Source organism: Macaca fascicularis, chromosome 1 (genome assembly GCF_037993035.2).
Source record: "Macaca fascicularis isolate 582-1 chromosome 1, T2T-MFA8v1.1".
Lineage (NCBI taxonomy): Eukaryota > Metazoa > Chordata > Mammalia > Primates > Cercopithecidae > Macaca > Macaca fascicularis.
Window position 1 is genome coordinate 123,413,377 of NC_088375.1, and position 72,089 is coordinate 123,485,465.

The following is a 72,089-nucleotide window of genomic DNA, read 5'->3' on the forward strand; positions in this document are numbered from 1 at the left end:
AAAGTTAATTTGTCTTTTTATTTTCACAGCTTATATTATTTTTTAAATTTTTTACCCTTGTGTGACATAATATCTAAAAAACGAGTAAGACATAAATAACATTTGAACAAGTAGTGATAAAAGAAACACTGGCCTGTGTATAACACCCAGATCAAGAATGAAACATTACTGGCATCCCAAGAGTTTCCTGCATATTCCTTCACAATTACCACTTGTTCTACTCCTCCATGGATAGTCACTGCTCTGACTTTATGATAATGACTTTTCTTCCTTCACTTTTGCTGTTGGTGAAGGTATCCCTAAATAATATGGTTTTGTACATTTTTGAACATAATTAATAAATTTATTTTTATAGCCTTTTTATAGTTTAATATTTTATTTGTAGGATTCATCTATGTTGTTAGAAATATTTGTAGCTTATTTTTTACTATGTACTATAATTCCTTATGTGGCTGTACCATAATTTATTTGCCCATTCTAAGTTTATGATAATGTAGATTATTTCTAGTCACAGGTAGTTAAAAATAATGCTGCTACTGACATTCTTATACTTTCTTTTGGTGCACATAAACATGCACTTATGTTGAGTATATACTTAGGAATGGAATTGTTGGGTCATATCTTCAATTCTACTATATAATGACGTACTGTTGTGAAACATTGTTGTACCAGGAAACATTTCCACCAGCAGTTAATCAGGTTTCCTGAGGCTCCATATCCTTGGTAAGATCTGTATTATTTATATATCTGATCTTTTAATTATTTTCTAATAATTATTTTCTAATCTGATCAGTATTTCTTTTTTCTTTTTTTTTTTTTCTGTAATCCCGGCACTTCGGGAGGCTGAGGCAAGTGGATCACCTGAGGTCAGGAGTTTTAGACCAGCCTGGCCAACATGGTGAAACCCCATCTCTACTAAAAATACAAAAATTAGCCAAGTGTGGTGGCTTATGCCTGTAATCCCAACTCCTTGGGAGCCTGAAGCATGAGAATCGTTAGGTAGAGGTTGCAGTGAGCCAAGATCGTGCCACTGCACTCCAGTCTGGGCAACAGAGCCAGACTCGGTCTATAAATAAATAAATAAATAAAAGAAATGCTATTGATTTTTTACATTGGTTTTGCATCCTAAAACCTTACTTGTTTACCAATTCTAGGAGCCTTTGGGCAGAGACTGTGAATTTTTCTAGGTACAGAATTATACTGTCTATGAAGAGAGATAGTTTGACTTGCTCTTTTCCAGTTGGTTGTCTTTTATTTCTTTCTCTTGCCTGATTGCTCTGGATGGAATTCCAGTACTCTGTTGAATAAGAGTGGTGAGAATGGGCATCCTTGTCTTGTGCTGGTTCTCAAGGGGAATGCTTCCAGTTTTTGCCCATTAGTATGATATTGGCTGTGGGTTTGTCATAGATAGCTCTAATATTTTAAGGTATATTCCCTCATTGCCTAGTTTGTTGAGGGTTTTTAATATGAAGGGGTGTTAATTTTTATCAAAAGCCTTTTCTGCATTTCTTGAGATGATCATGTGGTTTTTGTAGTTCTGTTTATGTGGTGAATCACATTTATTGATTCATACATGTTGAACCAAACCTTTTATCCTAGGGATAAAGCCCATTTGATTGTTTGGTAGATTACCTTTCTGATTTGCTGCTGGATTCAATTTGCTCGTATTTTGTTGAGGATTTTGTGTTTGTGTTCATCAGGTATATTGGCCTTAAGTTTTCTTTTTTCTTTTTGTCTTTGCCATGTTTTAGTATGAGAATGATGCTGGCCTTATAGAATGAGTTAGGAACAAGTCCCTCCTCCTCAATATTTTTGAATAATTTTAGTAGAATTAGTATCACGTCTTCTTTACACATCTGGAAGAATTAGCTGTGAATCTATCTGGTCCAGGGCTTTTTCCGGTTGATAGGGATTTTTAAAAAAATAGCTCATTCAATTTTGAAACTCATTAATTGATCTCTTCAGGATTTCAGTTTCTTCCTACTTCAGTCTTGGGAGGCTGTATGTTTCTAAGAATTCATCCATTTCTTTTAGGTTTTCCAGTTTGTGTGCATAGAAGTGTTCATAATAGTCTCCAGAGTTTTTTTTTTTTCCTGTGGGGTTGAGGGTAGTGTAACCTATGTCATTTCTAATTGTATTTATCTGTATCTTCTTTTTCTCATTTATTAATCTATAGTGAGCTATTGTTCTCGTTTATTCTTTTGATGGACCAACTCTTGCCTTCATTGATGTTTTGTGTGGATTTTCACATCTCAGTTTCATTTACCTCAGCTCTGATTTTGGTTACTGCTTTCCTTTTGCTAGTTTTGGGGTTGATTTGTTCTTATTTTTCAGTTTCTTTAGGTGTGATCTTAGGTTGTTAATTTAAGACCTTTCTAACTTCTTGATATAGGCATTTAGCACTATAAACTTTCCTCTTAACACTGCTTTGGCTGTGTCCCAGAGATTCTGGCATGTTGTATTTTTGTTTTTATTCATTTCAAAGAACTTTTTCAATTTTTGCCTTAATTTGATTCTTTACCCCAAAAGTCATTCAGGAGCAGGTTGTTTAATTTTCATGTAATTATGTGGTTTTGAGAGATCTTCTTGGTATTTATTTCTATTTTTATTAAACTGTGGTCTTTGAGAGTGTGGTTGGTATGATTTTCAGGTGTTTTTGTTTTGTTTTGTTTTTCTGAGACAGAGTCTCACTCTGTTGCCCAGGCTGGAGTGCAGTGACAAGATCTTGGCTCACTCCAACCTCTGCCTCCTGGGTTCAAGCAATTCTCCTGCCTCAGCCTCCTAAGTAGCTGGGATTACAAGCATGTGCCACCACGCCCAGCTAATTGTTTTGTATTTTTGGTGGAGACGGGGTTTCACCATGTTGGCCAGCCTGGTCTCGAACTCCTGACCTCAGGTGATCCACCCACCTCAGCCTCCCAAAGTGCTGGGATTATAGGCATGAGCCACTGTGTCTGCCCCAGGGATTTTTTTTTTATTTTTGAGAATTGCTTTAAGGCAATTGCATGGTTGATCTCATAATATGTGCCATGTGTAGATGAGAAGAATGAATATTCTGTTTTCAGGTGGAGCATTCTGTTGATGTCTGTTAGGTCTGTTTTTTTCAAGTGTCAAGTTTAGATTCTAGATATCTCTGTTAGTTTTCTGCCTTGATGATGTGTGAAACTGTCAGTGGAGTGCTGAAGTCTCCTACTAATATTATGTAGTTATCTAAGTCTCTTGGTAGGTCTCTAAGAACGTGCTTTATGAATCTAGATGCTCCAATGTTGGGTGCATGTATATTTAGGATAGTTAAGTCTTCTTGTTGAATTGAACCCTTTTTCATTATATAATGTCCGTTTTGATTGTTGTTGGTTTAAAGTCTGTTTTGTGTGACATAAGAATAGCTACCCCAGCTGGGTGCGGTGACTCATGCCTGTAATCCCAGCATTTTGGGAGGCAGAGCTGGGCGGATCATTTGAGGTCAGGAGTTCAAGTCCAGCCTGATCAACATGGAGAAACCCGTCTCTACTAAAAATACAAAAATTAGCCAGGTGTGGTGGTGCATGCCTGTAATCCCAGCTACCTGGGAGGCTGAGGCAGAACAATCACTTGAACCTGGGAGGGAGAGGTTGCGGTGAGCTAAGATCACGCCATTGCACTCCAAGCTGGGCAGCAAGAGCTAAACTCCATCTCAAAAAACAAAACAAAACAAAAACAAACAAACAAATAACAACCACCAAAAAAGCTACCCCTGCTCCTATATGTGTCATTGCATGTGAGATGAATCTCTTGAGGACAGTATGGAGTTGGGTCTTGCTTCTTTATTCAACTTGCCACTCTGTGTCTTTTAAGTGGGGTGTTTAGCCTATTTACATTGAAAGTTAATGTTAATATGTGAGAATTTTATTCTATCATGTTGTTGGCTGGTTGTTATGTAGACTGGTTGTATAGTTCCTTTACAATGGCAGTAAGCTCTATGTACTTAAGTGTGTTTTTGTGGTGACAGGTATTAGGCTTTCAATTTTATGTTTAGCCCTCCTTAAGGACCTCTTGTAAGGCAGGTCTGGTGGTAATGAATTTTCTTAGCATTTGCTTGCCTGAAATGGATTTTATTTCTCATTTGCTTATGAAACTTAGTTTGACTAGATATGAAGTTCTTGGTTGGATTTGTTTTTTCTTTAATGATGATGAATATAGGCCCCCAACTTTTTCTGTCCTGTAAAGTTTCTGCTAAGAGGTCCACTGTTAGCCCTTGTACATGACCTGCCCCTTCTCTCTAGCTGCCTTTAAGATTTTTTTCTTTCACATTGGCTTTAGAGAATCTGATGACTCTGTGGCTTGGGGATAGTCATCTTGCATAGTATCTTACAGGGGTGGTCTGAATTTCCTGAACTTGTGTGTTGACCTCTCTAGAGATGTTGGGAAAATTTTCATGGACGATATCCTTAAATATGTTTCCAAAGTTGCTTGCTGTCTCTCAATCTCTTTCAAGAATCCAATGAGTTTGGTCTCTTTTACATAATTCCATATTTCTTAGAGGTTTTGTTCATTTTCTTAAAATTATTATTGTTTTATATTTATCTGCCTGTGTTGATTCAAAAGAATGGTCTTTGAGTTCGGAGATTCTTTGAGTTCTGAGATTCTTACCTTAGCTTGGTCTATTCTGATATTAATGCTTCCAATTACATTATGAAGTTCCTGTGCTAATTCATTTTGGAAGTTCAGTTTCGTTCTCTCTTAAAATGAATATGTCATCTCTCAACTCTTGAACCATTTTACTGTTTTCTATGGATTGGGTTTCAACCTTCTGTATCTAAATGAGCTTCCTTGACATTGAGATTCTGAATTCTATGTTATTTCAGTCATTTCAGTCTGGTTGAGAACCATGGCTGGGGAGCTAGTGTGATCATTTGGAGGTATGAAGACACTCTTGCTTTTAGAGTTGCTGGAGTTACTGCACTCGCACTTTCTCACCTGTGTAGGCTGATGTTCCTTTAATCTTTGAAGTTATTGTCTTTTGAATGAGGTTTTTTGCTTTTATATTCTTCACCATCATGCCCAGCCTCCCCAAAGCTTTCTATGTTTGTCTTTTACATCTAAATATTTAATTCACTTGAAATTGATTTACAAATTGTTGTGATGTGAGATAGGAATCAAAACTTGTTCTTTTTATATAGAATTTCTGTTTTCCCAGGAACATTTGTTGAAAAGTCCCTTCTTTTATCATCTCTCTGAAAGGTCACGGTGATATAAATCAAGCATCATATTAGCATTTTGAAATATAAACAAGTTGGGCACTAGTTAAAGCAGTAAAGGCAAATTGTATTCAGTAATAACTATTGCAATAGGGGAGAGAACCATGTGTCATCTGAGTTCAACTCTGTTGAAACAAAAGGCAAGATATTTTTTAGCATCTAGAGTATGCTAATGGTAAGGTGCTGAAGGATATTAAAGTGGGTTGGTGTGTGTGACTAGGCCATCTGGGTTTACTAATTGGCACTTACTGGAAAAGAAACAAACTTCTCAAATCTTTTTTTTTTTTTTTTTTTTTTGAGATGGAGTTTCACTCTGTCACCCAGGCTGGAGCGTAATGGTGCCGTCTCACAATCTCAGCTCACTGCAACCTCTGCATCCTGAATTCAAGCAATTCTCTGCCTCAGCCTCCTGAGTAGCTGGGATTACAGGTGTGTGCCACTAAGCCCAGCTAATTTTTTTTTTTTGAATTTTTAGTAGAGAGGGAGTTTCACCATCTTGGCCAGGCTGGTCTTGAACTCCTGACCTCATGATCCACCCACCTCGACCTCCCAAAGTGCTGGAATTACAGGCGTGAGCCACCATGCCCAGCTCAAATCTTAATCACAAGAGGCAATGGTGGAAGTTGGAGCAAGATGACCACCAAAATTAAGTCCTTATCCTCCCACAGAGACTGACAGCAAGTTATCTCCCTTAATGTTTGCATTTCTAAAATCTCTGAGAAGAAAATTCTGGTAGAACGTTCACATTTCAAAGGGTAGCAAAAAATATATAATTGCAAGCCTTCTAAAGTTAATGTTTTTAAGAGGAGGTTCAGGGATCTACTTACCTATCACCAGGTTTTGGCTGGAACAAACAGGAAATTATCCCATCAGTTTTGAGCTTTCTTAAAGCTCAAAAGGGGGATTCGGCTATTTTTCAAGACACGACCTTAGGCTGCTAGAAGCCATGCTAGAGTGTGGTCAGGTCTCTTAGTGCAGGGGTTTGGACTGAGTTGTTATATGCTGAGAGTTCTTTTGTACTTCTCAGCATAGGGCCTCTTTAAGAACTCTCTAATATATTCTACTGGTCTGTTTAACCTGTCCCTGAAACAAAATAAACTATTATAATTTCCATACTATTGTAATAACTTTAAAATATGTATCAATATTTTTAAAGTAAGTTCTCCAACTTGGTGTTTTTTCTTCAAGAGCATCTCAGTTGTTTTGACCTTTTGTATTTACATGTAAATTTTAGAATCAGCTTGTTCAAGTTCCGTTAAAAAAATCTGTTGGGATTTTTTTTGAGACTGCATTGAATCTATAACCCAATTTGGAAAGATTGGACATATATAAAATATTGAGTCTTCCTATTGGTGAGTATGGTAGTTTCCTGTGGGTATTCATCTTCAGGATATAGCTCTCTTCTTTAGAATTCCAATCAAATTAGAATATTTTCCGTGTAAAGGTCTTATACATCTTTTTCAGGTTTATTTATTTATTTTTTTGCTGCAGTCATAAATGTTCTCTCTTTTGAGACAGGATCTCACCCTGTCACCCAGGCTGGAGTGCAGTGGTATAATCATGGCTCACTGCAGCCTTTAACTCCTGGGCTCAAGTGATCCTCCTGCCTCACCTTCCTGAATATCTGGGACTACAGGCATGAGCCACCATGTTTGGCTAATTATTTAATTTTTCTTTGGTAGATATGGGGTCTCACTATATTGACTAGGCTGGTTTCAAATACCTGGCCTCAAGCAATCCTGTGCTTCAGCCTCTCAAAGTACTGGCATTACAGGCATGAGCCACCATGTCTACTCTGTTATCTCTTATTTTATGTTTCTGGTAAGTAGAAATACAGTTGGCTTTAGTACATTGATTTTATATCCAATAACATTGCCAAAATCTCTTATTAATTCTTATAGTTTATCTGTAAACGTTTACATTTTATCTGGTTGTTTTGTGGTCTTCTCTTCCTTCTTTCTTTCCTTCTTGTCTTCCTTTAGTGAAAAAGATTTTTCTCTGATGACATGATTTAGTTTCTTGCTTTTTATTCTTTGTGTATCCATCATATGTTTTTGCATGAGACTTGCAAATACTATCTTATATCCCATTATTTTAACCTGATAACAACTTAACATTGTCTGCATTTTTAAAAAAGCAAAAAGAAAACTAATAAAAACTCTGTGCCTTAACTTCATCCTTCTGCTCTTTAACTTTTTGTTGTTTTTATTTATATCTTATTGTACTGTCTATGTCTTAAAAGTTATTATAGTTATTATTTTTGATTGGTTCATTGTTTAGTCTTCCTACTTAGGATAGGAGTAGTTTACACACCACAGTTATAATATTCTCTGTTTTTCTGTGTACTTACTATTACCAGTGAGCTTTGTACTTTGTACAGTGAGCTATGATTACTTATTGCTCATTAACATCCCTTTCTTTCTGATTGAAGTACTCCCTTTAGCATTTCTTGTGGGACAGATCTGGTGTTGATGAAATCCCTCAGCTTTTGTCTGTCTGGGAAAGTCTTTATTTTGCCTTCATTTTTGAAGGATATTTTTGCTGGTTGTACTCTTCTAGGGTAGGTTTTTCTCCTTCAGCACTTTAAATATGTCATGCCACTCTCTCTTGGCTGGTAAGGTTTCCACTGAAAAGTCTGCGGCCAGATGTATTGAGCTCCATTGTATGTTGTTTGTTTTTTTTCTCTTGCTACTTTTAGAATCCTTTCTTTGTGCTTGAACTTTGGGAGTTTGATTATTAAATGGCTTGAGGTAGTCTTCTTTGGATTAAGTCAGCTTGGTGCTTTATAACCTTCTTATACTTGGATATTGATATCTTTCTCTAGGTTTGGGGAATTCTCTTATATTATCCCTTTGAATAAACTTTCTACTCCTATCTCTTTCTCTACCTCCTCTTTAAGGCCAATAACTCTTAAATTTGCCCTTCTGAGGTTATTTTCTGGATCCTGCAGACATGCTTCATTGTTTTTTATTCTTTTTTTAAATCTCCTCTGACTGTATTTTAAAATAGCCTGTCTTCAAGCTCACTAATTCTTTCTTCTTCCTGATCAATTCTGCTATTAAAAGACTGATGCATTCTTTAATATGTCAATTGGATTTTTCAATTCCAGAATTTGTTTGATTCTTTTTAATTATTTTAATCTCTTCGTTAAATTTATCTGATAGAATTCCGAATTCCTTCTCTGTGTTACCCTGAATTTCTTTGTGTTTCCTGAAAACAGCTATTTTGAATTCTGTCTGAAAGTCTGCATATCTCTGTTTCCCCTGATTGATCCCTGGTGTCTTCTTTAGTTTTTTTGGTGACATCACGTTACGTCATGTTTTCCTGGATGGTGTTGATTCTAATAGATGTCCTTTAGTGTCTGAGCATAGAAGAGTTAGGTATTTATTGTTGTCTTCACCATCTGGGCTTATTTGTACCTGTCCTTTTTGGGAAGGCTTTTCAGACATTCAAAAGGACTTGAGTGTTGTAATCTAAGCTGTATCTGCTTTAGGGGCACCCCAAGACCAGTAATGCTGTGGTTCTTAGGGACTCATAGAGGTTCTACCTTGATGGTCTTGGATAAAATCTGGGAGAATTCCCTGGATTACCAGGCAGAGAATCTTGTTCTTTTCCCTCACTTTCTCCCAAACTAAGGGATTCTCCCTCTCTCTGTTCTGAGCCACCTAAACCTGGGGGTGGAGTGGCACAAGCGTGCCTGTGGCCACCACCACTATGACTGTGCTAGGTCATACCTGAAGCCAGCACAGCACTGGGTCTCACCCAAGGCCTGCTGTAACCACTCCCTGATTACTGCCTATGTTCACGTAATGCCCTGGGGCTCTACAATCAGCAGATGGCAAAGCCAGCCAGGTGCCAAGTTCTTCTAGACCCTGGGTGGTTCCAGAGGTGCTGTCTGGGAGTCAGGGACTAGGGTGGTAAACCTTAGAACTCTAGCTGGTATTCTGTTGTACTGTGGCTGAGCTGGCATTCAAACCACAAGACTCAGTCCTCCCCACTCTTCCCTCCCCTTTCCAAAGGCAGAGGAGCCTCACCCTGTAGCCACCACCATCACAAGCCATAGGGAGTACTGCCAGACTACTGCTAATGTTCCTTTAAGGTCCAAGTACTCATAAGTCAGCTTGTGGTGAATGCTGCCTGGCCTGGGACTCACCCTTCAGGGCAGTGGGCTCCCTTCTGGCCCAGGACAGGTCCAGAGATGTCATTCAAGAGTCGAGTCCTGGAATCAGGGACCTCAGGAGCCTACTTAGCGCTCTATTCCCCTGTGCCCATGCTGGTACCTAAGGTGGAAGACAAAGTCCCCTTTACTTTTCCCTCCGCTTTTCTCAAGTAGGAGTTTCAGCCAATAACCACCACAGCTAGTAATGTGCTGAATCTCACCTGAAGCCAGCAAGTCTCAGAGGGTCACCAAAAGCCCTCGACATAGTAACTTGGTTTCACTGCTGGTTATTCAGAGCCTGAGGGCTTTTCACTTAGCAGGTAAAGAATGATGCTAGGACTGGGTTCTTCCTTTCAAGGCAGTGGATTCCCTTCTGGCCCAGAGGTTGTCTAGAAATGTCATCCAAGAGCTAGGGCCTGAAACAGGGGTCTTGCAACTCTGACTGGTGTCCTATCTGCTGTGGCTGACCTGGTATCCAAGATGCAAAACAAGTCCTTCTCTCTCTTCCCTCCCCTCTCCTTAAGCAAAAGGAAGGTGTCTCTTTTGGAGCTGTGAGCTGTGCAGCCTGGGGTTAGGGGAGGGGTGATGCCAGCACTCCGTTAGCCACCCCAGCTGGTGTTTTAGTAGGTCACATGCCCCTCCCAGTCCACTGTCTCTGGGCCTGGTTCAACGCTAGGACTTACCTAAGATTTGCCATCATTATGGCCTAGACTGCCTTTCAAGTTTACTTAGAAACACATAGCATTGTAGCCGTTGGTGATGAGGTTTGCAGGAACTCAAGTTTCGACAATTGGGATTGGCAATTTCCCTCTGGTTAGGGCTGATTTAAATGCTCCCTCCATGGGTAGGCGCCAGCAGAGTTTGGTCCAGTTTCCTTTCTGCTCTAATGGGATGGCACTGAGTTCAGTGCCTCACAATTGCTGTGTTCTCCCTCCCGCAGCACCCAGAGACGCTCTCCGCATCATGCTGCTGCTGCCGAGGGTCGCATTAGAGATTCAAAACTGTTTTACTCACCTCTCCAGCGTGCCTTTCAGTGATACAAATTTAACAGCAGGTCCTATGAGGACTCCCCTGATTTTTGTTTTTTGTAAAGGTGTTTTTTTGTGTGTGTTAGATAGTTGTTAAATTGGTGTCCTTGGGTGGGGAGGGGAAACTGGTATTCTATTCCACCATCTCGCTATACCTTCTATCTTTTGTTTATATTCAAGGAATACATTGTTATAACTTTTATAAAATCAGTGGTCATTTATATTTTCCACGTATTTACCTCTTCTCTTCTCTTTGATCCTTCTTGTGTTTCCGACTTTCCATCTGCGATCACTTTTTTTAATGCCTGAAATTTATTCTTTAGAATTCTTTCTTCTTTCTCCCTTTCAGTCTGTACTTCTTCTTTCTTTCTTTTTTTTTTTTCTTTTTTTTTTTTTTTAGTGATTGATTTGGTTTGATTTGTTCGCTGTAAGCAAGTGGGAGCATGCTATTAAAGGATGTTTCTTGCCCTTGTTCACAAAGCCTTATTATGAGAGGTTTACATATACCCATTTAAAATGTAAATCTAAGCATGCTTCTTTTAAGATGCACTATGTGCTGTATTCTCTTGGTGAGTAAAACAAAGTGAGAATGGCAAGAGGAAGGCTAGAGAGCTAAGAGTGGGCCATCCCCTGTAGGGCTTGACAGCTATAATCAATAAAAAAAAACTAGACTTTATCCTAAGAACAACAGAGTCATTGAAGAGTTTCAAGCATAAAAGTGTCATTACTACATTTATGTTTTAGAAATATTACTTTGGCTGCTATATGCAGAATAGTGTAGATAAGGGCCAGTGGTGAATACTAGAAGAGCAGATAGTAGACTGTTGAAGGAATACAGGCAGTTAATGAAATAGGGAGAATGAGTGAATTTAATGATACTTGGTGGGTGAATCCTTAGAGCTTCATGACTGATGGTGACTTGTTTTTGGGAGTAAAAGACAGGCTAGAGTTAAGGACAAAGCCTAGGCTTCTGGCTAGGAAAACTAGGTGGGTGATGTTATCACTCACTAATATGGGGAACAAAGAAGAGAAGCAGATTTGGAAGATAGAATGATAAGTTTCATTTTGTGTATGTTTAATGTGAGATACTTTTGAAACTTGTGACAATCAAGAGAATGTCTCACCATGGACGGTGGCTCACGCCTATAATCCCAGCACTTTGGGAGTCTGAGGCAGGTAGATCATCTGAAGTCAGGAGCTCAAGACCAGCCTTGCCAACATGGTGAAACCCATCTCTAGTAAAAATACAAAGATTAGCCAGGCGTGGTAATGTGCACCTGTAATCCCAGCTACTCGGGAGGCCGAGACTGGAGAATTGCTTTAACTAGGGAGGCGGAGGTTACAGTGAGCCAAAATCAGGCCTCTGCACTCCAGCCTGGTGATAGAGTGAGGCTCCATCTTAAAAAAAAAAAAAAAAAAAAAGGCTGGGTGTGAGGTGGCTCACCCCTGTAATCCCAGCACTTTGGGAAGCCAAGGCGGGCAGATCACAAGGTCAGGAGTTCAAGACCAGCCTGACCAACATGCTGAAACCCTGTCTCTACTAAAAATACAAAAATTAGCCAGGCGTGGTGGCGTGTGCTTGTAATCTCAGGTACTCAGGAGGCCGAGGCAGGAGAATCACTTGAACCCAGGAGGTGGAGGTTGCAGTGAGCCAAGATCACGCCGCTGCACTCCAGCCTGGGCAACAAGAGCAAAACTCTGTCTCAGAAAAAAAACAAAAACAAAAACAAAAAACAGCGAGAGAGAGAATGTCTCCTCTGCTACTTCTTTGTCTCAGGAAAATGCAAAAGTTGTAGGCTTTTCTATAGACTACCACTGAAATGACTAATTTTTTTAAAGGGGGAGGGGAGATGATACATAAAACTTCAAGAACAGAAACCAGTTCTTCTCTATCCCTTTCTCTGCCTTCTCTACATTTGGCTGGCTATTAAATGTGGTCTTATTTTCTGCCTTACAAAGTGTAGTTATATGTAGATAATTAAATTTAGCTTATAGACAATTCAATTTAGCTTCTTTTTTTGACCAAACAAATATGGTGGGGTTGGCAACCTCTTAGATGACCTCCAATGATCTCTCTCCACTACAGATTTACACCCTTGTCTATAATCTCCCTTTTTTTTTATTTGAATGTGAGCTGAACATTTCAAGTCACTTTTTTTTAATTTTTTTTTTTTTTTTTTTTTTAGTTATACTTTATGTTCTAGGGTACATGTGCACAATGTGCAGGTTTGTTACATATGTATACATGTGCCATATTCTCACTTTTTAAAAACAGTATATGGCAGAAATGATATGGTGGCACATCTGAGGTTATAAAAAAAACTGTGACGTGGCTCACGCCTGTAATCCCAGCACTTTGGGAGGCTGAAGCGGGTGGATCACCAGAGGTCAGGAGTTCAAGACCAGCCTGGCCAACGTGGTGAAACACCATCTCTACTAAAAATACAAAAAAAAATTAGTTAGGCATGGTGGCACACACCTGTGGTCCCAGCTACTCAGGAGGCTAAAACAGGAGAATCACTTGAACTTGGGAGGCGGAGGTTGCAGTGAGCCAAGATTGCACCATTGCACTCCAGCCTGTGACAAAGCCAGACGCCGTCTCAAAACAACAACAACAACAACAACAAACTGTGGCTTCTGTTTTGGGTGCCAAATCTCATGCTCTTTCTTGGATGTCTTTAAATGCGGGGAAGCCAGCTTCCATGTCATAAGGAAGCCCTGTGGAAAGGCACAAGTGGCAAAGATCTGAGGCTTGACAACAGCCAGGTGAGAGAGCTTGAGAGTAGATCCTCTTTCAGTTGAGCCTTAAGGTTACTGCAGCCCAGGCTGACATGTTGACTGCAGTTACATGAGAGACTGTGAACCAGAATCACCCAGCCAAACTGCTCCTAGATTCCTGACCCACAAAAACCAGGAGATAATAAATGTTTGTTGTCCTCAGCCACTAAATTTTGGAGTAATATTTTATGCAGCAGTAGATAATATACACCTGGCTTGGTGCATTAATCAGGGTAATCAGGCTGGGTCATGGAAGGAGTGTTTGATATATAGGAATATTGTGATTCAGATAATAAACTGTTTTATTTATTGAAGAGTAAAATAGTACATTAACAAAATCTTATCTGATAGAGAGATAATACCAGAAGTCTTCTTACTGTGATTATCAGCTAAGTTACTGGTTGAAGTTAGGATATAAATCACTGGATAGTTTTTGTCTGGAAAGATTTAGAACACATCAATAAGGCCCTCTAATAAAGAAATTGAAATGAGATCTTGCCCTTTGGAGAAAGAGAACTGTGTAATTCCTGTAGCCAGGGCTCTTAGTCAAAGAGAAACAGAAGGTTGCGACAATGGTCCAGTGAGCCTGGCCCCAGAATTCCCTTCAACTTGTCTCTTGCTTGACGTTGGGGAGAAGACTGGGCATGATTTAGAGGCTGGAGACTAATTCGACAATGGGAAGATGCAAAAATTCATATCCTGGGTTCACCCTTTGATGTTGGGCCATTAGATCCAGTTTCTCTTTGCCTCTCATGTCTCAAAAATGCTCAGATATTAGTTTCACCACTTTGAGAGACATGGTTGCTGCCATCAGTGGGTGAAAGATTGTCTTGCTGCCTGAGGTGGGATGTGCATGGCCAACACCCATTTCTCTGGTTGTATAAGACAGGGACCTAAAAAGGGAAAGGCTGGGAGGAGGATCATCCAGCAGGTGATCATTTAGGACTTCATGCTATAAATGGTTTTGCATTTCCAGAGATGAAACAAGTCTCTTCACCACAGGACAATTGCAGATCATAGCCCTATGCTCTGACTGGTTTTATCAATCTGGCAGTTCAGGGTCAGTGCAAAGGACATCCCCAACACCTGTGAAAAGAGTTGGAAAAATTTGAAGTCTTCATAAGAAAAGCCATTTCTTTCACAATTCCTGGGATTGGCCTCTGAGAAAAAGAATGTATCCATTACACTGAAACCACCCTTCCCACCATTACTTTCAAGTCTCTCTCAGGAGCTCTTTCCTTTAGTTAAAGAATAGCAGTGGGGAGAGAAACGGGGTCAACGATGACAAGATAATAGGCTGTAAAGTATTGGAGCATGTTTTATCTTCTGAGGAAGTCACAGAAGCCCTGCTACTAGGATGGTCATATTCTGCTCACTGAACACTGTGCAATGACTTATCTCTGTCCATGCTCTGTGCCTCCTTTGTTTCCAAGCAGAGAAAAGTCATTTTCCACACTTGGGTGGAAAAATGTCCTTTTTTATTAAAAAGGACAAAAAACTACCCTCAATTCACCCATCACTTGTCAAACTAAGCACAGAAACAAAGAGGAAATTGATTACAATTTTCATCATCAGCCCCTTAACATGCAAGATCAGGTTTTCAAATGAAATACTTTATCAATTCGTCTTTTTGAGACCAGCTGAGGAAGGACCAAGTGGGAGTCTGCTTGTTGGCTTTCTGTTTGACTGCGAATCATGTGAATCATCCATATCTCTGAGGAATAAATTGACCAGAGAGATGTTCTTTTTTTTTTTTTAGGAGACAGAGTCTCACTCTGTCGCCCAGGCTGGAGTGCAGTGGTGCGATCTCGGCTCACTGCAAGCTCTGCCTCTGGGGTTCAGGTCATTCTCCTGCCTCAGCCTCCGGAGTAGCTGGGACTACAGGTGCCCGCTACCACGCCCGGCTAATTTTTTGTATTCTTAGTAGAGACGGGGTTTCACCGTGTTAGCCAGGATGGTCTCGATCTCCTGACCTCGTGATCTGCCCGCCTTGGCCTCCCAAAGTGCTGGGATTACAGGTGTGAGCCATCACACCCTGCCGAGAGATGTTCTTACAGCACATTTTCTATATACCTTAAAGTAAATTGTTAATTACATTATTTGCTACTTGGCTGGGGGAATTCAGATACTAGTAAAAATAGCTAACATTTATTGTGTAAATACTGTGTACCTGGTACTATTCTGAAACCTTTCCTGACTTAACTCATGTAATCCTCACAGTAACCCTGTGATTAAGTGCTTACCTCGATCACACATACACAGATGGTGATGATTCCGATATACAGGAAATTGGAATGAAACCACAGTCTTGCTTTCGCGTAGCAACCCTAGAAAACATTTCAGTTACAAATGATGCCACTCTAAACATTTCAGTTACAAATTCCACCATATCAAGAGGATTATTTGGAAGATACAGTGCTTTGCATTTTGCTTTATGTAATACAAAGAGACTTAGGTATTATATTTTTTATTTTCTTTGCATGAATGAAGAAACAGGCATAAGGTGGGAAATATTAAACTAGAGACTTTTCTGGTGTTGTTATCATTACAGTGGTACCTAATGTAGAAGTCCTAGATCCTTACCCGCTGAGTTAAACTAGCTTCTAAGAGGCAGGTCAGCAACCGACATCCTACTGTCTTTGAACACTCAGTGCTGATCAGAGATTAACATACGGCATGCAATACTAAAATTGGTTTGCATTTCACTTTCTGCTTTAACATTCAGTAAATCCATCATAGCCCTACCAAGCACCAGGGCAGCTGCTGGTCAGTGGGTGTCCTAGTCTTTCTCCACAAACCTGAAAAATCCTGGAGATTCCCAAACCCCTTCAGGAGCAGATAACAGGAGGAGACAAGACCTCAGGGATTTGGTCTAGTTGGAAGATAGTTATGGCTTCTTCTCAGAGCCTATTCTGGAGATCCAAATTAATTGGACAGGTTGTTTCAGTAGTTCCACTAACTTTGTCTCCCTCAACTCCTTACTCCTTCACTTATGATTCATTTCCCTAAGGGGCTGGATTCTGCCATCTCCAAGGAAGAAGAGCAGAGAGAGAGGGAGAGGGGGAAACTTTTCTATCTTGACCCTATTCATTTCACTTTTAACCATAAGGAGACCTACTTCTTGCTTAAGAAATATCTAGACACAACCCTCTGCTACTTTCACACAAACTGTTCCCCTCTAATGTAATAGTCTAGTGTAGCAAGATCAATCATAGTCTCTAGTCTAAATGATTTTGTTCCTATGTTTTTCTGACTTTTCTAATTACCCAAGGTTGTTGCCTTGGCCTCTCTTTTATTCAAGGTCCCCTGTTTCTCGATAAAAAGTCTAGGTCTTCTATGACTGCAGTTTCCAAGGTAATTAAACATTTAAACAAAGAGGTCAATAACAGAAACATTGCTAACAAAATTACCTCCACATTTGGATCTGAGGGGCAAGATGCTGGTGGGCCACTGGTCCAATCACTCGTGCCATTTATACCACAGCACTGGAGCTAAAAGCCAAACCCCCAAAATGATGATGGTTAGAAAGTCGACAGTGAAAAAAAGCTGTGGACCTTAGAGGAAATGGTGGGCCCTTCAGAACTGACTCTATAGCAGAAGTCCAGAATTGGTCTGATTACTATGGGCTCCTTGAAACAAAGTGCTTTCTAATCTGTTATACCATTTCATTCCCATAAGATCCCTGTGGAGTAGAGACCCCTGTGCTTAATCTAGTCACATTTTACAGATCAAGAATAAGGCACCCAGGGACTGCATAGTGGAGGGATTAGGCTGACCACCCTTGGACTCACCAGACAGTCTTAAGATCACAGAAAGTAGGACCATCAAACATGATGTACCTGCTTACATGATGCAATAGGAAGTGACGGCTATTGCAATCTTTTTTTTTTTTTTTTTTTTTTTTTTTTTTTTTTTGAGACGGAGTCTTGCTCTGTCGCCCAGGCTGGAGTGCAGTGGCGCGATCTCGGCTCACTGCAAGCTCCGCCTCCCGAGTTAACGCCATTCTCCTGCCTCAGCCTCCCGAGTAGCTGGGACTACAGGCGCCCACAACCGCGCCCGGCTAATTTTTTGTATTTTTAGTAGAGACGGGGTTTCACCGTGGTCTCGATCTCCTGACCTTGTGATCCGCCCGCCTCGGCCTCCCAAAGTGCTGGGATTACAGGCGTGAGCCACCGCGCCCGGCAGCTATTGCAATCTTATCACAAAACAAAAACCACATCAAACTTTTAAGTTCACGGGGCTTACGGGAGACAGAGACTCCCTGATACCAAAATACTCGAGGAAGCAACTAGCCAGATCTAGAGAGTGGAGAAGTCTAAAGAACAAACAGCCTAATTTCTTTCCACAAAAAGCAAGAACAAAGAGGGGTACTATTATAGATTAAAAGATAAATAGAGAGACCTATCATTCAAATATAAACACATAGGCCTTGTTAAGATCTTGATTTGAACAAGTCAATTAAAATTTTTTGAGAAAATTAGGGAAATTTAATTATATACTTTATTAGTGGTATTAAGAAATTACAAAATTTTAGGTGTATTAAAAAGAAGTTCTTTTATATTTAGTGGGTGAAATAATATATTGTTGCCGGGCGCGGTGGCTCACGCCTGTAATCTCAGCACTTTGGGAGGCCGAGGCGGGCAGATCACAAGGTCAGGAGATCGAGACCACGGTGAAACCCCGTCTCTACTAAAAATACAAAAAATTAGCCGGGCGCGGTGGTGGGCGCCTGTAGTCCCAGCTACTCAGGAGGCTGAGGCAGGAGAATGGTGTGAACCCGAGAAGCGGAGCTTGCAGTGAGCCGAGATCGCGCCACTGCACTCCAGCCTGGGCGACAGAGCGAGACTCCGTCTCAAAAAAAAAAAATAATAATAATATATTGTCTAGTATTTGTTTTAACATATTCTAGCAAAAAAAGTGTGGGGAATTAGAGGAGATGACACTGGAAAATATTAATTATTGAAGAGTTGAGAGATTCATTTTTCTGTTTTTCTCTTTACTTTCGCATATTTCTAAAAATTATATAATTAAAAGTTTTCTAAACTGAATTGAAAAAATAAAGAATTGGAGATCTAAAGAAGTTAGGGGACTTCCCCAAGGCTACCCAATTGTGGTCTCCAGGTTCTAATTCCTGTGCCATTTCTTCTACTCCACACTAAGCCAGCGTGCAGTCATAGTGGTACTGTTTTGAGACACAAATAGTTTATACCGGTGCAAGGCTCCATCTTTATCTCCCAACACATCACATCAGGAACGCAGAGCTTGTATATGCTGTACATATACATATACATGTTTGTGGGTGGAAACAGCGCATGAGGAATGGGGTGTTGGTGGGCTATGTAACAAGCCTGATTTGGGCAACTCAGGAATTCAATGGCAATTTCTTGTGTTATACAATGCTGTTTTCAGTAAAATTTTGGAAAATACATAAACTAATCCAGTTTGCTGTGTTTGGGTCTTCTTCACATCCTAGTAGAACTTAGATAATAAACCTATTCATGTTAGAAAAGGATGAAAGAGAGAATGTAGAGAACTTTGTACTAATCAGACTAATTACTGGGCTCCCATATTTGTGATAGCCAAGGCATTATTCTGGGATTCAGCAGTCTGGACCTTAGATTCTGAAACTTCCAGAAAAAGGAACTAGCCCCCAGGGTTTTAGACTTGAACATGAAGTCTGGGCTGATCTGAAGAGGATTCCACTTGTACTCACAAATGACTGGATGGAGTCCCACGCTGCCTTGGTGCTATTGTCTGAGTGGTAACGGTGGATGCTGTCGGTCAGACCCTTAGCCACATACTCATTCAGCTGGGCAGGCACATTCCAGCAGAGGAGACATGGTAAAAAGCAGGTGAGTTCAAGGAATAAGGAATTTCCAGTATAGGTTAGTGGTTCCACTCGCTCTTCCCTTCCAAATGGTCTCCTCAGAACTAAGGGTGAGGGGAGGCTGTTTATCTATGGGCATACATGCTGAGCATGAGATGACATTGAAAGAAGAAGTATTTAGTAGGCTTGCTTCCTTCTAGAGCTCTGGCTTTACAAGGGAGGAAAAGGGGCAATTAAAGCAAGGACTATCCTTAGGCACTGAGGCAGACATTCTCTCCTGCCAAACATACAGAGGAAAGCAAGTAGAGGAAGAGACACTTGTTTTACTGTTCTTTCCAGGCACCCCTCAAGATACCACTCAGATACAATCTCTTTCATACAAATTTTTTCTGCCCCCAATTACAATTACTCTCTCTTTCCTCTATCCTTCCATTTCATTTCTATCTCTATTATAGGACTTATTTTGTAATTTTGTAACAACTTCTCCACTGCATACTCCCCACTTTCAGTATTAAGACAATGAGTTGTGCTCTTTATAACTTACCTTCTGTTCATATACAAAGAGCAGGATGGCCAAGATCACCTCGGCAAGGAGGATAATCAGCAGCAGGATGAAGAACTGGGACAAAGCAGATACATTCTCACAGCACTGATCCCCATTCTCGTCCCACTCCCACTCAGCTCTGGGAGCATCCAGGAGTGTTTGCACATGTGCAGGATGTTCCTGTTCTGCCTCCTCAGGCCTTTGTAAGCCTTCTTTTGTTTTGTGAAAATATGTGTTTTTTTTCTACAATTAGACTCTAGAGGGCAGATCAACTGTCTTCTTTGTTCTCTCCTACCTGCTGTGTCTATCAGAGTACGATATGCGTAATACATACACAACACCATTTGTTGAATAAGTTAAGCAATTTTGACATCTACCTATTGAAGCAGTTAAGTAAAAGCTCAATAAACTAGATCATTTGGGGCCTGGTCCTTTCTACAAGATCAGGATACCTCTGTGTGGAGGACTGCTGGTAGTGGCTGAGAGGAGCCCTATACAATGGTGAAAAGAAGGGTCCTAGCCATGGTTCTAACTCATATTTGTTTCCAGCTTCCGATGCTTACTCCCTTTATGCTAATAACACACAACAGAAAACATTTTCACTTATTCCTTCTCCTTTACCTTTTTTACCTCAACATTAATTTTGACTGCTTAAAACATTTACCTTACCCCATGTCTGCTATCTTCCATCCTTTGCCATTAGTCTGAGAACTATCTGAGAAGAGGGACTTTTTTTTATTCCTTCTCTTGGCTGCAGTTTAAGAGTTGACCCATAGCGACTGGGCGCAGTGGCTCACGCCTATAATCCCAGCACTTTGGGAGGCCAAGGCAGGCAGATCACATGAAGTCAGGAGTTAGAGACCAGCCTGACCAACATGGAGAAACCCTGTCTCTACTAAAAATACAAAATTAGCCGAGCATGGTGGTGCATGCCTGTAATCCCAGCTACTCGGGAGGCTGAGGCAGGAGAATGGCTTGAACCCGGGAGGTGGAGGCTGTGGTGAGCCGACATCGTGCCATCGCACTCCAGCCTGGGCAACAAGAGCGAAACTCCATCTCCAAAAAAAAAAAAAAAAAAAAAACCACGAAAAAGTTGAACCATAATGGAAAAAAAGATTAACCAGATGACTTAAGGAAGAGCCAAGGTGATTAGAAACCCACATCTATTGGTAGAGTGGCACTGTTACACCAAGCTCTGTTCTGGGAACACTAGAGAAATGCAGAGCTCAGTGTTCTACAGGCACTGTGCTTACAGGCAAAACCTAAGCCTTAACGTACTCCTCGGGATAGTACCTGATAGGCAATATGCAAAAGGCTCTAGCATCTCTCACATTAGACCTCAACGGCTGCAGCCAGAGCCCTCAACTAAGTTGGATCTCTATGGAGTATCTTGTGCATATATGAGTTAAGGAAGCATCCTCTGGCATTTGGGGAGGAAAGAATCTAGAAATTATTTTTCCATTAGTTAGTGACTCTGAGTCAGATCCTGAAAGTACATAATAATAGCTAGCATGAGGAGGATTTTGGAAGATAGATGACACCTGGTTTCATCCAGACATAAAGAAAAAATAAAATGCTATGAAGGGGAATTATAATAATGACAAAGGTCATTATTAGCAGTGTAAAATGGCTACCAAGGGGGATAGCAATGCCCTCTCTCACCTGTCCATGGGACCTTAGTCATACATAATATACTATTGGTCTGGGCAGACTTGGCTGATCTGAGGTACCAATCTCATTTTCCTAAGATCTTTCTGTGCCTATAAGTGACCTACCAAAAAACATCTTGCCTGGGACTTAGGCACCATCTCCCTGACTTGGGGCACCACATCTCTGTAAGGACTCACCGACATAAGCAGGCACTTGTTTTCCTTGATAGAGCCCATGCAGCCCAGGAAGGCAACTACCATGATAATGGAGCCCACAATGACAAACACATTGCCCAGCGTGAGGGAGGGGAGGTTATGGAAGAGCACTCCGAAGTTGTTGTGGATCAGCAGGTAGATCCCAAAGCCCAAAATGCAGCAGCCACAGATCTGAAAGGAAGAATCCCACAACATCCTGAAGCAAAATGTGGTTCTTGGGTATCTCCTCATATTCTCACTTCCTTGAGATCAGAATCACTTTATTTTTAACTGGCTCAATCAGAGTCTCATGAACAATTTTTTTACCAAACTTTTCCATGCTTACATTGGAGAGGCAATCTCAGCTTTCTCATGTGGAGACCTACTCACAACTCTTCCTACCCATTTCGAAATACCAAGGAAAAAGCACTCCTGTGAGCCGCACAATATCTTCACTATATATAGGTCTAACTTCCTGTTCCTTATTTCAGTCACTCACACATGGCTTTCCCTGTGGAAACCATGACCATGTAGAGAAGATGTCCTGCTTGAGGAAGCTCATCTTGCTAGGCAGAAAACTAGAGAAGCCAAACTTATAATAATCTTCTCATATACACAAGTACCAACCCATCCTGTATCTGAAATTCAATTGCTGAATTTTGTACAGTGAAACCTCCCCGGAAAGGGTGACTTTCCTTTCATTCACTTATTGTTTCAAGGAATCTAAAAAAAAAGACAAGAAAAACAGAGGCACTCAATACCCAAAGCACACAGTCTCAGGTTTCTCACCTATATATATGAGCTATAAGTAGTAGTAAACTAAAGCCCTCAGAGAGAAACAGCACCTCCATTAATAACTGCACTAGTACCTTTCAATTTTGCAGGTTTATTCTGTGGCAGGAAGAGGGGAAAAATTATTATTCCTTTGTTTCTAGGATGGTTGTGCTGGACATGACCCAAACATGCATGCATTTTACCCCACACCAGCCTCTTCAGTAGAGGAGAGAGGAGAGCTTAGCTGGGGAAAGGTGAGCTTAACCATGCTCAGAAGAGACACACTTACCCAAAAGAGCAAGTTGAAGAAAAACAGGACATACTTCAGCAATTTCAAGCTACTCATGCCCATGCTGTGATATTCTTGCCCTAAGGAATAAGGAAGAAGAAATTAAGTTACCTGGCTCTGTAAGGTAGCCAGAGATCAGAGTGCGCAAATGTTCAGGGATCTCTAGCATTACCTTGGGGTTGAGCTGTGGCTCTCTGGAAAGTTTCCCCAAACTCTCCACTTTCCTAGTTTCTGAACTGAAATACCAACTGGCTCATCTTAGACATTCAGTTTTTGTCCAATTCAGTAAGTCAACAATGCTTAACACTGAATTAAGCACTGTAGAAGAAAATAGAGCCATTCTTAGAAGAGGATGGGTCACAGTGACAAAGACCAGGCCAGTGCTTCAGCTCTATCTGCAGCATTAGCAACTAGTGTCTGGACACTTACTTAAGCCCTTGAAGTCAGGGATGAACTGGTCAATCAGCCATCAAGAAAGCCAACAGCTTGATGGGCCAGTTTCTTAAATACTCTATGATTCATGTACATACTACATTTGATAGTAAACTTCTCCACATGAAAGTGGGGAGAACATAGCCACGCCTCATTTATTCTTTTACTGCAGAAACATTTATAATGTTTTCTGTTCTAGATGTTGTGGAAAACACAACTGTGACTAAGCAGTAGCTATCCTCCAGAAGATAACAGTCTTACAGCAGAGATAAAACAAGCCAACAAATATGCAATGGGGAAGTAAAAAAAGATAGCAATGTAAGTTTTATTTTTTTTTTCAACTAGAATATCATTTTCTTAGTGAGGACATCAGTTTCCAATGTCTGGTCCTCAATTCTAGAAATCCAGATACAGAATTTTGACCTCCCCTCCCCTCCCCTCCCCTCCCCTTCCCTTCCCTTCCCTCCTTTCTCTCTCTCTCTGTCTCTCTCTCTCTCTTTCTTTTTTTTTTCAGAGTCTCAATCTGTCACCCAAGCTGGAGTGCAGTGGCACAATCTCGGTTCACTGCAACCTTCGCCTCCCAGGCTCAAGTGATCCTCCCATCTCAGCCTCCCAGGTAGCTGAGACTAAAGGCATGAACCACCATGCCCGGATACTTTTTGTATTTTTAGTAGAAAGGAAGTTTCACCATGTTGCCTAGTCAGGCCTCAAACTCCTGACCTCAAGTGATCCACCCACCTCGGCCTCCCAAGGTGCTGGGATGATTACAGGCATGAGCCACCGTGCCTGGCCAGAATTTTGAATTTTCTGTCAGAGGTAATGATATTCTATAAAGTGACTCATTTTTAAAACTGTGCACAGGACTGATATTTAAAGCAGAATGTTGAGGCAGTGTTCCATTAAAATTATGCCTTTTCCAGTGCATGGGTCACTTGTGCAATCCATAGTATCTTCTTTGCAGTTGCAAGGTACCCGGGAATCACATGGTCTTGAGGGAATAGTTCATCCAGGCTGTAGATAACCCTGGTGAGCTACTTCTCTTCCACAATAAAGTGAATTTCTCTGTTGTAAACACCAAAAACTTAGATCTATTTCATACCCTTTTCCTTTACTTTGTGCTTTTTTCCCCCTTTTTCTTCTTGTCTTACTCCTCAGGATTATCCTTAAATCTACATCATTACTTTAAAAAAATTAAAATAAAATTAATTGGATTACAAATGCATTTGAATATATATCAAGAGTCAAATGTGATGATTTACTACCCAGGCTTTGAGGTCAAACTCGAATTTTCCTCTTACATATGCCATTAAACAGCTTTGTGAGAATTGGACACCAAACTTAACAGTTCTAGTCATAAGTTCTTCCTACCTATGTAAAACGGGCCAATACTTATCCCTCTTAGGGTGGATGTGAAGATTAAATGATCTTATCACACAGACTGTGATACAGCAAGACCGGTACTCGGTAAATTGAACCCATGATTATTTAGTCTTTTTTTTTTTTTTTTTGACGGAGTTTTGCTCTTTAACCGAGGCTGGAGTGCAGTGGCATGATCTAGGCTCACTGCAACCTCCGCCTTCCGGATTCAAGTGATTCTCCTGCCTCAGCCTCCAGAGTAGCTGAGATTACAGGTGCCTGCCACCACATCCAGCTAATTTTTGTATTTTTTTTTTTAAGTAAGGACAGGGTTTCACTATGTTGGCCAGGCTGGTCTCGAACTCCTGACCTTGTGATCTACCTGCCTCAGCCTCCCAAAGGGTTGGGATTACAGGTGTGAGCCACCGCGACCTGCCAATTATTAAGTCTTAAAGAACTATTCTGTTTATCAGGAGTGAATGATGAATTTGGGTGTTTCCCAGCCCTTTATCAGTATCAAAGTACTCAAGAAACAGTGATAAAAAGAAAATCTTAAAACAACCAGGGGAAAAAAGACCTGTTAAGGAATAAGGAACAATTGTAAGGATAATAGCAGACTTCTTACTGGAAAATAGGCAAGCTGGAAGAAAGTGGAGCAACACATTTAAAATACTAAAGAAAAAAAAATTGTCATCCTAAAAATCTATACCCAACAAAAATACATTTTACTAACTAAAAAAAGGACTTTAAGATATATAAAAGGTGAAAGAATTCCACACCAGTAGATCCATACTACAAGAAATGTTAAAGGCAATCCTCTAAGTAGAAGAAAAATGAGACCAGATGGAATTACAGATTTACACAAAGGAACAAAGAGCACCAGAAAAGGTGGCTACAGGAATAAATGCACAATACTTTTTTCTTTTTATTTAAATCTCTTTAATTTATTTTTATTTTTATTTATTTATTTATTTTTTTTTTTGAGACAAGGTGTTGCTCTGTGACCCAGGCTGGAGTGCAGTGGCATGATCTTGGCTCACTGCAACCTCCGCCTCTCAGGTTCAAGAAATTTCCATGCCTCAGCCTCCTGAGTAGCTGGGATTACAGATATGCACCACCAAGCCCAGCTAATTTTTTGCATTTTTAGTAGAGAGGGGGTTTCACCATGTTGGCCAGGCTGATCTCGAATTCCTGACCTCAGCTGATCCGCCTGTCTCAGCCTCCCAAAGTGCTGGGATTACAGGCTTGAACGACCGCACCTGGTCTTAAATCTCTTTAAAAGATACTGAACAGTTCAAGCAAAAATAATAACAATATTGCATTGCATTAATAATAAATGTAAAAGTAAACTTTACGATAATAGTGTAGAGGCTGGGAAGGGAGAAATGGAAGTATACCATTGGGAGCTTCTTATATGTGAAGTGGTAACCTCACTTGAAGGTAAAAATCTTTAAAAATACTAGATTAATCAAAAGAAGCCAGAAAAAGAGAAAAGGGGGAACAACAGATGGGAAAAATAAAGAACAAATAGAAAAATGGACAAATAAAAAACAAATATGCTAAAATCCCAACCATATCAACATCACAGTAAATGAAATGGTCTGAATACTTAAAATATGAAGCAGGAATAAATAGATGAATTATAAAAACAAGACCCAATTATGTTGCCTACAAAAAATGCATTTAAAATATAAAGAAGCAAATACATTTTAAAGTAAAACGACAGAAAAAGATATACCATACTAACACTAATAAAAGGAAAAAAAGGCTGGAGTGTCTATATTAGACTCAAACAAACACTATTACAGAAAAAATCATCAAGGATAAAGAAGATTATAATTATAAAGGGACTGATTGAGCTAAAGAACATAAAAATCTTAAGCGTTTTTGCACCTAGTCAAAATCTGAGACAGAAATGAACAGAACTGAAAGAAGAAATAGACAAGTATACAGTTATACTTGAATAGTTCAATATCCTTCTCTTAATAATTGATGGAATCAGTAGACAGAAAAGCAGTAAATATTTGAACAACAGCACCAATCAACTTAAACTAACTGATTGTGATAGAACACTCCACCCCACAACAGCAGAATATACATTCTTTTCAAGGTTACATGAAACATTTACCAAGATAGACCATTCTGGACATAAACCAAGTTTCAATAAATTTAGAAGGAATTGAATTAGAAATCAATAACAGAAATATCCCTAGAAAATCTCTTCAAATTGGGAAACTAAATAGCATACTTCTAAACAGTTCATAGATCAAAGAAGAAATCAAAGAGAATATTAGAATTCTGAATTAAGAAAAACTTTAAAAACATGTTGAAAATGTGTGAATGTCACTAAAGCAATATTTCGGGGTGAATTTTAGTGCTAAATGTCTATAGCTGAAAGGAGAGTGGTCTCCAATTAATGACTTCCGATTGCATCTTGAGAAACTAGAAGAAGTATAACAAATTAAACCCAAAATAAGCAGAAGGAAGTAGGTAATAAAGATAAACACTGAAATCAATTAAACAGAAAAACAAAACAAAACAAAAAAAACCTCACAAAAGTTGGCTCTTTTAGAAGACTGATAAAATTGATAAACTTATACACAGGTAATCAATTTTAAAATAAAGAACAAAAATTATCAATATTAGGAACGAGAGAACAACACTACAAATTCTATAGATATCAAAAGGATAAGTCAATATAATAAATGACTTGATGCCAATACAACTTAGATGAAATAGATGAACTCATCGAAAGGCACAAATTACCAAATCTCTCTCAAGAAATAGATAACCTGAATAATCCTATCTCTAATAAGAAACTGATTTTGGAGTTTAAAAATCTTCCCATAAAGAAAACTGCTAGTCCGGATGTCTTATTGATGATTTCTACTAAATATGTAAGGCAGAAATAATACTGATTCTATATCAAATCTTCCAGAAAATAGAAAAGGAGGGTACAGTCTCTAGCTTATCCTGTGAGGCCAGAATTTTCAGTTACTAAAAGCAGAAAGATATTACAAGAAATAAAACCACAGACCAACATTCCTCAGAACAAGATGTGAAAATCATAAACAAGATTTTAGTAAAAAACATCTAACAATATAGAAAAATGATAAGAAATTATGAACAAATGGGGCTACTCTCAGGAATGCAGGGTTATTTTAACATTGAAAAAGGTACTTAATCATATTAACAAACTGAAAGAGAAAACAAATTATCTTCTGAATAGATACAGGAAATTTATTTGACAAAATTCAACATCTATTTCTGATAAAAACTTAGCAAACTAGGAATAGAAGAACACTTACGCAAACTTATAAAAGGCATTTATGAAGGGCATAGAATTAAGAACATCATACTTAATGGTATAATACCAAATGTCTTACCCTTATATAAGGAAGAAAATAAGTCTGTTTACTCTTAACTACTCTATTTGGCATTGTACTAGAGTTTCTAGGCAGTGCAAATGAAATATGAAAAGAATGGCATCCAAATTGGAAAGAAAACGAAAGTAAAACTGTCTTTGTTCACAGATATCATAAATGTCTTTGTAGAAAATCTAAATAAATCTACAAAAAAAACTACTAGAACTAACAAGTAAGTGTAGCAAGGTTGCTAGACACAAGATTCAATCTACAAAAAATAATAGCATTCTATGCACTAGTAACCATTAGAAATCAAGTATTTTTTTAAAGTATCATTTATGATAGCATCATATATGAAATACTTAGGCATAAATCTGACAAAAGTTGTGAAATAATTGTACGCTGCAAACTTAAAAACAAACATTGCTGAAAGAAATTGAAAAGATGCAAATAATGGAGAGATATACCACATCCATCTACCAGGAATTCAATATTTTTAAGATGTCAATTCTTCCAAATTTATCTATAGATTGTAATCCCAATCAATACTACAGCAGAATTTTTTGTAGACTTCAAGCAATTAATTCTAAAATTCATTTGGGAATGCAGAAGACTTAGAATAGTAAAAATGAGTTTGATAAAGAACAAAATTGGAATACAAACACTACCTAATTACATTACTTTCTATAAAACTACAACAATAAAGACAGCATAGCACTGGTGTTAAATAAATATATCAGGAGAACAGAATAGAGAGTCCATATGTATACGGACAACTGATTTTCAAAAAAATACAAAATTAATACATTAGAGAATGAACAATACTTTTTTCAACAAATGGTGCTGGGAACAATTGTCTATTAATATGCAAAAAATGAACTTGCATTTATACCTCTCTCCATATGAAATCATAACTAGTAGTGAATCATAGATCTAAAGGTAAAATCCAAAACTATAATTCTCCAGAAGGAAATTTAGGAGAAAATATTTGCAACCTTGATTACACAAAGAGTTCTCAGATAAGACACCAAAAGTACAATAAGTTGATAAATTGGACTTCTTCAAAATTAAAAACTTCTACTCTTCAAAAGACACTGTTAAGAGAATGAAAAGACAAGGCACATAAGGCAAAAAATATTTCCAAATCACACAGAAGATAAAAGGCATGTATCCAGAGTATAAAAACAACTCTTGAAACTCAATGGTAAGAAAATAAACAATCCAATTTTTAAAATGGGCAAAAGATCAGAACAGACACTTAAAGAAAGAAGATATTATATGGATGGCAAATAGCACATGAAAAAAAATCTCTACTTCATTAGTCATTAAGGATATGCAAATTAAAACCATGGTAAGATACCACTCCACATCTCCTAGAATGGCTAAAATGTTTTCAAAACCTGACCACACCAAGTGTTGGCGAGGATGTGGTGAAACTGGAACTCTTACACACTGTTGGAGGGAATGTAAAATGCTATAGCTATTTTCAAAAGCAGTTTGCTGGTTTTGTACAAAGTTAAACATATACTTATCATATGATCCAGCCATTCTACTCCTAGGTATTTACCCAAGAGAAATGAAAGCATATGTCCATACAAGGACTAGTATAGGAAAGTTCATAGTTTTATTTGTCATAACCCAAACTGGAAGCAACCCAAATGTCCATAAACAAGTGAATGTATAAATAAAGAGTGGTATGATTTTACAATGGAAACTACTTAGCAATTAAAAAGAATGAACTATTGTTACACTCTACAGCATAAGTGAATGTAAAAATAATCATGGTGAATGAAAGAGGGTAAATAAAAAAGAGTATATTCTGTATGATTCCAGTTATATAACATTTTAGAAAATGAAAACTAATCTATAGCAACAGAAAGTAGATCAATGATTGTCTAAGGATGAAGGTAGGGGAGGGTAGGAGGTGAATAGAGGGAGCAGGGAAGGGTGAGAGAAAGGGATTACAGAAGGTCACAAGGAATCTGTAGTGACTGATGCATATGCTCAGTGTTTTGACTGTGGTGATGGATTTATGCATGGGTACATTTACGTCAAAGGCCCCTCCTAATTTACTCTTGTCCATCAATTCACACTCATGGCAACACCCCCTGTATTATACTTTAAAATTTAGCAAGCAATATTGAATCCTTGTCTTAATGCTTCCTTCTTTACTTTGCTAATGTGTTTCTTTGCTGAAATTTCCCCTTTTCTTTATGGTCTCTTATTCTAGTTAGTTACTGATCATCCTAATGATTCAGCTCAAGTGTCACTTTTCCAGGAAGTCATCTCTGTTTATGTCTAAGTGTTCACACCCAACCCTCACTTCTCCTAAGGAGTATCTGTAATACCTGTGTACCTCTGCCATTGTACTAACCATTCTGTTTTATAAATGACTATTCCCTCACTAGAATATGAGCTCCTTGAGGGTAAGATCTATGCTATTCATCTTTGGATTCTCAAAGCCTCATTACCTCAGAATTATCTGATGTAGTGGAATGAACATGACACTGCAGAGTCAGGAGCCTTGGGCTTGAATTTTTAGTCTACTAGTAAACTGATGTTTTGGACATAGGCAAATAACTAACTTACCCATCAGTAACAGAAAGGAATTGAGCCAGATGCCTCCTAGAATCACATCAGCCCCAACATCCTGGTATCCTATGACAATTAGTTCAGGCCCCTGTAACCTGATTGTCCACAGAGCACCAACTGGCTAGGTGCCCAAACTTAGGGACATTCCTACTGATTCTTTCCTTCACAGACAGGAAGAAGAACCTCTTCTTCCTTCCTCTCCCACTTTCTACCTTTCCAGACTCAGACCAAATTGAGTAAGAAAATCTTCTCACCTGGTGAAGATTGTCACTACTTTTGCCACATGCCATAAGGGCCCCAGAGAGAATGCTGCTCCATTTCCCTTTCCCCTTCTTCACTGCTACTGGGCAGTGATTAAGCCTCCCACCCCTTCCAACTACCATCTAGAGGAACTGACACCCCTCCCACAGTCAAAGTCTATGACTCTCAGCTCCATGACTCATGGTTCTATGCAAAAACCACCAACATCAGTTTCCAGGAAATCTGCATGACCAAACTACACTTAGCTGTGGCTACCTTCCACAACTCAACATGGAGGTTAGGGATTAACTTTATCCTTTAGTTTCCTCCAATGGGCTTGAGCTGGTAGACCTGTGGATTTCTAATTCCATCCTGTCTTTTTTTGACCTGGACTAACAGCACCATGTAATCTACTCTTGAATTTAATCAAGCTTAGAAGTGGTTAAGGTTGGATAGAGGCTTCAAGAACCTCTGGGAAGTTGAGGTGGGACGAGCCCTTGAGCCTAGCAGTTCAAGACTAGCCAGAACAACATAGTGAAACCCCGTCTCCATTTTAAAAAATTTTTAAGTTAAAAAAAAAAAAAAAAAGGCCAGGCGCGGTGGCTCAAGCCTGTAATCCCAGCACTTTGGGAGGCCGAGGCGGGCGGATCACAAGGTCAGGAGATCGAGACCACAGTGAAACCCCGTCTCTACTAAAAATACAAAAAAAATTAGCCGGGCGCGGTGGCGGGCGCCTGTAGTCCCAGCCACTCAGGAGGCTGAGGCAGGAGAATGGCGGGAACCCGGGAGGCGGAGCTTGCAGTGAGCCGAGATCGCGCCACTGCACTCCAGCCTGGGCAACAGCGTGAGACTCCGTCTCAAAAAAAAAAAAAAAAAAAAAACCTCTATCAGTTCTTCATCTTCAGCCTTATCTGATCCAATGTTACAAGCTGGTCTGGAGCCACAGTAAGACAGCTTTGGTGCTACATAGACCATTACACTTATGAGATATTAATAAGTGCTCTTCAAACAAAAGACAAGATAAAGAAAAAAACAGTGTAAGAGAAAAGCTTCTTATATGCTAATGTGCGCTGTGAAAAGAGAAACATATACTTATATAACTACAAACCTATTTTTATGTTGGAGATTACTTATTAACACCTCAAAGAATATAGTATTCCATGGAACACAGTTTGATAAACACTAGCTTTGGAATCAGACAGGTCTAGTTTTGAATTCTGGTAGTACTACTTATCAGAAGTGTGATCTTGGGCAACTTGCTTAACCTGTCTTTCACTATATCTTTGAAATAGGGCTATTAATACTTACCTCAGAGGTTGTTCTGAGGGCTAAATGAGATACTATTTCCAGGATGGCCCAGTCCCTGAGTATCTGCCTTATTCAGTGAATACTCACTGAAAGATCAAGTTCAGAGCTTACCTACCAGTCCATTCCTAAGGGTAACCCTTAGCTTCTAATAGATTTTTAGGAATAAAATATACATGGGGCCAGAATAATCCTTTGCTTGTTTCATAACTTTTAAAAAGAGATTTCTTGTGCCATTTGTAAAAAAATTTTAAAAAATCAAACAATAAAGAAAAGTACATGTTTCTTTCTCCATTTGTACCTATTAGGACAAATTGAAAATTTCAAATTTCAGTAATAAAAGATAAATAAATAAATGTAAGTATAGTTTCTGTAAGACTTCCTTTCAGTGAAGAAAAGTGTTTAATAGAAAAACACCTTTGTATGCTAAGATTGAGAATACATTATTAGAACACATTTCTTTCTCCACTGAAATCTGTTAAGACATGTTGGGAAATCCCAGCAATAAAAGGCAAATGTAAGCACACTTTCTTTAAGATGCATAATTATTTTCTTTCAGTGAATGGAAGAATTTGGTAGAGCAACACCTTTGTAAGCTAAGAGTGAGAATATATATTATTAGAACACATTTCTGACTCCATTGAAATCTATTAGGAAAAGTTGAAAAATCCAGCAATAGAAAGCAAATGTAAGCATGCTTTCTTAAAAAAAAAAAAAAAAATCTACGTTTAAAAAATAAAGAAAAGTATAAAGAAGAAAGCATAAAGTCTTCTGAAATCCCACCTCCCAGAGATAACCATCATTAGCATTTTGGCAAACATCTTTCCAGACACTTCTCCATATACATTTCTCTATATACAGATTTGTCAATTTACATACAAGAGCATTTGCGAAGTAATTATGGCTCCCTATCCCTTCCTACACAGAGCCTGTAGCACTCTTTGTTCCTTAGCAAAGAAAATTGAGGCTGTGATTAAGAAAATTTTTTTCTAAATAGGAGCGAAAATCTGTTCCCAATGAGGGCTCCCAAATTTAGGCTTTCTTGCTCAAACAAATTTAGATACATAATAGATAGTTCACTGAATCCCACAAAATACTGAGTTCCTCATAAATGTCTTATTTATAATCCTCAAATCAGCCTGACAACATAGGTGTCATTAGCCCCATTCTGCAGAGAAGTCAAGGACTGGCACAAGGTCACCCAGCTAAGAATCATCAAAGGCAGGGTGAAGGCCAAGGTCTTTCAGCCTCCAAAGCCCAAGCTCTTTCCACTATCCCAGGCTCTGGTTTTGTGCCTGCTACTTCCCAATTCATTTGGTGCAATGTGTTGAGCATCCAGGAGACACCTTCCATTTTTCATCAGCTTGTGCCTCTGCAGTTTGAACTCCTATGAGCAGTGGCTGAGATGCAATCAGAGTTATGGCTGTACGTCCTTTTGAAGAGCAATAAGCAGTTGTAGCGAAAGAAGCAGGAGTAAAATAAAACAAAGCCAAAGCATCAACTCTCATGTATTAGTGTCGGCTCATCTCTCCATCAACTTATCAAGGAATGTCTGTTACCTTATTCCTTCCTAAAATTGTAATCTGGTAAAAATTTTGTTTCATCTAGGCCACTGTTAGGGGAGGAGATTTGGTGATTTATAGAAGAAGAGAGAAATAAGGAAGAATAAAAGAGGAGAGAAAAAATGAAGAAAGACAAATCCAGATGATCTTGGAAGCTCACTTCCTCCCATTTGGGAGCTTAGCAAGACACTACTAACAGCTGAAGTGGGACAGGGACTCTTCTAATAAACTTACTCCCTAAATCAGGAACAATCACCTAAAACAGTTAGCACTGTTACAGAGTCAAGAGACCAGAGGTTCTCTTTCCTCCTATGTACAAATATGCAGAACTTTACAGACAGGATCGCTTGGCTAGAGCCCTGTCCATGGCTGTGCTCAGATTAAGCAAGACTCTTTGTGGGATAAGAAAAGCCACTTTGTTGGTATTCCTATCAAAAATTTAAATAACCTGAATCTAATCATGAGGAAGCATCAGATAAACTCAAATGGAGAAACATTCTAAAAAAGAACTGACCTTACTCTCCAGGAATATCAACGGCAAGAAAAACGCAGGAAGTGTTCCAGACTAAAGGAGACAAAAGTTAGAGTTGAAGGCAATGCATGACTAGAAATTTCCTTTTGCTATAAAGAATATTAATGAGGTAATTGGTGGAATCTGAATAAAATCCATAGATTGTTAATTATATTGCATAAGTGTTAATTTCCTGGTTTTGATCATTGTAAAGTGGTCATATAAGAGAATGCATTTGTTTGTAGAAATATACACTAAGGTATTTAGGGGAAAGGGCATCAATCAAGTTACTAATTACTCTTAAATGAGAGAGCCAGAGAAGAATAAACAAATGAAGTAAAATGTTAACATTTTGGAAATCTGGGTGAAAAGAATTTAGAAATTTTTAATAATATTTTTTCAACTTTTTTATCAGTCTGAATTTTGTCAGAATTTTTTTAAAGAGTTGGAAAATAAATAAATGATCTAAGGGATTCTCATCTCAAAATCATTACAATTTAAGTCTTCTATGTTATAAATATTGAGATTCTACAATAGTTATTTTAAGAAGACTAAACCATGGAATAATTCTTGAATGCCTTTATTTGCTCCTGATATAGAGTAAGCCATAAGTTCAAATTTACTTTAACAAGTAAACTTTAACAAGTTTTAAAAGATATGAGGTGTTAAAATCATTTCTTACCCCTATTCCTCAATCTAGTTCTCCTGAAATAGAAAAGGCCAAACAAAAATATTTGGAAAATAAAATATATATTTAGTTTTTCTAGTGTTTAGTTTTCTAGCATAGTGGTTTAGGATCAATTACATTTACAAGTAAGCTGTATTTTTATGTTTGTTTATGTTAAAATGCACTAAGAATTTATGTAAACGAAGAATAGTCTAATGATGCCTACTTAATAAAAAATCTCTTAGGAAAGGGACTATAGTATAATATAGAAGCAAGAGCATGCCATAGAGAATCAGAAGACATTCTAAATAACTACTAAGTAATTTTATGATTTTGGACAAGTCATTTTACTTGAAAAGTAACCAGATTGGACAGTTGCAACAGCTCACATTTATTGAGCTCTCATTATGAGTTAGATACTTTATTTGAATCTAAATAATCTCTAACATCACTTTAAGTACCAATATTCTAATTCTTGGAATATAGCACTCTCATTTTAAATGATTATAAAAATGTATCCTTGTGGCATATTTGCTTTTACAACAATTCTTGGTCATAGCTATGAGGTATTGATGCTATTGCTTGGGTAGAAATTCTGCTGTGTGCTGGTTTTTTGAAAATATCAACAAAATTGATAGATCGCTAGCAAGACTAATAAAGAAGAAAAGAGAGAAGAATCAAATAGACACAATAAAAAATGATAAAGGGGATATCACCACCGACCCCACAGAAATACAAACTACCATCAGAGAATACTATAAATACCTCTACGCAAATAAACTAGAAATTCTAGAAGAAATGGATAAATTCCTGGACACATATACCCTCCCAAGACTAAATCAGGAAGAAGTTGAATCCCTGAATAGATCAATAACCGCCTCTGAAACTGAGGAAATAATTAATAGCCTACCAACCAAAAAAAGTCCAGGACCAGATGGATTCACAGCCGAATTCTACCAGAGTTACAAGGAGGAGCTGGTACCATTCCTTCTGAAACTATTCCAATCAACAGAAAAAGAGGGAATCCTCCCTAACTTATTTTATGAGGCCAACATCATCCTGATTCCAAAGCCTGGCAGAGACACAACAAAAAAAGAGAATTTTAGAACAATATCCCTGATGAACATCGATGCAAAAATCCTCAATAAAATACTGGCAAACCGAATCCAGCAGCACATCAAAAAGCTTATCCCCCATGATCAAGTGGGCTTACTCCCTGGGATGCAAGGCTGGTTCAACATACGCAAATCAATAAACGTAATCCAACATATAAACAGAACCAAAGACAAAAACCACATGATTATCTCAATAGATGCAGAAAAGGCCTTTGACAAAATTCAACAGCCCTCATGCTAAAAACTCTCAATAAATTCGGTATTGATGGAATGTATCTCAAAATAATAAGAGCTATTTATGACAAACCCACAGCCAATATCATAATGAATGGGCAAAAACTGGAAGCATTCCCTTTGAAAACTGGCACAAGACAGTGATGCCCTCTCTCACTACTCCTATTCAACATAGTGTTGGAAGTTCTGGCCAGGGCAATCAGGCAGGAGAAAGAAATAAAGTGTATTCAATTAGGAGAAGAGGAAGTCAAATTGTCCTGTTTGCAGATGACATGATCATATATTTAGAAAACCCCATCGTCTCAGCCCCAAATCTCCTTAAGCTGATAAGCAAATTCAGCAAAGTCTCAGGATACAAAGTCAATGTGTAAAAATCACAAGCAGTCCTCTACACCAATAACAGACAAACAGAGAACCAAATCATGAGTGAACTCCCATTCTCAATTGCTTCAAAGAGAATAAAATACCTAGGAATCCAACTTACAAGGGATGTGAAGGACCTCTTCAAGGAGAACTACAAACCACTGCTCAGTGAAATAAAAAAGGACACAAACAAATGGGAGAACATTCCATGCTCATGGATAGGAAGAATCAATATCATGAAAATGGCCATATGGCCCAAGGTAATTTATAGATTCAATGCCATCCCCATCAAGCTACCAATGACTTTCTTTACAGAATTGGAAAAAACTGCTTTAAAGTTCATATGGAACCAAAAAGGAGCCCATATTGCCAAGACAATTCTAAGCCAAAAGAACAAAGCTGGGGGCATCACACCACCTGACTTCAAACTATACTACAAGGCTACAGTAACCAAAACAGCATGGTACTGGTACCAAAACAGAGATATACACCAATGGAACAGAACAGAGTCCTCAGAAATAATACTACATATCTACAACCATCTGATCTTTGACAAACCTGACAAAAACAAGAAATGGGGAAAGGATTGCCTATTTAATAAATGGTGCTGGGAAAACTGGCTAGCCATATGTAGAAAGCTGAAACTGGATCCCTTCCTTACACCTTATACAAAAATTAATTCAAGATGGATTAAAGACTTAAATGTTAGCCCTAAAATCATAAAAACCCTAGAAGAAAACCTAGGCAATACCACATAGGCATGGGCAAGGACCTCATGTCTAAAAAGCAATGGCAACAAAAGCCAAAATAGACAAATGGGATCTAATTAAACTAAAGAGCTTCTGCACAGCAAAAGAAACTACCATCAGAGTGAACAGGCAACCTACGGAATGGGAGAAAATTTTTGCAATCTACTCATCTGACAAAGGGCTAATATCCAGAACCTACAAAGAACTCAAACAAATTTACAAGAAAAAAAAATGACCCCATCAAAAAGTGGGCAAAGGATATGAACAGACATTTATCAAAAGAAGACATGCATACAGGCAACAGACACATGAAAAAATGCTCATCATCACTGGCCATCAGAGAAATGCAAATCAAGACCACAATGAGATACCATCTCACACCAGTTAGAATGGCAATCATTAAAAAGTCAGGAAACAACAGGTGCTGGAGAGGAGGTGGAGAAATAGGAACACTTTTACACTGTTAGTGGGACTGTAAACTAGTTCAACCATTGGGGAAGACAGTGTGGCGATTCCTCAAGGATCTAGAATTAGAAATATCATTTGACCCAGCCATCCCATTACTGGGTATATACCCAAAGGAGTATAAATCATGCTGCTATAAAGACACTTGCACACATATGTTTATTGCAGCACTATTCACAATAGCAAAGACTTGGAACCAACCCAAATGTCCATCAATGATAGACTGGATTAAGACAATGTGGCACATATACACCATGTAATATATGCAGCCATAAAAAAGGATGAGTTCATGTCCTTTGTAGGGACATGGATGAAACTGGAAACCACCATTCTCAGCAAACTATCACAAGGACAGAAAACCAAACACTGCATATTCTCACTCATAGGTGGGAGCTGAACAGTGAGAACACTTGGACAAAGGAAGAGGAACATGACACACAGGGGCCTGTCATGGGGAGGCAGGAGCGGGGAGGGATAGCATTAGGAGATATACCTAATGTAAATGACGAGTTAATGGGTGTAGCACACCAACATGGCACATGTATACATATGTAACAAACCTGCACATTGTGCACATGTACCCTAGAACTTAAAGTATAATTTTAAAAAAAAAGAAATTCTGCTGTGTGCTTATGAAATGGATAATGAAGAGAGAGCACTCACCTCTAACTCTCAGCATAGAGATTCCTGGCCTTTACTCTGAGTGGTCATTCACTGACTTTGCAAATGCATGTCTTTCTCTTTTCCAGAAGCTACCTCCAGTCAGCCTTCCCAAACTGGCCACCCAACCTCCACCTCAATCCTTCCCTCCTCTGCCCCAGCAGCCATGCTGTCCTGCTCTGCACAGCTGTCTGGTTTCTCTGAGTTACTTTGCTTCAGTGCCCTGCACCTGCAGTGGCAGATGGGTCCTGGGAGCTTCCTGACGACAGGTGCCCAGTCTCTAGGGCCCAGGGTGATTTACACATAGTGGATGCTTGCTCAGTACAAGAAGTGCCCTGGGCTGACTAATCTAGGAACGCAAAACAAACCACTATAACTGAATCAGTGCAGTACTTCCTGGAACAGAAGCTAAGCTGAAAACAATGGCTGTAACCTCACAAGAAGCTCCACCCTTCCTTCTGCTCTAAGTGAAAATCTAGGTTGAGGAGGGAAAAACCTGCCTCTTCTCCCTCATTTCAACCCCACATCCCATCAATTCTGTCGTGTGAACATGGTGGGCATAGCCCCACCCAGAGCTGGACCTAGGACCTGCCTGGTCAGCGATCTTGCCCTCCACTTTCTGGTGCCAAGTAGGAGAAAGGACTTTCCACTTCATGTGACTCTGTAAGCACGGTGTGTTACACTGCAGTCTCACTTGCTCGCTCTCATTTCTAACATGCCTGGAGGTACACACTTCTTTGAATTTGAATATACAGCACCCTTGGTCTAGAATGTCTCCATAGCAAACCCATACTTCTGTGAAAGTGAACCCACCAGTCACCTCTCCAGGGATTCTTTGGCACACTCCTAACTCCTCCTACAGTTTGTGCACATTCTCCATCTATTATAGAAAAGAGCACATTGCACTGTATTTGCATATTGCTGTGATTGTAGTCCACAATAAACTGTACAACTCCTTTCAGATGATAATCTTCTCTGTTATCCTGTATCTCCAGCACCAAGTGCCGTATCTGGCCATGGGGTAGGAGTGGGAAAGGAGAACCGCAGTCCAAGGGCCTCTGTGCAGTCAGGGGTCAATCAGAGGGCATAAAAAAGGAAGGACTGACAGACTTCATCCTTTCCAGTTTGTGCCTCTTGTCAGTGAACAAAGGTGAGGTCACTTAGGTGGTGGTAACCATAGCTGTGAAGGCATGGACTCGGAATCATTCCTCATGAATGTAAAGGTACCCAATCCTTTCATTTAAAAGTTAAATGTTCTTAACTGACCCACACAGGAAACATCACAGGAAATAATGTTTCAGTTCAGTCTTTGCTCCCATTCAACCACAATTTCAAAATAGTACAGATTCTCCTCAAGATTGAGAAAGCAAAACCTCTTTGTTTATCCAGCAGCTAGGAGTCTGCTTTTTCTCAGCTTTCTTCCAAAGCACATGCATAGTATGATATCTCTTATCTCCCATGGGAGTTCCTTAAGAGTAGGACTGTTTGCTAGATAAATATTCTCCTTCTACCTTTTCATCTCCCTCCCCCACAATTCCCAAAGCACAGTGCCTGGCCTCAGGAGGCACCTAACACTTGATTATTAAGTGTTTTTTCTTCTAAAAGCCACTTTTAGTGTCTTCTAAAAGTGTTTTAGACGACTGCTTTTTATTTTTTAATTCAAGGCTCAATAAGCTCTCAGGTGTTTTGGGAATCTAGAACCCTCTCCCCTGTCCCCACCCCTCTTGGAAATCTAGAGCCCTCTGCCCTGTTCCCAACCCTCATTCTTAGATGGGTGGGTGTAGTCAAAGAGAACTTTCTCCTTTCTGCTCCAGGGCGTAATCAAGTGAAATTCTCACAGGTCTTGGAAGAAGAAAGCTCTTATATAGAGTTTCCTATGGTGGTCACAGAGTCAGGACCAAAGCTCTGCTATCACTTTGCTGAGTTCATGCAACCTCAGTCATTAGTTACAGCACATGATTGGAAATTACTGCAGTATCAAGTTTTGGGGATTGCATTTATACATGCATCAGTGGTCACGTTTTGTACACCAAGGATAATCTGGAGAAATGCTGAGGATCACAATGCGCTTCCTGCTCCTTAAAAGCCAACAATCTACACGTCCTTTAGAGGTGTCTAAAGGACCTTTTAAAATACAGTTACTGAGCACATCCTGGTGTTTTGATTTTTAGCCACCTTTCTATTTAGTGGCTTTGAAGAGTCACTAACTTAACTTTAGAAAATTTCTCAAATGAAAAAGAACTGTGTCTTCTAGCTGTCTTTCTAAAGACAGCTCTGGCTGTGGGCTCTTTCCTCACTTTAAAATCACAAGGCCAATTTTCTGAAAACCAGAGCACATAGGAAATCTCCCCATTGTCATCTCGCAGAGAAAGCTCCAGGCATCAGGAATTACTACACAGAGTAATTCAAGCTCTGTAGCAATTAAGGCGTGTGAATGCCTCAACTCAGAGATTTAGATACCAGGAACCTGATTAAGTAAAAGCATTTCTGGCCTGATTGCCTTTGGGGATGTTACTAGTATCTTGCTAAGCTGTCTTACTTTGTGCACTTAATATTTGCGAAAGAGAAGTTGCAGGAGATTTTATGGTTACTAACGAGGTATATGGAGACCCCTAAGAATACGCCCTACCCCACATTAGACAGCAAACCAGGTTAAAATGTCATCAACCTTACCTTTTCCAGACACCGTTCCTCAGTCCTTTAGGCAGAATTTAGTGATTATCCTTGAGGTGGCTGAGACAAGGCTGGTAACACGGGTATCCGGGGCTATTTGTGTAAAAGGAGAAGTAAAGGGCGAAAAAATATGATCGTGCTGTGACGACAGGAAGCCCAGATGAGAAGAAGGAGGAAGTGAGGCTGAGTCCGCCCTCTTTCGCCTCAGAGACTCAGTCCTTCCCCAGTGGCTTTTTAGAAACTTCCTCCCACAGCCCACCCTAAACTAGTTTTGTGAAACAAAGGAAAACTTCATAACCAAGTTGGTTCAGGCACAGATCTCTGAGCAGTGGTGGATTCTAGGGTAATTTTGGCGATGATTTTTGCTTAGAAAAGGACAGTGCTTCTCAATCAAGGTAGCATCTCAGAATTAACTGTTTATTTGTTCAAAAATAAGCATGCCTGGCCCCACCACCAGTTTCCTATTCAGGTAGACAGACTGGAGGGGAACACAAGAAACAATATTTCTAAACATTTTCTAGGCCTGAGACTTCGGAATGTCTTTCTGAAGATTCTCTGCTCCCTCCTCACACTCCCTGTCTGGCTTCAGCCAGTCTCTAGACTTCAGTTAATTGGACACCATTTGCAGACTTCTCTGTCTCAAGAGCAAGATTGTCTTAAGGTGAGTCCCCAAGGCATAATCCCAGGGGCACTGGTAGAAATGATTTGGTTAGTACAGGAAACACCACATTTGGAGCCAAAGATCTGAGTTTCAGTTCCAGCTTTATCTCTCTTAGCCGTGAGATCTTGAGCAAGTCTCAATCTGTCAGCCTCAGTTTATTAATGGTAGCATCTAATAATAATCCTACTAGTTACTGTTACATCCTTATTTATATACAAGAAAACGGGGGCTCAAAGAGGTTAGAAAATTTGCCCAAGCTCATACAACTAAGACATGTCAGAGCTAGGATTCAAATTCCAGGTCACGGAGAATGCCTTTTGAGAAACACTGTGATCAATGTATTTTGAAAAATGTGTTTCTACTTTCACTATGCTGCATCACTGGAATTTCCTTAGACTGGGTCAAAGGAGTAGGTGACAACCCAAATACGTCACTAGCTAACTGTGAAACCTGGAAGCAATCACTGAGCCCCAGTGTTTTCATCTTATAAATGAACAGATAGATGACACTCTTTGTGATGCTGACTTGGAAGCATGCCTCTGGGAAAGCTAGCTGTCTCCCGCTTCCTTCACCCTGAGACATTCAGATCCAGAGTAATCTCCAGCCAGGGCTGTCTTGTGGAGAAAACTGAGTTAAATGATGGTAAAAAGGTATTTACTGCAGAGCTTGTCAGTCCTTAATATTCTCTAAGCAGGGGAAATAATATACAGATTTCCCCAAACTTATCTGAGCATCAACTCCGTGTGTGTGTGTGTGTGTGTGTGTGTGTGTGTGTGTGTGTGGTTTCTGTGTGTGTGTGTGTGGTTTCTCTTAGGGAACAATTTTTTCAGTGTGACTACACTTTAGGGAATGCTATTAAAAACTTTCTGCTCCTCAGCTGGAATCACTGCCCGTCACTCAGGGCTGCTGCCATGCTGACAGATCCCTGAAGTGGTGGGGCTGAGAAGAGGCTCTGGCTGAACTCATATTTTCCTAGTTATCTCACCCATTCTGATGACTCTAATTACTCTGTCTGTTCCAAAGATTCACAAATCTATATGGATGCCATGATCTCTCATTTGAGCTCCACTCTCTCCCAGGCACCTCAAATCCAATATCCAAATTCAGTTTGATGAACTTGGCATCCCCACACTCAAGCCTGCTCCTCCCACCATGTCCACCATCTAGGAAAGACCTGACTGGCCTTTCAGCCACGTTCATGAGAAACCAGGTATCTTCTTAAGCTACTCTGTCTCCCACACCACCACCTATTATCAACCACCAAGTCCTGTCAACTATGCTTTTACCTAAATATTTGTCAAACCAGACCACCTGTTTCCAACCCCATAGACGTTACATTAGTCCTTATCTCTTACATGTGTTGCAGGATGCCAGTCTCCTTCAAGACCAGCTTGGACGTTTCTTCACTCCGTCCTCAGGAAGAAGGGAGGAGAGCCTTCTAAAATGCAAATTTAATCACATGACTCCCCAGCTTAAAACTCTCAGCTGGCTATTTCTTCCCCGGCCCCACCCCGGAGATCTCCTCACACTGGATAACACTGGATGTGGAATTCCTGTGAGTTGCTTAAACAAATCAATCTAGTTCTGTCTCACGTGTTCTCTCTAGAATATCCTCTCACCTGTTCACCTAATTCCTTACTCATCCTCCATCATAGCACTAGAAAGCCTTCCAGGCAGGGCCAGTTACTCCTGCTCTCTGCTCCCATTGCCCACAGGCATCCCTCCACCCTCTGTCATTCCTTGTTTTTCATTGTTTTTCCCCACTAGACTCAAAGCTCTGTAGGTTCTGTGTTACTCTGTATATGTTAGGTGATCTTGCTCATGACTGTATTTTTAGTGCCTGGTATTGGGTCTGGCACGTAAGAGGTGTTCTATAAATATTTCAATAGTTTCAGGTAATGTGAGGCCTGAAAGTTAGGGGAACCAGAATTTTGGGACAGGCAGAGAGAGTAAGGGGAAAAAAGAGATAGGTAGACTGAACGTCTGCAGAGGCAGAAGTGATAAATTAGGGGGAATCTTAGGAATATCAGGAAGACTATCTCAAGACAAATTGTTCACAGCAGAATAGATGACCATTTTAATGGAGAACATTTTTCCTTAAATGTGCCTCTTTCCATCATTTCACTGGGAAGAGTTGTTCAAAGTGCCAGACAACTAGAGGTGGCTGTTTCCTGGGATTAGGGGTTTGGTAGAGAAAAACATGCCCGCTTATACCCACACCTATAAGATTTTATTGAGAATTAATTCTGTTTCTGACCATCAAATATTTAGAATTCATTTGCAGGGACAAGAACAAAAACAACTGGAGAATAAGACAATGTCAGGGAACTCCATGTTATTGAATAACCCAAAAGAATGCTCAAAAACTTTGAACAAACTAGTTTAGAAAATGCATTTAGCAGAAGCTCAGACTCATGGCTTGATCTTCTCAATACAGGGTATATTGATCACCATCATAGATGATAATAGAACCTGAGAGTTTAGGAAACTTGAACTTGGCCAGATGAATAGTGGGAATACAAATTATGAGTACTCCACTATTACGCAGTCGTACTGGCCAAAATACATTCTGAATAGCAAAACCTCTTATGGACATTGTGAATTGAGTCCCCATTTAGACCTTTTTCAAAAGCCTTCTAAGTGAGTAGTTCTAACTGTTTTATTATTGGAAGATAATCACTGTTGAAATATGAGAATACAGATAGAACTTCCAAGTTTATTTCAGAGTTATTTAAGTACATAAGGATATTAGAGTTTAGGAGGCATAGATTTTGTGAGAATTATAAGATTGGAAACTTCAAACGAGAAATTAAAGTTAACTAGTAGTACATTGGATTTTGTTTATGGGCTCTAAGAGTAAAGTTTTGAAGAAAATGCAATAGAACATCATTCTTAACTTTCATTTTAGGTTCAAATGTACATTTGCAGGTTTATTATATAGGTAAATTGCGTGTGACACGGTTTTGGTGTACAGATTATTTCATCACCCAGGTGATAAGTGTAGTGACCAATAGGTAGTTTTTTTATCCTCTCCCTCCTTCCCTGCTCCACCCTTAAGTAGGCCCTAGTGTCTGTTGTTCCCTTCTTCGTGCCCATGTGTACTCAGTGTTGAGCTCCCATGTATAAGTGAGAATATGTGATATTTGGTTTTCTGTTCCTGCATTACATTTTTTAGGATAAGGCCTTCTACCTGCATCCATGTTGCTGCAAAGAACATCATCTCATTCTTTCTTATGACTGAATAGTATTCCATGGCATATATGTACCACATTTTCTTTATCCATTGATGGTCATTTAGATTGATTCCATGTCTTTGTTATTGTAAAGAGTGCTATGATGAACATACACATGTATGTGTCTTTATGATAGAACAATTTATGTTTCTTTAGATATGTACCCAGTAATGGGATTGCTGCGACAAAAGGCAGTTCTGTTTTATGTTCTTTGAGAAATTTGCAAACTGTTTTCCACACTGGCTAAACTAATTTACATTCCCACCAACAGTGTATAAGCATTCTCTTTACTCTGAAACCTCGCCAGCACCTGTTATTTTTTGGCTTTTTAATAATAGGCATTTTGACTGGTGTGAGATGGTATCTCACTGTGGTTTTGATTTGCATTACTCTAATAATTAGTGATGCTGGGTATTTTTTCATATGCCTGTTGGCTACATGTGTGACTTCTTTTGACAAATGTCTATTCATGTCCTTTGCTCACTTTTTAATGGAGTTGTTTAGTTTTTGCTTGTTAATTAGTTTAACTTTCTTATAGATTTGAATATTAGACCTTCGTCAGATACATAGTTTACAGATATTTCCTCCCATGCTCTAGGTTGTCTGTTTACTCTGTTGATAGTTTCCCTTTCTGTTCAGAAGCTCTTTGGTTTAATTAGGTCTTATTTATCAATTTTTGTTTTTGTCACAATTGCTTTTGACATCTTCATCATGAAGTCTTTACCAGGGCCTTTGTCCAGAATGATATTTCTTAGGTTATTTCCCAGGGTTTTAAAAATTTTAGGTTTCAGATTTAAAATTTCATCCATCTTGAGTTGATTTTGGTATATGGTATAAGGAAGGGGTCCAGTTTCAATCTTCTGCACATGGATAGCCAGTTAGCCCAGTACCATTTATTGAATATGGAGTCCTTTCCATATTGCTTGTTTTTGTCAGTTTTGTTGAAGATCAGATGGTTATAGGTGTGCAGCAATATTTCTGGGCTCTCTATTCGGTTCCCTTGGTCTATGTGTCTGTTTTTGTATCAGTGCCATGCTGTTTTGGTTATGATAGCCTTGTTGTGTAGTTCAAAGTCAGGTAACGTGATGCTTCCAGCTTTGTTCTTTTTGCTTAGGATTATCTTGGCTATTTGGGCTTGTTTTTAGCTCCACATGAATTTTAAAATAGTTTTTTTCTAGTCCTGTGAAAAATAGTGTAGGTAGTTTGATAGGAATAGCATAGAATCTGCAAATTGCTTTGGGCAGTATGGTCATTTTAACAATATTGACTCTTCCAGTTTATGAGCATGGAATGTTTCCCATTTGTTTCCATCATCTCTAATTTCTTTGAGCAATGTTTTGTAATTCTTATTGCAGAGATCTTTCACCTCCCTGGTTAACTATATTCCTAGGTACTTTATTCATTTTGTGGTGTTTGTGAATAGGGTTGCATTCTTGATTTGGTTCTCAGCTTGGAAGTTGTTGATGTATATAAATGATACTGATTTTTGTACATTGGTTTTATATATGTTGAAACTTTACTGAAGTTGTTTATCAGATCTAGGAGCTTTTGAGCAGAGACTATGGGGTTTTCTAGGTATAGAAGCATATTGTTGGCAGAAAAGGATAGTTAGACTTCCTCTCTTCCTATTTGGATGGCTTTTATTTTTTTCTCTTGCCTAATGGCTCTGACTGGGACTTCCGGTACTATTTGAATAGGAGTGATGAGAGTGGGCATCCTTGTCTTGTTGAAGTTCTCAAGGGGAATGCTTCCAGCTTTTGCCCGTTCAGTATGATGTTGGTTGTGGGTTTGTCATAGACGGGTCTTATTATTTTTAGGTATGTCCCTTCAATGCCTAGCTTGTTGAGGGTTTGTAACATGAAGGGATGTTGAATTTTATCAATAGCCTTTTCTGTATCTTTTGAGGTAATTCTGTGGTTTTTGTTTTCAGTTCTATTTATGTGATGAATTGCATTTATTGATTTGTGTATGTTGAACTAACCTTGCAACCAAGGGTTAAAGCCTATTTAATCAGGTGGATTAGCTCTTTGATGTTCTGCTGCATTCAGTTTGCTAGCATTTTGTAGAAGATTTTTGTGTCTCTGTTAATGGGGGATATTGGCCTGAAATTTTCTTTTTTGGTTTTTGTTTCTGCCAGGTTTTGGTATTAGGATGATGCTGGTCTCATACAAGTAGTTAGAGTGGAGACCCTCCTCCTGAATTTTTTGGAATGGTTTCAGTAGGAATGGTACCAGCTCTTCTTTATACATCTGGTAGAATTTGGCCATAAATTCATCTGGTCTTGTGCTTTTTCTGGTTGATAGGATTTTTATTACTGATTTAATTTTGGAACCTCTTATTGGTCTGTCCAGGCATTCAATTGCCTCCTGGTTCAAATATGGGAGGGTGTATGTTTCCAAGAATTTATCAATTTCTTCTAGGTTTTCTAGTTTGTGTGCATAGAAGTGTTCATAGTAGTCTCCGAGAGTTTGTGTATTTCTGTGGAGTCATTGGTAATGTCCCTTTTGTCATTTCTGATTGTGTTTATTTGTATCTTCTCTCTTTTTTTATTTATCAGTCTAACAAGCAGTCTGTCAATCTTATTTATCCTTTCAAATAACCAGCCTTTTGATTTGTTGATCTTTGGTATGATTTTTTTGCATCTTAATTTCCTTCAGTTCAACTCTGATTTTGGTTATTCCTTGTCTTCTGCTAGCTTTGGGGTTACTTCACTAATTCCTTTTTCTAATTCCTTCAGGTATGATGTTAGGTTGTTAATTTGTGGTCTTTCTACCTTTTTGATGTGGGCATTTAGTGCTATAAGCTTTCCTCTTAATACTGCTTTAGCTGTTTCCCAGAGATTCTAGTATAGTGTATCTTTGTTCTCATTAGCTTCAAAGCATTACTTGATTTACACTTTAATTTCATAATTTACCCAAAAGTCATTCAGGAGCAGGTTGTTTAATTTCCATGTAGTTGTGTGATTTTGAGTGATTTTCTTCATACTGATTTCTATTTTTATTGCACTGTGGTCTGAGAATGTGTTTGGCAAGATTTTGGTCTTTTTAAATTTGCTGAGGGTTGTTTTATGATCAACTGTGTGGTTAATTTTAGAGTATGTGCCATGTGCAGATGAGACAAATGTATATTCTTTTGGTTTTGTGTGGAGAGTTCTGTAGATGTTGTTTAGGCCCATTTGGTCAAGTGTCAGGTTCAGGTCCCAAATATCTTTGTTAGTTTTCTATCTCAATGATCTGTCAGTGAGGTGTTGAAGTCTCCCACTAATATTGCGTGTTTGTCTAAGTCTCTTTGTGGGTCTCTAAGAACTTGCTATATGAATCTGGGCGCTCCTGTGTTGGGTGCATATATATTTAGGATAGCTATGTCTTCTTGTTGAATTGAACCCTTTACCATTATGTAACCCTCTTTGTTGTTTTTGATCTTTGTTGGTTTAAAGTCTGTTTTGCCTGAAATTAGAATAGTAACTCCTACTTTTTTCTGTTTTCTGTTTGCTTGATAGATTTTTCTCCACTTCTTTACTTTGAGTCTGTGGGTGTCATTGCATGTCAGATGGTCCTCTTGAAGACTACATACAGTTAGATCTTGCTTCTTTATCCAACTTGCTACTCTGTGCCTTTTAATTGAGGTATTTTATCCGTTTACTTCCAAGGTTAATATTGATATGTGAAGATTTGATCCTGTTGTCATGTTGTTAGCTGGTTATGCAGACTCGTTTGTGTGGTTGTTTTATAGTGTTAATGGTCTCTGTGCTTAAATGTGTTTTTGTGTTGGGCTGGTAACAGTCTTTCATTTCCATATTTAGCACTCCTATAAGTGCTCCTTGTAAGGCAGGACTAGTGGTAATGAATTCCCTTAGCATTTGCTTCTCTGAAAGTGGTCTTATTTCTCCTTTGCTCATGAAGTTTAGTTTAGCTGGATATGAAATTATTGGTTGAAATTTCTTTTCTTTACAGATGCCAAATATAGCCCCCAATGTCTTATGGCTTATAGAGTGTGGGAAAAAGAAAGAAAGATCAGACTGTTACTGTGTCTATATAGAAAGAAGTAGACATAAGAGAGTCCATTTTGTTCTGTATTTGAGATACTGTTAATCTATGACCCTACCCCCAACCTTGTCCTTGCAAGAGACATGTGCTATGGTGACTCAAGGTTTAAAGGATTTTGGGCTGTGCAGGCTGTGCCTTGTTAAACAAGTGCCTGAAGGCAGCTTGCTGGTTAAAAGTCAACACCATTCTCTTAATCTCAAGCACCCAGAGATACGCACACTGCCAAAGGTCGCAGGGACCTCTGCCTAGGAAAGCTAGGTATTGTCCAAGGTTTCTCCCCATATGACGGTCTGAAATATGGCCTCGTGGGAAGGAAAAGACCTGATCGTCCCCCGGCCTGACACCCGTGAAGGGTCTGTGCTGAGGAGGACTAGTACAAGAGGAAAGAAGGCCTCTTGGCGGTTGTTGGCAGTTGAGATAGAGAAAAGCATCTGTCTCCTGCCCGTCCCTGGGCAATGGAACATCTCGGTATAAAACCCAATTGTATGTTCTGTTTACTGAGAAAGGAGAAAGCCGCCTTAGGGTGAAAGACAGGACTTGCTAGCGCAATGCTGTTCTTTATGCACTGAAAAGGTTTATGGAGATGTTTACATATGCATATCAAGGCTCAGCACTTTTCCTTAAACTTATTCATGTCACAGGGATCTTTATTCATGTGTCTTACTGCTGACTTTCTCCCTACAATGATCCTATTATCCTTCCACTTCCTTTTCTTTAAGATGGTAAAGATAATTATCAATAAATACTAGGGAACTCAGAGACCGGTGCCGGCGTGGGTCCTCTGTATGCTGAGCGCCGGTCCCCTGGGCCCACTTTTTCTTTCTCTATACTTTGTCTCTGTGTCTCATTTCTTTTCTCAAGTCTCTCGTTCCACCTAACGAGAAACGCCCACAAGTGTGGAGGGGCAGGCCACCCCTTCAATAGGGTTTCTGCTAAAAGGTCTGCTATTAGGCTGATGGGATTCCCTTTGTAGGTGTCTCCTCCCTTCTCTTTAGCTGCCTTTAACATTTTTTCTTTCATTTCATCCTTTGAGAATCTGATTACTTTGTGACTTGGGGATGATCATCTTATATAGTATCTCACAAGAGTTCTCTACATTTCCTGAATTTAAATGTTTTTCTCTCTAACAATGTTGGGAAAACTTTAATAGATAGTGTCTTCAAATATGTTTTTCAACTTGCTTGTCTTCTCTGCCTCTCTTTCAGGGTTGCCAATGAGTCATACATTGATCTCTTCACATAATCCCATATTTCTCAGAGGTTTTGTTCATTCTTCCTTATTGTTTTTTCTTTATTTTTGTCTGACTGAGTTAGTTTGGAGAACTAGTCTTCAAGCTCTGAGACTGTTTCCTCCCAGCTTGGTTGATTTTTTTGTTAATACGTGCATTGTATTATGAGATTCTTGAAATGAATTTTTCAGCTTTATCAGATGAATTTGATTCTTTCTTAAAATAGCTATTTCATCTTTCATCTTCTGTATCATTGTATTGTATTCCTTAGATTCCTTAGATTGAGTTTAGACTTTCTCCTGTCAATGATCTTTGTTCCTATCCATATTCTGAATCCTCTTCCTGTCATTTCAGCCATTTCAGCCTGGTTAAAAACCATTTCTGGGAAACTAATATGGTTATTTGGAGGTAAGAAGACATTTTGGCTTTTTGAATTGCCGGAGTCCTTGCATTGGTTTTTTTCTCATCTGTGTGGGCTGATGATCCCTCAGTCTTTGAAGATGCTGTACTTTGGTGTGTTTTTTTTGTTTGTTTTTTCTTTTTTTTTTTTTTTGGCTTTTATCTTCTTTGATGCCCTTGGGGATTTGGCTGTAACATGAGGTGGGTTCAGTCGACTGGATTCATATCTGGAAAGTTTTATAGGGTGAAGGCTCAGCTCAGCACTTCTGATCTGCATGCTTTAACTCTGGGGGGCTGGTACTCAGCCTCTGGCTTTGTTCTCCAATCTCTCAGGGATGGGAACCTGCTACACTGGTGGGCCCAAAGTGTTGCTAGTGTACTGGCCACAACACTCCAATGGGTGGTTCTAGCCAAAGTGTTTTATCAGGATCTATGTTCACTCATGCATGCCAGCAGCCATGACAGCATGGTGGAATCAACCAGCACATTTCCCAGCCTCCATATGTTCTGGAGTCTTTTCTATGGATCTCCTCCCAGTATCTGCAGGTCACAGGATGACAGACAGAGGCTGCAGTAGAATCACTCAGAGACTCCTAGAACAGAGAAGATGGAGCAATGGAAATAACAACTAAGCTCAGTGCCAGAACATCATCTTCGGTAAAAAAATGTATCATATAATTTCATTTCTATTATTACTTTGTCTTAGAAATAAGCAAAAGTGCTTAAAAATTCTAATATTTGTCTTCATATAATCTGGATATTTCTGGAGTTTAAAAAAAAAATTCATTGGCTGTGGGACAACAAATGGTTTTTCAAAACTCCAGAAACATTATATTGAATGGGCAAATACTGGAAGTATTCGCCTTGAAAAACAGCACAAGGCAAAGATGTCCTCTATCACCACTCTTATTCAACATAGTATTGGAATTCCTAGCCAAAGCAATCTGGCAAGAGAAATAAATAAATGGCATCCAAATAGGAAGAAAGGATGTCAAACCATCTCTGCAGACTACATGATTCCATAACTAGAAAACCCCATGGTCTTAGCCCAAAAGATCCTCAAGCTGATAAACTCTTCAGCAAAGTTGTACAATACAAATATCATTAGCATTCTTATACACCAACAACAGCCAAACCAGAAAGTAAATTCCATTCACAATCACCACAAAATGAATAAAATATCTAGTAATCTAGAGTATAACTACTCAGGGAGGTGAAAGATCTCTACAATGAGAATTACAAAACACTGCTCAAAAAAGTCAGAAAAGACGCAAACAAATGGAAAAACATCCCATGCTCATAAATAGGAAGAATCAATATCATTAAAATGGCTATACTGCCCAAAGCAATTTACAGATTCAGTGCTATTCCTATCAAATTACCAATGTCATTCTTTATAAAACTAGAAAAATCTATTTTAAAATTTTTAAAATTCATATAGAACAAAAAAGAGCCCAAATAGCCTAAACAATCCTAAGCAAAAAGAACAAAGCTGGAGGCATCATGTTGTTCACCTTCAAAGTATACTATAAGGCTATAGTAACCAAAACAGCATGGTACTGATACAAAAACAGACACATAGACCAATGGAACAGGATAGAGAGCCCAGAAATAAGGTCACACATCTACATTCATCTGATCTTCCACAAAGCTGACATAAACAAGCAATGGGGAAAGACCCTGTATTCAATAAATGGTACTGGGCTAGCTGGCTATCCATAAGCAGAAGATTGAAACTGGACCCCTTCCTTACACCATATACAAAAATCAACTCAAGATGGATGAAATATTTAAATCTAAAACATAAAACTTTATAAAACCCTGAGAGATAACCTAGAAAATACCATCCCAGACATGGGAATGGGCAAGATTTCATGACAAAGACACCAAAAGCACTCACGACAAAGGCAAAAGTTGACAATTGGGACCTGATTAAGAGCTAAACTTAAGAACTTCTGCACAGCAAAAGAAACAGTCAACAGAGTAAACAGAGAACCTACATAATGGGAAAAAAAATATCTGCAAACTATGCATCTGACAAAGGTCTAATATCCAGAACTATAAGGAACTTAAACAAATTTACAAGAGAAAAACAACCCAATAAAAAAGTGGGCAAATGACATGAACAAACACTTCTCTAAAGAAAACATAGATGTGCCCAACAGGCACGTGAAAAAAAATCTCAATATCATTGATCATTGGAGAAATGCAAATCAAAACCACAATGAGATAATATCTCACACGAGTCAGAATGGCTATTATTAAGAAGTCAAAAAACAATAGATGCTGATAAGGCTGCACAGAAAAGGGTATGCTTATACACTGTTGGTGGGAGAGTAAATTATTAGTTTAACCATTGTGGAAAGCAGTATGGCAATTCCTCAAAGAGCTAAAACCAGAACTACCATTCAACCCAGCAGTCCCATTACTGGGTATATACCCAGAGGAATATAAATCATTCTACTATAAAGACACATGGATGCAAATGTTAATTGCAGCACTATTCGTAAGAGCAATGACATGGAATCAACATAAATGCCCATCAGTGACAGACTGGATAAAGAAAATGTGTTACAAACATACCATCAAATACTATGCAGCCATAAAAAAGAATAAGATTATGTCTTTTGTGGGAACATGTATGGAGCTGGAGGCTTTTATCCTAGACAAACTAATGCAGGAACAGAAAACAAAATACTGCACGTTCTCACTTGTAAGTGGGAGCTAAATGATAGGCGCTTATGAACACAAAGAAGGAAACAACAGCCCCTGGGTCTACTTGAGGGTGGAGTGTGGGAGGAGGGAGAGAAGCAGAAAAGATAACTATTGGGTATTGGGCTTAATACCTGGGTGATGAAATGATATGTACAACAAACCCCCGTGACATGTGTTTATCTATGTAAAAAAACTCCACATGTATCCCCAAACCTAAAATAAAAGTTAAAGAAAATTATATTAAATATGAATTAAAATCTGGGTTTCAGACATTGGGTATGTATTGCCAAGAGCCCATATCATTACTAGGGCCTAATTCAAGTTATGCGTAATATGTCACAGATTACATAAAAAGTACCAAACTATTTGGCAGTATGGCATCTGGGACAATGGTACCAGCATGCAGCTACCATGGATGCAAGCTTTCCAATCTGTATCACATTGGATTAAGCCCCAAAGATAAGGCAGTATTTTTTTTTCCTTTTTTGAGACGGAGTCTCGCTCTATTGCCCAGGCTGGAGTGCAGTGGTGCGATCTTGGCTCACTGCAAGCTCCGCCTCCCAGGTTCACCCCATTCTCCTGCCTCAGCCTCCTGAGTAGCTGGGACTGCAGGCGCCCACCACCACGCCCGGCTAATTTTTTTTTATTTTTAGTAGAGACGGGGTTTCACCGCGTTAGCCAGAATGGTCTCAAGCTCCTGACCTCGTGATCCGCCCGCCTCGGCCTCCCAAAGTGCTGGGATTACAGGCGTGAGCCCCCGCGCCCGGCCCATAAGGCTGTATTATGACTGATTATTGTAACTGTCATTAAATATATATATTTATATATAGCTATAATTATATACATATATATATATAAAACTGCGTATATGTATGAATTCTATTTCTTTCTGTCATTTCATCCATTTTGGTCTGGTTAAGAGCCGTTGCTGGGGAACTAGTGTGGTTGTTTGGACGTAAGAAGGCATTCTGGCTTTCTGAGTTGCCAGAGTTCTTGAGTTGGTTCTTTCTCATCTGTGTGGGCTGATGTTCCTTCAGTCTTTGAAGTTGCTGTACTTTGGATGGAGATATATATATATATATGTATCTCCAGAAGAAATATATATATATATATTTATATATATATCTCCAGAAGAAAAACACTGAATTATGAAATCTTAGAGCTAAGAGTATGATGTAATGGAAATAAATAATGGAATGTTGGGAACCTGAAGGCATTCACAGAGACATTTTGTGAAAGTTGTTTAGCATCTTTGAGTCTTAGTTTTTTCATCTGTGTCATGGGGTTGGTTTCTACTTTACAACTAAATGAGGAGCACATGAGTAGCTGTGTGGAAAAGTTTTATAAAGTTTAAAATAAAATATAAATATTAGTTATTATTATGTTCCTTAGAAAACACCTAGCCAATATTCCTGGTTTTTCAGATTTGGAGTCTGAGCCCCAAAGCAGTTAAGAGACTGGCCCAGGTCTGTCAGCTACATAGGAACCATCACAACCTTGACTCACTCAGCGGTTGAGGGACAGGTAGGTCCCAGGAGGATGTACAAGAAGTGGTCTCCTTATGCTGCAGACTCTTGATTTCAGCTTGAAAGCTGTGACTCTCTCTTGTTTAGGTTTCATCTTCTTTGAGCTCAGATGGATATGGATAGGTGAGAAGCAACCAAGACTGGATGACACCGTAGCCCGACTAGATGGGCTTTCTTGTCCCAAGAGGGAAGAGTGAGAAGTCTCTCAGGAAACACTGCTACATCCTGTGATGACTGCAGTGGCTATGTTATCTCCCATGCAGTTCTCCAATCCGACCTTGACTGTACATCAGTATCCTCTCCCATTTATCACCAAAGGACTGCCAGCTATGAGCAGTAATTTATAGATCATGATGTAGCATTACTCCCTTTTCTTGTCCTCAAAAGTAATTTGACTGTCTGTGGATGACAAGACACTCCTTTTGAAGTCCATCTCACACCTGAGCTTCAAAGAACAAATATGTCAGGGTGTAGCCAGGTTAACTGGGGGTATCCTGTGCCACACAGGGATGGGCATCCTTGACAAATCTGGAGAAGGCATTGGCAAGTGTTGTTTTAAGACTCAACTTGTAGAAGAAAAGTCAGTTACAGAGATTCAGAAGGCTTAAAAAGGTGTAGTGCTTGTAATGGTGATGTACAAAATTATCTATAGAAGCTGGTCATTCTCTAGGAGCTGTAGCCTTCTCCAGATACTCTCTCCTTTTTCTCCTCTCAGCCAGGGCACACCAACTGTCTTTGAACTCACAGGAGATAAATTAAGCCAAACATGACCCTTGTGTTTTGCATGTTTTCTAGCAGAAAAATAAGGTAAGCTCTAAAGAAAGAAAAGGCCTAGCAAAAAGATATATGTGTGAAAGTGTGTGGGCATGCATATATGGCACCAAAAGTCTTTATTCAAATGAAGTTTTAAACGGAATAGCAGTAAACAGGATAGATAAAAGCAGAACTGCTCAGGGAGCACAGGGGTGGGGCTCAGAGACTGCCCAGCCACTTTTCTCCTTTGGTGGCTTCTTAGGCACCTTTGCCCAATTCTCAGGATAGAAAACCACTGGTCCAGGGGGTCACTCTTCTGGGTTCCTTGCCAGTGTTGGAATTTCTTTTCAGTTGTGAGACCAGGGGTGTGGTTCCTCCAGTCCTACATCCCTCAGTGACCTGGAAGAAGACTCCCGAGTCTTTGTGCTTCATTGTCATGTCACAATGAAAATAAGCCAGTTCTATACCCAACATTTCCCCTTCCCTGTTTAGAAGGCTGGGAGTTGTGGCTTTTTTGCAGAAAGAATAATGGGAATATCTCTCAGGTGATAGAGGTTTGCTCACCACAAACATTCGAGGCCATGTTACCTAATTCAAGGTTGTGACTTTGTAGAAGGTACAACGTGGAGCTCAGTGCTGGCAGAGGATGTCAATGGCGCTGGCATGTGCTGTGATACACTGCACTCTATCCCTGCCAAGCGTAACCAAACAGTGATCCTAGAGGCAATTGTGGCATATGCAGTAGTCTCCTCTTATCTGCAGGGGATACCACATTTCAAGAGCCCTTGTAGATGCCTGAAACCACAGATAGCACCAAACCCTATATACACTATGTTTTTTTACCTATGCCTACATGCCCCTGGTAAAGTTTAATTTATAAATTAGGCACAGTAAGAGTAACAGCAATAACTAATAACAAAATAAAACAGTAGTAACAATATACCAGTCTCACTACTCTTGCACTTAGAGTCCATTATTCAGCAAAATAATGGTTACTTGAACACAAACTCTACGATACTGAGACAATTGCTCTGACACTCCAGAGGGCTACTGAGTGACTAATGGGGCAGGTAGCCTATACAGTGTGGATACACTGGATAAAGAGATGATTCACTTCTGTGCAGGACAGAGTGGGACAGTGAAATATTTTTAACATGCTATTCAGGAGAACAAGCAAGTTAAAGCTTATACATTTCTAGAATTTTCCACTTAATATTTTTGGAGCATAGTTTACTGAGGGTAACTGACACCTTGGAAAGCAAAACCTCAGATAAGGGGAGCACTACTGTGAAAGGGAAGTTTGTTAGGTGCCTCTGGACAGAGAGAGAAGCCACTGAGTTGGTAGGTGGTGTGTCACTGGGGAAGAGGCCTAGATTTGGAAACAGAAGCACTGGATTCTAGCCTTTGTTATATAATTATCCAGGAAAAGTCCACCTAAAGTAGGAGATCACTTTTCTATCTGTGAAATAATATAGACTAGGTAAGCCATATATTCTCTCTGCACCTTAAAAATTCTGAGCATTGGCCGGGCATGTGGCTCATGCCTGTAATTCCAGCACTTTGGGAGGCCTAGGCGGGCAGATCACCTGAGGTTGGGAGTTCGAGACCAGCCTGGCCAACATGGTGAAACCCCATCTCTACTAATAATACAAAAATTAGCCTGGGTTGGTGGCACATGCCTGTAATCCCAGCTACTCAGGAGGCTGAGGCAGGAGAATCGCTTGAACCCCAGAGGCGGAGGTTGTGTTGAGCCAAGATCGCACCATTGCACTCCAGCCTGGGCAGCAGAGTGAAATTCCATCTCAAAGGGAAAAAAAAATTCTGGGCATTTATCACTTTATAATATCAAAAATAATTCTTAGTAGAGCATATTTTTGACTAGGATTTGGTGCAAAAGGTGCAATCTAGAAGAATTACAAGAGCTCTTCATTTACTGAGCTTTTCCTGTGGGCCAGACCGTGAAATGGATATGTTCTTAGCAGTATGAGATAGACATGACAGGCAGGGCACGGTGGCTCACACCTGTAATCCCAACACTTTGAAAGACCAAGGCTGGCAGATCATTTAAGGTCAGGAGTTCGAGACCAGCCTGACCAACATGGTAAAACCCTGTCTCTACTAAAAATACAAAAAAAAAAAAAAAAAGCCAGGTATGGTGGTGCATGCCTGTAGTCCCAGCTACTCAGGAGGCTGAGGCAGGAGAATTGCCTGAACCTGGGAGGTGGAAGTTGCAGTGAGCCGAAATCGCACCACTGCACTCTAGCCTGTGGCAGCAGAGAAGATGGAGTGCTGGAGATTCTGTCATAGGTCCTTTGTCTAGCATATTTCCCCAAATCTTCATTTTCCCACTTCTAATTTCAAGAGTACAAAGGACTAGAAAATGCTTTTCCTAGGCAAAATCTACTCCAGAGAGACTGAAGTCTTACATTCTTGATATGCAATTAACATCTATAATAGTTATTCTTTTTAAATTGATTTTTAAGAGCAGTTTTAGGTTCACAGCAAAATTGAGCAGAAAATACAGAGGGTTTCCACATACCCTTCACCCTCACACATGCACAGCCTTCCCCACTACTGACATCTCACACCTGAGTGGTACATTTGTTATAATCAATGAACCCACAATGACACATCATCACCAAAGTCCGTAATTTACATTAGAGTTCATGCTTGGTGTTGTACACTTAATAGGTTTGGACAAATGTTTAATGGCATGTATCCACCCCTATATTATCATATAGAGTAGTTTCACGGCTGTAAAATTTCTCCGTGCTCTGCTTTGTGCTCTTATTCCTCCCTCCCTCCTAGCTCTTGGCAACTACTAATCTTTTGACTTCTTCCCATAATTTTGCCTTTTCAGATGTTTCTTTTTTTACTTAGTAATATGCATTTAAGGTTACTTCATGTCTTTTCATAGCTTGATGGTTCATTTCTTTTTAGCACCAAACAGGATTCTATTGTCTGGATATACCACAGTTTATTTATTCATTCACTTACTGAAGGACATCTTGTTTGCTTCCAAATGTGGGCAATTATGAATAAAGCTGCTATGAACATCCATGTACAGGTTTTTGTATGGACATATGTTTTCAACTAATTTGGGTAAATAGTAATGAGTGTGATTACTGAATTTTGTTGTAAAAGTATATTCAGTGTTGTGAGAAACTGCGAGTATACTCCAAAGTGGGTGTACCATTTTGCATTCCCACCAGCAGTGAATGACAGTTCCTGTTGCTCCACATCCTCACCAGCATTTGGTGGTGTCAGTGTTTTGGGTTTTGGCCGTTCTAATAGGTGTGTACTGGTCATCTTCTTATTTTCAATTTTGAATTACAAGTACAGTTGTATGTCATATATGTAGTTTTATATTCGTTACTTGATTAATGTTTTTCTCCCCATAGACTGTGAGTTCAGTGAAAGCAGGGACTGCCTCTGTTTTTGCCCATCACTTTATTGCTTATGTCCAACACAATGCCTTGAGCATAACAAACCCTTGATGAATATTTTAATGAATGAGTGAACACGCTTACTGGCTCATTTTGAATATGGGCTTCTACATAAGAATCCAAGTCTACGGGAGATGATGGAGCACACTCTGACCTGCATAGATCGTATCCTGGGACAGCAGTTTACCTGGGGCTGTCATAACTCAGTAGAGGTGTCTGGCCATCTGTTTTAGGTAGCTCCTCATTTAGGCAATTGTGTTTCATGTAGAATTTAAATGACTCAACCCAGCTCATCAACATTTAGACAAATACAACTTTTTTCCTTTTCGTATTATCTAGGGCAACCTAACTTCTTCCTCAGGCACTTCTTGAGAGCTTCATGGATGTCTTTGTTTCTCAGGCTATACATGATGGGGTGAAACAGGAGTGTTGGGATGATGTAGAGCAGAGAGGACCCTTTGCGCAAGAGTCAGAATGAGTTGGCTGAGGGCACAAGGTATGTGGCAATCAGTGTCCCATAAAACACCATGACCACAGTGAGGTGGGAAGAGCAGGTGGAGAAGGCCTTTTTCTGGTCCGTGCCAGATGGAATTCTTAGGATAGCAGAAAGGAAGCAGGAGTAGGAGGCTACAATGAGGAGAAATGGGACCAGAGTCACTGCAGAAGAGGTGACAAGTTCACCAGGAAGAAATACGTAGGGGTGTGCAGGTGATGGCTGACCAAAACTAGAAGGACAATGAGGATATTTCCAGAAACAGTTAAGATGTAGAAAACTAAAATTATCATAAAAAGGAAAATACTTAGCTGTCTGATGGAAGAGAATCCTCGAAGCACGAATTCCACTCTCATCATTTGGTTTTCCCATGACAGGATCACCATGCCTCAACTTCACTAGAAACAGAACACCCAATGATAAAACAAGAAAATGCAGAAAGTTCTAGCTTACATGAAGAACACGGACAGTGAAGGGTTTTTAATCCCCACTCAGGTTTTTGGAAGGTTTCTTATTTGAGTTGAGAGAGATCATCTTTTCATTTCAAGGTCTAAAATGGGAAAGAAAAAAATTTGGAATAAGAACCTATGATTTCAATCTCCTCTTTTCTCTTATCTCGTATCTTCACTTCCTCAGGAGCAATGTCAGTCTTTGAGGAAAACGGAAACAGAGGAATGCAAAGGGGGAAGGAGGACAAAGAAAGAGAGGAAAAATCACCTACTATATGCCCTTCCTGCATGTTCTGTATTCATCTGGTGAGTTATGAAAAGGAAGGAAGAAGATCTGAAGGGAGGTGGGACCAAGAACAGGATGAGGAGCACATTCTGGAGGATTCGAGAACTCTCACACAGTACCTAGAGAGTCATGGATCCAAGACAAAGAACTCCTCCGCCCTTCCCTTCTGCCTCAAGCATTGTTTGTTTTTAGTGAAATGGCCCCATCCTATCAATCATGTATCCTTTACTTTTCAGTTTTACTTTTCAGTTTCTTCCTGAGTTGGGAAGGAAGATTTTTATTTCTGTTTCGGTTTCTATGGCACTATCAAGAGAAAATCACGTGAATGTGAGGTTTGAGATTCTCTGATTCCTTTTTTTTTTTTTTCCCCGAGACAAAGTCTCACTCTTTCACCCAGGCTGGAGTGCAGTGGTGCAATCTTGGCTCACTGCAACCTCTGCCTCCCGGGTTCAGGCGATTCTCCTGCCTCAGCCTCCCAAGTAGCTGGGATTACAGACACGTGCTACCACACCTGGCTAATTTTTGTATTTCTAGTAGGGACAGGGTTTTACCTTGTTGGCCAGGCTGGTCTTGAACTCCTGATCTCAAGTGATCCACCTGCCTCAGCCTCCCAAAGCTCTGGGATTACAGGCATGAGCCACCATGCCTGGCTGAGATTCCCCAATTCTGAGGTCAGCGTGCAATGCTGGTATAACCCAGGAATGCCTTCTATTGCAATTTTAAATAGATAAAGTCAGATCATTGGAAGTATTTTATTTAGGACTGCAGTAAATGGGAAAATAAGATTCAGAACTAACTGGCCTAACACACTGTGTGCAAACAACCAATTGAGTGTAAGGTAGCCTTGGGTTATTTTAAGTGAGTTAAGGAAGCCCAAGTCTCATCTTCAGTACCATCTTGGTTAAAGCTAACCACACACTCAACCAAAATGCTCGGGATGGATAGACAATCTCCCCCAATCCCCCCCAAAAAACTGCTAAGGCCACAGGCAAGGTCTGAAGCTGAACCCACCTTAGTATCCTCAGCTCCCTTGTGCTGGATCTGCACCTACTTAAGGTAGTTTTAGAGGGACCATTGGCTGCAGGAAAGCAAGTGGAGATGGGACACACACAGGCACGGAAAGCACTGTGTGGCCATAATAATGAGGTAGCTACCATGAGTAGCCAGAGAGTCCCAAACAAAGCCAGGAGCTCTGTTTATGCATCATACTTCGAGCAAGTTGTTTAACAGTTTGCCATAAACTATAAAATGGGATATAGGACTGGAGGACTTAACATGTGCTAAATATGTACAAAAAGCATATAACTGAAAAGACTGGGAAATCGTTGGCTATTCAGGGCTGCAGACATTACTTAAATTTACCAAGGAATTGCTTTTACTTTGAAGGGAGCACTGGAAACAAAGCTCAGTCTCCTTTGCAGTATCCTGTACTCTGTGTGTGTGTGTGTGTGTGTGTGTGTGTGTACGTGTGTGTGTGTGTGTGTGTAGCTGCATGAATAATTAAGCTGCTCCTGCTATCTGTTCTCATACCAATAGCCTTTGGTAATACACTGATCGCATGTTTAAACTGATCCAGTGGGAACCATTTTGTGGAGCATCAGTTCTAGCTTTCCAGGTGGCTTATAGAAATAACCTGCCTGGCAGTCCTGGTGCCTAGAGGATGCCCTGGTGCCCAGAGGATGCCCAGCAACTGGTGATTCAGACCCTGAACACATTGAGTGGAGTATGGGGAAGGTGCAAAGAGAAAACTTCTCTCCAGCCCCTGCAAAGTATAAATTATGATCTGAGATCTCAAAGAGAGGGCTTCAGTTCTGACAGAACACAGCCAAACTCCTGGCTGGGGCTGCTGCTAATGATGGTGATGTTCTCTATCCCAGGCACTGTTCTAAGTGCTGAAAATGTAGAACTAAATATCATCGTCACAACAACCCTATGTGGTGAGTACTTTTATTACAGATGGAAGCACACTTTACGTGGAGTCACAGAGATGTTAAATAACTTATCCATGACAATCATCTAAAAAATGGCAAAGATGAAACTTAGACTCACTCTACATCTCTCGTACCTAACCGCTAACACTGCCCATCATGGAGCCTGAGTACATTGGCTCGTGTGCATCATCTCACAGCGGTGGGAAGATAAAAGTTTTCACAGGGCAGCCTTTCATTCTGGTTTTAACTTCAGCGAAAGTGAGGCCTGCTTTGTTGCTTGGTGAGAGTACAATCTCATAAAGAGTCACACTCTCTGACAACTTTCTGTATCATCTCCTGAATTTGCCTTCATGCTGCTACTTTTATGTGCACAGGGCATTACCACTTCCCCTCTACCAGGCAATTACATTTCTGCTGCGGGACTGCCTCACCACTTGGATGCAGGGCAGAGCCCCATGATGGAGAATGGAAGGCCAGGTGAAAGTAGGAGAGAATTGACTAGAAAGACAGTGAAGCCTGTGAGAGCACGGGCTGTAAAACTAAGCAGGCTGGCTTCAAACTGCTGCTCAGTGACAAAGACATTCAGCAAAGGCAAGTTTGATAACCTTTAAGGGAAAATCAGTTCTACTGTCTCCAGATCTGAGTAGAAAGAGGCCTTCAAGGGCAGCAGAGAAGCCAGTGATACTGACCTCCCACCCTAGCATGCAGCCACTATCTCCTCCCTTATCTCCTCAGCAGAAGTGAGCAAATTTTAAAAGAATATTATTGAAAAAGCTAAAGGTGTGAACTCTGCTAACATGCTCTTATGTTAACTCCGCTCACATAAGGCAGCTTGACTCTAGAGCCACAGCCCGGCAAATTGCACAATATGTCTGTAAATGATGTTGGCACAGGGCTGAGCCCAGGGAATGTGTTCAGTAAGTGGCAGTGCTTTTTCCTCATCCTCTCCTCTCCAGCTCTTCCTCCTCTACTCCCTCCTTTCCTTCCAAATATGCCCAGCACAGTTAGTATTGTCTATAGGTAAATGGACTCTTTCAGGAAGGAATCTGCTCCCCATCACTGGAGATGTTCAATGAGAAAAACATGTGAAGACAACTAAAGGAGACTAAATCAGTAGAGAATTATTTGGATCTGACGATTTTTAACGTTCCTTTCAAACTTGAGATTTTTTTTTTTCCTAATTGAGAAGCATTTCATTCCCCTAGGACACACACATAAAGCAAATTTAGGCAAAATATAAGACGCTTATCACAAAGCCAAGAAAAAACACAAGTACTCGGTGAATTATCCTGGGCTTTGTAACTTCCACTAGCAACAACAAAAAGCAGAGGAGGAATCGGGGCTATATGAATAGGATCTACCCTCTTAGCTGAATTAAGTGGTCAGTGAACTAACCAATCCATTCAGCCAACATCTAGCTGATGGTAAGGACAGTTGACTCATGCCAAGTGCTGGTCAGTTCAGGTGAACAATTGGGCAATTGGACAACCATGTAGGCAAATAATTTTATTTTGCCACCAAACCAATATGGAATATTTTATTTAATACAGTAGGCAATTGTATACACGGACTCATCTAGCAAATTGCGGACTCAAAACAGGAAAAATTCAAGTGTATACCATCAGAATGGATGAGCTTTACCTGTCAGTGCCTTACAGGAACCCTCTCCCATTTTGGGGAGCCAGGCCACAAATACTATGGCATGTACACCTCCCCTGGATTTGTAGAACTGGGCTAGATATCTGGAATCCAGCTTTTATGCAGAAATATGCCACGTGGTGCACTTGACAAAAACCATGTCAGAGCTGTCTCTCCCCATGAACGTAGGAGGATACTTGAGGTTGGCCCTCATTTATCAGCCTTCTTTTTTCCATATAAACTTGAATCCCTCTGTGGGCAAAGCCCCTGATACTGGTGCTCATGGGCATTTCCCAAATGACTCTGGTGGGGAATTGTTGTTTACCTTACAAATTCTATGAAACCAAGGTACCTTCACCTTAAAGAAAATGTCTTTTTCCTCCTTGCTTTGCATTAAGCTTCTACTTTGATAAAGACTCTTTTTACTTATACGACCTTTACAAAGCGATTTAATTGAAAATGAGTGATTATGTTGTGCTTTAGGGGAATGGATTAAAATAATATTTTGAAGGAAGCATTCAGTTTGTTTCTACCTCCTGAAAGAAAAATCACTGTGCATCTCCTTATTGTCACACGTTTGGTAGGGAACCAAAACAATTATCTGCAATAGTAAACATTTATTGTCAAAGCCATCAATTAAGATTCTAAAGAACTTGTGTCCTCCTGGATTCTTGTCATTGATTAAAAATGGTGACCGAGGGGCTGGGCGCAGTGGCTTACGCCTGTAATCCCAGCACTTTGGGAGGCCGAGGCGGGTGGATCACGAGGTCAGGAGTTCAAGACCAGCCTGGTGAAGATTGTGAAACTTCGTCTCTACTAAAAATAAAAATAAAAAAATTAGCCGGGCTCAGTGGCAGGCGCCTGTAATCCCAGCTACTTGGGACGATGAAGCAGGAGAGTTGTTTGAACCCGGGCAGCAGAGGTTGCAGTGAGCAGAGATCACACGCCACTGCACTCCAGCCTGGGCAACAGACTAAGACTCCGTCTCAAAAAAAAAAAAAAAAAGTTACTGAGGCTAGTTCTGTTCTAGGAAATGGGAGTTTGTGATGGAAACCTTATGGAATTAAAGTTCTTATTTATCGATAGGCATTGGCAAACTGGAGAGACATTTGCTCAAACTAACAAATTAATACCGCTCTCCAATAAGTGAAACAAATGAAACTGATGAAATAAACACTAAATTGAAACTATCTCATTTGTTCTTTAGAACTAAAATTTTTTTTTGTTGTCTATGCTATAGTATACAGACTTCCTGCAATCTTGTCCTTATTGATATCTATTTACTAAGTATCTAATGTATGCCAGTTTAACTATCTATCATCCTCACAACCCCTCTATATTGCCAGTTTGACAAATGAGGACATCCAGGCTCTGAGAGAGTTCCTCATTGAGAACTGTCCAGGCGGAGGACTGTGAGGGAACTGGGAACAAACTGCATGTCCCATCAAGACGTGCCTGCTCATTACTACCCCATACTTAGGTCCTATCTTGGAGCCTGTCACATAGCAAGGGCTTTAAGATTAGTCAGTTAGAGGAATGAACAAATATGGAGCAAATGTCTGACTCCTTCAAATCTAGTGTCCTTTCCATTTTAGCAGACTGCACAAATGGTATTGTCAGCAAGTCAGTTTAGAGGAAGGACTCTAGAGCCTGAATTGAAGCTGAATAGGTGTTAGAAGCAGTAATGATGCTAAAAAGATTTTATATGCCAAATGATACCTCTTAAAAGTCAAAGAACACTGATCAAAATACAAAGATTATTTTATTTAGAGCAAGACCATTTCAGATAAGCCTGTTTCAAGCATTTCAGCTACTTAATTATTTTGCAGAAAGGCTAATTTTCAATTTCTAAGAGATCATTCTACTTTTAGAAATAAGAGATATTTATTTTTTGAGATCAAGCCACTAATACAGGTTTATTCAGGAATAGAAACTTCAAACATATTCTGCAGAGGGTAAGATTCATGTAATATTTGACTCTTAACCCATATAGCACAATACAAGAAGCAATTATAACTCTGATCCTTTGACTTCAGGAAAGATTACAATTATAATCTTTACATATTGGTAGTCTTTAAAAGGTGAAAGAAAATCTAAAAAGAAAATGTAAAAGACTGAAATAAAAGGATTTTTGAGCCTAATATGTCAACCTCAGAAATTCACATGATTGTGAATGTGACTATGTTGATATAAATAAAAGTTAACTATTTTCGGCTGCCTATTAGTTTTTTTTTTCTCTTTTGCCTCATCTTGTAAGAACACCAAGTCCTATTTTATCTCAGAGAATTTGTAATTATTGCCTCTGCCTAGAGCATGCCCTGCTTTTATTTCGGCATGGTGCATATCATTATTTCCAAGCATGTTTTTTATTTCCTTGGTAATTGACTGCACCTACTACTAGACTGTAATCCCACAAGAGCAGGGAACTCTGCTTTGTCTGATACCGTATCCCAGTGCAAAGAACAGTATCTGTCACATAGTAGATAATAATTATTTGCAGGAAATAATGAGAACAAAAAATCTATGATATTACCATGAAGTTTGCAGTTGTTCTTAAGAATTGGGTTCCCAAGGTCAGCTGTTAGGAGTTGGTTATCTTCCTCAGGGACTTTGCCTTCGGGGAGAAATTATGTTTCTGTGCCTAACCAGCCAAGCTGTCCTCAAGTGCATGTCACAGGACAGGCAGTGTGGACCACACAACCCTGCTTCTTAGCTTTTCAAGAAAGCATTACTTTAAAATAGACATATGAATATTAAGTAAATATATTACTCACTTTGTACAAATTTTACCTAGAGATAAATATTTTTAAAGAGTATATACAAACACCAGCTACAGATTAGTTTCTCAAAGATTATTTTAGTTGTTGTCTGGGCCTCAATAGCAAAGTTAACCTGAATCTGCTTAGAGCCAGAGCACTGTGGGGAACGTGGACTGTTCTGGCACTTGAGCTTCAGTATCCCTTGATAAGTGGTTCTAGTTCAGTCTCACTTTGCTGTTTATGTCCTGTGACAGAGAGTTACTAATTAACTGTTCATTGACTTGTGAGCATTGCCATACCCAAAAGATAACAGATGGAGAAAGGAAGGCAAATTTCTTTTCGCTTTGTAAGACTTCATGTCTTTTTGCTTTGTAAGGCTTCATTTCAAAATTTGTCTTAATCTTTATTTCTTGCTATTTTCTTGTGAAAAGGAAGAGGACACCGAACTATTTCTCAAGGTGACTCCTTGAGCCGACATGAATTGGTTCGTCTCTTCCAATCAGGAAAGACTTTCCTGGCAACCACGGCTCTAATTCATTTGTTCCAAATTTATCTTTCTAAACCCATTCTCCAGACATTGTACTTAAGAGTTCTGAGGGAAGGGATCTGCTTGCCTACATAATTATTAGATTTTAGGGTTCCATTTGGGTTATGTCTTCATTCCTTTATTGACTGTGTGCACTGTGCTAATTTGATACTGCAGACAGAAAATTATGAAGGTACACTTGCTTGCCATCCTGTTATTTATAGTCTAATTAGGGAAGTTGATATACAAACATCTAGATAATAAAAGGAGAGATTAGTACAACCATTTTAAAAGGAAAACTGAAACATAGTAAGTTAGAAAAAAAAAATTGTCTGAGTTCACCTGTTCCATCATCAATAGAACTATAGAACCCAGTTCTGACTCCAGCTTCTGTATGATGGACACAAGATTACAGATAACCAAGGAATTTACTAGTCTTCTTATACACTCTTTACCACCGGTTTCCTTTCCTAGAAGTTGTAGAAATCTTTGCCACAGGGAAATAGTAAAACACTCTCCCCCAGTTTCTTGCTCCTGTTTGGTAGCCAGATCCAGAAAGCAGAGTGGAAGTAGAGCTCCAGAAGGTCCTGGCACAATCACCACCTCTAGGTCCCCCTTCCTGACTGCTGTGCCCTGACAGGATGGTGGGGCTACAGTGCACAATTGCCTTAGCCAGCCTGGCCTTCTACCTCCAAGTTACCACCAGATAGCAAGGACTTCACCATAGAAGCAAATAAGATTTTTCTTTATTATATTTTTACAAAAATAAAAAGCCCGTACTACCCAAAGTGATCTACAGATTCAATTCAATCCCTATCAAAATACTAATGACATTTTTTACAGAAATAGAAAAAATAATCCTAAAATGTGTATTAAACCACAAAATACACTAAATAGCTAAAGCTATCTTGAGAAAAGAGAACAAAACTGGAGGCATCACACTACCTGACTTTAAGATATGCTACAAAGCAATAGTAACCAAACAGCATGCTGCTGGTATAAAAATAGTCATATAGACAAACGGAACATAATAGAGTGCTCAATAAATTCACACATTTACGGCCAACTCATTTTTGACAAAAGTGCCAAGAGCACACCTTGGAGAAAGGATTATCTCTTCAATAAATGGTGCTGGGAAAACTGGATATCCATATGCAGAAAGATGAAACTAGATCCCTCTCTCTCACCACTTACAAAAATCAACTCGAAACTGAAAAAAGACTTAAATGTAAGACCCAAAGCTATGAAACTACTAGAAGAAAACATGGCATTGGTTTGAACAAGAATATTTTTTAATAAGACTTCAGAAACAGACAACAAGAACAAAAATAGACAAATGGAATGACATCAAACTAAAAAGTTTCTGCACAGCAAAGGAAACAATCAACAGGGTGAAGAGACAGCCTGCAAAATGGGAGAAAATATTCTCAAACTATGCATCTTACAAGCTGTTAATATCCAGAGTATATAAATAATTCAAATAACTCATAGCAAATGAACAAGTAATTTTTAAAATGAGCAAAAGGTCTGAATAGACATTTCAGATATTTGACAAGACAAACAATCAACATTAAGAAAATGCTCGACATCATTAATCATTGGGGAAATGCAAATCAAAACCACCATATCACCTCCCTCCAGTTAGAATGGCTATTATCAAAAAGATAAAAATAACAAATGCTGGTGAAGATATGGGGAAAGGGAAACTCTTACACTGTTGATGGAAAGGTAAATTTGTACAGCTATTATGAAAAAAAGTATGGAGGTTCCTCAAAAAATTGAAAATAGAACTACCATAGGATTCAACAATCCTACTATTGGTATTTATCCAAAGGAAATAAAAGCAACTTATTGAAGAGATACTGCAACCTCATGCTTATTGCAGCACTATTCACAATGGCCAATATATGACATCAACCTAAGTGTCTATCAATAGATGAATGGATAAGGAAAATGTGACATATATACACAATGGAATGCCATTCAGCCATAAAAAAGAATGAAATCCTGTCATTTGAAACAACATGAATAAACCTAGAGGACATTATGTTAAGTGAAATAAGCCAAGCACAGAAGGACAAACACGCATGATATCACTCATATGTGAGCTCTAATAAGTTAATCTCATAGAAGTAGAGAGTAGAATAGTGGTTACCAGAGATTGGGAAGAGTAGGAATGAGGGAGGATGAGGAAAGATTGGTCAATGTGTACAAAGTTACAGTTAGATAGGAGAAATAAGTTCTGGTGGTCTATTGTATATTGCGGTAACTATAGTCAACAACAATCTATTGTATACTTCAAAACAGCTGGAAGAGAGGATTTGTAGCATTCTCACCATGAAGAAATGACAAGTGTTTGAGGTGATAGATATGCTATTTACCCTGATTTGATCATTACACTATGTGTACACATATATACTATATATATAGTATATGATCATTACACTATATATATACACTATATATACACATATATACTATGTATATGAAAATATCACACTGTACGCCATAAATATGTGCAATTATTATGCATCAATTAAAAACAAAATAAAGCTTATAAAAATAACTATATATTATTTGATAAAGTGAAGATGTTTTTGTTATATTGGATGACATAAAATATATTATTAAAATTTTTAAAAGTTTATTTATCTGAAGACAATTGTAGATTACATGGAGTTGTAAAAAAAAATAGAGAGCCCATGTACCTTTTCCCCAATTTCCTTTCAATGAACACATCTTGCAAAACTATACCACAATATCATAACTGAGGCATTGATACAGTTAAGATAAAGAATATTTACATCACCCCCAAATTCCTCATGTTGCCTTTACGTAGCCACCCCCATATCCTCCTCATCACCACCTCTCATTAATTCCTAGCAAACACCAACTTGCTCTACAATTTTATAACTTTGCATTCATTTCTATAATTTCAAGAACGTTTTGTGTATGGAGTCATACAGTACCTAATCTTTTGGGACTGATTTTATTCACTAAGCACAGTTTTCTGGAGATTCACCCAAAGAGTAATTTATCTAGAGATATTGCATGTATCAATAGTTGGTTCCATTTTATTGCTGAGAAGTAGTCTATGGTATGGATGTAGCAGTTTGTTCAACCATTTATGAGTTTAAAGACATCTGATATTTTTTCAGTTTTTGGCTATTACTATAAAGCTGCTGTAAACATTTGTGCACAGGTTTTTGGGTAAATGTAAGTTTTTTCTTTTTCTAGAGTAAATGTCCAGGAGCACAATTGTTGTGCTGAATGATGGTTGCATGCTTAGTGTTTTAAGAAACTGCAAAACTGATGTTCTGGAGTAGTAGTACCATTTTATATTTTCACCAGTAATGTATGAATAATTCAGTTTCTCTGAATCTTTGCCAGCATTTGATATTATCATTATTTTTTTAATTTTGTATTGAGGTAAAATTCACATTAAAAAAGTTCACCACTGTAACCATTTCAAAGTGTAAATTAAGTAACTTTTAATACATTCAGTATATTGTGCAACCATCATTACTATCTAACCCCAGCACATTTGCATTACCTCAAAAAGAAATCCTATACCTATTCAGTAATCACCACTCATTCTCTTTCTACTTCTAGCCTCTGGCAACCACTGATCTACTTTTTGTTTCTATAGATTTGCCTATTTTGGGCATTTCACATACATGGAATGATGTAATATATGACTTTTGGGTCTCACTTCTTTCCCATTATATAATGTTTTCAAGGTTCATCAAGTAGTTGTAACATGTATCAGTACTTCATTATTTTTATGGTTGAATAATATTCCATTGTATGGATATATCATGATTTGGATATACCACAATTTATTTATCCATTCATCGGTTGTTGGAAATTTGGGTTGCTTTAATTTTTTGACTACTATGAATAATGCTGCTATGAGTATTCATGTACAAGTTTTTGTTCAAACACCTGTTTTCAGTTATCTGAAATTGCTGGATAATATAATAATTCTATGTTTAACATATTGAGAAACTGCTTATTTCCTTTTGACAGCAACTGTACCATTTTGCATTATCAGTGTATGAGGATTCTAACTTCTCCAAATTCTCACCATTTATTTTCCTTTTAAAAATTATTATTATAGCCTTCCTAGTGGGTGCAAAGTAGTATAAAATTGTGGTTTTGATTTGCAATCCCCTATGACTGGTGATATTGAATATATTTTCATGTGCTTATTGGCCTTTTATATATCTTCTTTAGAGAAATGTCTATTCAAGTCCTTTGTCCAGTTTTAAATTGGGTTGTCTTTTTGTTCTTGACTTGTAAGAGTTCTTTATACATTCTGATTACCAGAACTTATCAGATATATGGTTGCAAATATTTTCTCCTATTTTGTGAGTTGTCTTTTCACTTTCTTGATGATATGCCTTGATGCAGGAAAGTTTTAAATTTTCATTAAGTTCAACTTATCGTTTTCTCTTTTGTTTCTTGGGCTTTTGGTGTCAAATCTAAGAATTCATAGCAAAATCCAAGATCATGAAGATTTATCACTATGTTTTCTTCTTTGAATGATTCTGAGTTATATTTTGTATATGATGTGAGCCTACATTTTTTTATATGTCAACATCAAGTTGTCCCAGAATCATTTATTGAAAAGAAGATTTTTTTCCACATTGAACTGTCTTGGCACCTTTGTCACAAATGAATTGTCCATGAACGTGAGAGTTTATAATTGCACTCTGAATTCTGTTCTATTGGCCTATGTGTCTATCCTTATGCCAGTACCATACTACATTTGGTTTCTGTGGCTTTGAAATATGTTTTGAAATCAGAAAATGTAAATTCTTCTACTCTTTCTCAAAATTGTTTGACTAGAATCTATTGTAATTCTATATGAATGTTAAGATCAGATTTTCCATTTGTGCAAAAAATGACAGTAAGATATTGATAATTATTTTTATGAATCTGAATATCTGTATATCTCTTTGGGGAGCATTATCTTCTTAACAATATTAAGTCCTCTAATCCATGAACATGGGTATCTTTTCGTTTATTTAGGTCTTGAATTCCTTTCAGCAATGTTCTTGTAGTTTTCAGTATACAAGCCTTGTCTTGATGAAATTTATTCTTAACTTTTGTATGGTATTGTGAATGAAATCTTTTTAAACTTTCATTTTCAGATTATTCATTGTTAGCATATGGAAATAAAACTGATATTTTGTATGTTTATCTGATAATCTGCAACTTTGCTTAAT

At 39.1% G+C, this 72,089-nt stretch overlaps 1 protein-coding gene across 9 annotated transcripts; it reads right to left on the reverse strand.

Annotated features, from left to right (window-relative positions):
- Positions 1 to 13,486: 13,486 nt before the first annotated feature.
- On the reverse strand, positions 13,487 to 40,870 carry CD53 (CD53 molecule). 9 transcript variants are annotated; one of them, XM_073999319.1, is made up of 10 exons: positions 40,770 to 40,858; positions 33,847 to 33,897; positions 22,481 to 22,560; positions 22,045 to 22,140; positions 21,421 to 21,609; positions 19,574 to 19,648; positions 18,916 to 19,011; positions 16,613 to 16,693; positions 15,446 to 15,529; positions 13,487 to 14,288 (listed from the first exon to the last, which is right to left on the reverse strand). In XM_073999319.1, the coding sequence occupies exons 5-10, from the start codon at positions 21,481 to 21,483 to the stop codon at positions 14,217 to 14,219; spliced, it is 471 nt and encodes a 156-aa protein (XP_073855420.1). In that variant the 5' UTR covers positions 21,484 to 21,609; positions 22,045 to 22,140; positions 22,481 to 22,560; positions 33,847 to 33,897; positions 40,770 to 40,858; the 3' UTR covers positions 13,487 to 14,216. The 9 variants fall into 9 exon arrangements, with proteins under 9 accessions (XP_073855420.1, XP_073855418.1, XP_015286905.1 ...); XM_073999317.1 differs by lacking the exon at positions 33,847 to 33,897 and having other exon boundaries at positions 40,770 to 40,870; XM_015431419.4 differs by lacking the exon at positions 22,045 to 22,140 and having other exon boundaries at positions 40,770 to 40,870.
- Positions 40,871 to 72,089: the final 31,219 nt, after the last annotated feature.

Bases quoted from the DNA above. Each gene is read 5' to 3' on its own strand.
- CD53 (XM_015431415.4), bottom strand. From the start codon at position 22,543: ATGGGCATGAGTAGCTTGAAATTGCTGAAGTATGTCCTGTTTTTCTTC. The intron at 21,610-22,480 runs GTAAGTGTGTCT...TCTTCCTTTCAG, and splicing joins TCTTCAACTTGCTCTTTTGG to ATCTGTGGCTGCTGCATTTT. The intron at 19,649-21,420 runs GTGAGTCCTTAC...GCTTTGTCCCAG, and splicing joins ACAAGTGCCTGCTTATGTCG to TTCTTCATCCTGCTGCTGAT.